Below are 71,705 nucleotides of genomic sequence, written 5' to 3'. Positions count from 1 at the left end.
ACCATGTTCCATAACCTTCATAACGCCGGGGGGGGGGGGGGCGGTGTTCCAGATGCTAGGGAGCGTCATAATAGCCCAATATAGTGCATGTATAATGTCACATCCCAACCTATGGCGGAAAGATTGGAGTGGGACAAAAACGAGATTGCAAGAGACTTCATAACGACTAATTGTGACAATATTTAGGAAATTCAATTTCATTCATACTAAAATGGGAAATTACATTGTTCGAAACGGAAAGTACAACATATTGCAAGTAAACATAACAACATGGTAAAATAGATAAATTAAAGTCTAGATGTGCATCTAGTCCACCCTAAGTATCGTTCTTCATTCATTATCAACTAATTTCCTGCAATATGTATTAAAATAAAGATCAATAAAAGTTGTCGAGTATACAAGTTTGAGTACATAGCATAATTGTGAATAAAAGTTGCCTCATATCCAACATGGTAAATTGCATACATTGTTCGTTATCATACTAGCATGTGTTAACTATAAGTCAAATCAAAGTGTACTGCAATCGTGCATACCATTATCGCCGAAATGATAAGGTTGTAAAATAGTTTACTTAACAATACCACAATAATACGGGCGGTGCATTAATCCTATAGCGATATAATTGTTAAGGTGGGCTTGCAAAGTTAATGAGCATAGAGAACACAAATATAACATAGCATGCGGTAACTAAAATATATAACAAGTATCATGTTTGTAACGGATAGAGTAAGTATGTAACAAGTTTAATCGTGATATATGATTTGTAAGAATGTGTACATGTTGCACCCAAAGTGTGTAAAACGAAAAATGAGATCGACGGTTTTGCGTAGAAAATCCCGCGTACGTGAGTTGAAGCATATGAGAGTAGAGAACACCGAAGTTACCCTACATTGGAGAAACGAAGGTGTGTGAGATTATGGAATTTATGGAGAGTTCGGATTCAAAATTTATTATAAAAAGTATATATGTATCAAAAATACATCTTGTCTAAATACCCGTTTGGACACTAAGTTTCCATTGTGTTTGAATGGGTCCTAACTTGCCCATTAGAATCATAAACGAGGAGTCTAGAACGAAGATAATATAACCTAAGTTCATGACACCTAACCATAATCCGGTTGTCACACCGTGGCTTTGCGGAAGCGTGGTTAATTTGGTGTGACTTCTTAATACCATAGCTTAATCATAACAAAGCTATATGAAAATAAAATCATGCAAGATCATCCATTGATTAAGTTTCAAAATAAAAGTACCACAACATTGTTTTAAAGTACCGACACATGCAACGGAAATTACAACCTAATATTGTTCACAAACAGAAAGCAGACGTGGTTTAAGAGCGGTGGCTCGTCCAGGCAAGAGCCACGACCCCTAAACTTGGATGACCTTATTTCTCATACGCATCGTGAAAACGTGACATGCCAGATCCTTAATTACCTGAAATACATGTAAGTTGGAAAAATCAACAAAAATTGTTGAGCAAGTTCATGTGTAGTGAGTAAGTAAAAACCTTTGGAAGTATAAAATCCTGGTATGTAGCCAATAAGGAAAAAGAGATCACCAATGGTTTGCAAGGCCATTGATATGTGTGAAGTGCAAGTAGGAAGGCTCAAACCTAGCAGACTTATGCGCTGGGTACAAAGTCATCCCGAGGTCCGTTATGCTGGGCCTGGGAATGGGCTCGCTATACCCAAATAGATCTATCGCTCCTGCCCCTCGGTCCTACCCTGAGGATTAATGACCTCAAGTTTCCGCCTACCAAATTCACATGATCTAAATAATAACCCTCCTTACGCTAACCATACCATATAAGAAATATTCGTAAACATAGTAACATGTATTTCACCCCCGCAGTTTAGAAAATTGAAAACAGTTAAGAGAAAAGGGGGACATGAACTCACAGCGGTGCGTCTCTACCAAGTATGTCTCCAAGTCAAGCAGCTGCGCAACGACCTACATGTACTAATTCTATTAGACGGACGGCCGTGTCTTAGCTTTATGGTTTAAGTTTTGGGAAATAGTTAGACAACTATTTCGTGTTTACATTCTGTGCATACTTGGTAATTATTTTCCTTCCCAAGGATGGGGGATTTATTACATGTGTGTTCGAAGTATATTATTAAGTCTCACTTAAAATATATCTTATTTCTAACTTCAAAATATAATTATTTTTCTCAAAAATATTATATTTTTATTTCACATAATTTCCCAAAAAATAATACGTTGACAAAATACGCGTTCATAAATATTTCTTTAAAGTGCGTAAGTTACGTTTTAACGTTCGAGTGGTAATAATAATTACCGGTGTAACTTATATATATTTATCATGAAAGCGTTCGTATTATTTTGGATTCGTTAACGTTCGATAATATTATTTTTACCCTAAAAATAATATTTATACACTTCACAAAATAATTGACAAGTGACGTTGTGAAAAATATATTTACTAAATATATATATCACGTTTTATTTTGTGAAATCCCACCTCCGATATTTTGTAAATAAAGTCGTGGCGAAACTTATATTTTGAAAACATGTCGAAAAGTATTTCTAACACTTATAGTGAAAATAATTCTAAGTGTTAGGTTTTTGGAAAAATTTCGCCAGAGTTTCCTCTGTAACTGGAGGTGGCCACGCTTTCAAGCGTATCATTTTCTTTTATAAATCAAACCAACAATTTCCTTATTCAACCAAAACAATGTTCAAAACAACAAACTAGTCAATAAATATGTAAATCGCATAGAATCTCATGAACTTGTGGTTTAACCGAAAATATGAAGTAAATCCCATTACTTTTAGTGGATCTTTATATAAAGCAATCCGATTTCGTAAAAACCTTACTTTTAAAGAAATCCCGTCTTTACATCTTCTTGTAAATTTTTTTAAAAATTATTATTTTGTCGAAACTTTTGTGCTACACAAGTGTTTACACACTTGTGTGTTCTAAAGATCATACTTGTTAGTGTAAGATCCGTTTTTAGAAAACATGATTTCTTTGATATGTGGTTCTTTAAAAATACCACTTGTAGATATGTAGATCTGCTAGTTTTAAATACTATTTCACAAGTAAAAACGCTTTTACACAAGTTTATGATTCGTGTGTGGTAGAGTTTCACCCTTTAACCCTTGCTTTATTCAACACAACCTTGTGTCATGATCCATGACCATGACCAACCCGGGTTAAATGATGATCCGAGCTACCACAACATAGATCGGGTCCAAATAATCACACAAATCAATTACTACAACATTTACACAACATATAAGCTTTTAACCATCATTATTTGTGTTTTTAGTAGACTTTAAAGCATCATCTTGTAGGTTTACGAGTTTCAACCATTACAAATCGTTTTAACCACTTTAAGATAGTTCAAGAAGGTGATTTAAGTAACATACCACTAGCTCGGGGCTAGGGAAGAATCTAAGCGCAAAATGAGAGGATAAAAGCTAGAGAATGAGGTCCTTCGAGCTCCAAGTGCACCAAGACTCCTTATGCGTGACCCTTGATGCTAGAATGATCTTGGAATGTGAAGATGGAAGTCGAATGATGGAGGGTTGAAAGAGGGGTGCTTGGCCGTGAGCTTGTAGAGAGGGAAAGAGAGAGTGTTGTGGTGTAATGTTAAGTGAATGTTCATGTGTGCCATCTCATGTTCTTATAGACAATTGCAAGATTATGGTCCAAAGGTTTAAGTGCTTTCTAGATATTAGACAAGTGAAAATAAAATAATTAAAATGGTACAAGGTATGTCCCCCTTGTTGGGGACGGTTTCTAAAGGGGGGGGGGGTAGCTAGTTCATTTTCAACTAATTAGTTAGTTATCAGTTAGGTTAATTAGGTTAGTTAAGTATTAACCCGGTTAGTTGTGCGTAGTGCTTTATGGCGGGTGTTAGGGTATTCAGGGACCCTAACTGGTTCAGAAAAAGGTAAATAATGTTAATGGCAATATTTTCATGTTCTGGGTATAGTCCGGTTGTTCGGTTGGATAGTAATCCGTTAAAGCGCTTAACAAAGCTTTTAAGTGTCGTTAATACCATTTTTAGTGACACAACTTATACCCGACACTTTGGAAAGTGTCTAGTAATATTTTTCTCATGTTTTAGCACTTTATTGGGTAACCAAATGCTGAATTTTTGGTTAATGTGCTGAATTTTGTGCTTAGTGTACGTTTTAGGCACATCTAGTCACTGTAACTTATTCCTAGAGACGCAGTTCTACAACCCTTGTATCCCTACACTCTCTACTAGTGTAGTACACTATCTCGGGCTCATACAGGCCTTAGAGGCAGTACCTGCCTGGTGCTAACTATGACAGCACGTTCAATAGGTTATCCGTTCATTGTGCTACTGTGCTTTTGGTGCATCAAGGTTGTCACTAAGGTGCTGTAAGCAGAACATGGAGTGACAGCAAGTAAAGTACGATATAAGTAAGTACATGTATCAGCATTCAAGTAGCAGTTTATTCATAATTTCAAGTAAGCACAGTAATTAGGCAGAAAGCAAATATTAATTAAGTCGTACGGAAACCTAGTTTAGTGAGGGTTGTCACACCGGTTAGTATCAAGAATTCGGTTATATATATATATATATATATATATATATATATATGTTATATTATATAGTATAGTCCATCTTGTACAATCATATAAATTATGTAAGTCAAGCATGGAGGTAAGATTAACCTCATTGTATGTTTCACTAAAGCACAAAGTCATCAACTTAATTGATGACCGGGTTGGTCATGAATAAAAATAAAGGTACAACTAACTAGTTCGTCAAATAGCCAAGTAAGATCAACCCGGGTGTTCCATACCCATCATTGCAAATGTTGGAGGTGCGGCAGGGTTGTGTTACTTTGAATCTTGGAAGCTACTTGGTGTACGAAAAGTGTGAACAAGTGAGGTTTTGTGGAACTAATTCGGATAGCCAAAGCTTCCATGGTTCATACACAACTCATGCACAAGTCTTTCAACATGGAAGGTTGAAGCTTGGATGGTTTTCAATCACTTAGAACATGTATTAGCAGAATCTAAAGTATGTTTTAAGCTTGTTTTCTTGGTGGAAATCAACCACAACACAAACCCACAACTATGAGCTTAGTTAGGAGCTTGGTGGGTATAAGATTTCATCAAATTTCAATCCAAATATACAAGAAATAAGTATAAAATTCAAAGCAGAATTTTAACTCTACTTTGTACCTCGAATATGGTGAGGTTCCACCTTAATTTGCCATGACAAAATTGTGGAAACCTTCCTAGAGGTTATCCAAGTAGTTTAGAAGAAGAAAGCATGAAGAAATAAGAAGAAAAGTGAGTGAAAACTCACTTAGAATGCTTGGAACTTTCTTCCAAGTCTTGAGAAATTAGAGAAGATTAAAGAGCTTGAGAGAGATTTAGATGAGTGGAAAGTGTTTAAGAGGTGGTAAGGGGTTGTATTTATAGTTGGGATTAGGGTTTGGGTGTTAAATAAGGTGGTTGGGGGTTGAAAGGATTTTGTTGGACCTGGTCATTTTGCACGGCTGTGCGTATCAAGTGCACGGTTATGTGGATCGCAGATCGCAGGGTGGTGCACATTATGTGTGCGGTCATGCGGATCGTAGTTTAGCCGTGCACCTCAGTTGCATGGTCGTGCTCCACCTACAGAATTTACCAAACTTTCTAGAGTTTGCAGTTTGACCCCCAGAGTTTGATAATTCCATTATTTTATGCTAGAAACTCATAATTAAGCATGTTTTTAGGTATTCCAAGTGGATCAAAGTAGTGTATGATTATATTGCACGTATAATTGATAATTTCAAGGATTTCAAGTGTCGGTTTTTGCGTATAAACACATATTCGAGATTGTAGCATATAACATAGGTATGTAACATGCATAAGTATAAAAGTGAATTCCATTATGATCAAAGTCTCGGATTACAACATTGGAAAGGAAATACAAATACGATACGATTACAAGTTTTCAAATATATAGAAATACGAATACACCTTCTAAATAAGGAAAGTACAAAAAGACGATGCGTTACATATAACCCCCCACTACGCATAGCCTTATGTAATTTCAGTTCGTCGTTACTTTATGTAACATGTAATTTGTTTTGTATTTATTTTATTTATATATTTATGATTGCTTTAAATTAAAATTATCAATCGTAAAGTTCACGGGTTATAACCTAGTAGTTTTGTATAAACCTTTTGTTTGAATTTTTTTAATGGCTATTATTTTATTACTATTGTTATTGTTATTATTTTATTATAATTTTGAGCGGCTAATGGCTATTAAATTGATATTTGGGATGGAAAAGTGGGAAGAACTGGGACCACCTAGGGTCCTATTATTATATTTTATGGACTTTTAGTGATTAATTAATGATAATACGTTAAGGTTGCAAGCAATATTAGTCAAACAGAGGATGAACATTAAACTAACTCTAGGTTGTCACAACGTTATTAATTTATAATAAAAATTGTATGTGTAATGTTTCTTTTACGGTTCCCATTATCATAGGATGTTATATATATTTAATACGGTTTCAATCATAACTCGTGACCAACGCCATCTATACATCTTCATCTTCATTTCTATACCGAATTATGGATAATATGGCCGAAGAAAAGGTAGCGGATGATGGTAGTATTAGAAGGTGGCGGGTGATGATGTTGGTGATATTGTTGAGGGTTCTTGCATTGTTTGCTACAGCTGCTGCTGCAGTTGTTATGGCTCTTAGCAAAGAGTCACGCACTTTCGCAGTTCCTACAAGCGGGAATACTCCCGTTAAGATCACTATGACGGCCAAGTTCCAATACTCTCCGGCAAATATGTAAAGTTTTTGTTTTCTCTTTTGTATTAACGAGAAGGGCAATCCGGTCATTTTATATGTAATTTTGTTAACTAGAAGGGCAATTCGGCCATATAAAATGACCGAGTTGCCCTTCTTCTTAACAGAATTAATGGATGAAGTTAACCTAGTGGACTAAAATGGCAACGGTGAAACCTTTTGGGCCCACAGACAAAAAATGAAACATTTGGACTAAACTGGCAAAATGACCCAAACCACAAGAACTAAAATGGCATTTAACTCTTAAAATTATTTAGTGTTTGTATTTGGTATATAAGTTATAACAATAGTTATAATGACTTCTTTTGTGTTGATGCAGAATGTTTGTAATAACTAACGGGGTAGCGACTCTTCATAGTTTATTGATGCTATCACTCATGTGTTTTGTTAACAATAAATATGATATCAAGGGCCTACGGTTTATAACAGTTACTGCATTAGACATGGTAAGTGTACGGTACCCTCAATCATACGTTTTTAAAGATAGAGTAAACTGCCAAAATGGTCCCTGAGGTTTGGTCACTTTGCCGCTTTAGTTCAAAACTCAAACCTTTTGAATCTGGGTCCCTGTGGTTTCAATTTTGTTGTCATTTCATTCAAAATCAAAATTTGGTTAGATTTTTTAGTTAACACTCAGTTTTTTTGTCTTTTTCATCCCTTTTAATAAAAGGCAAAATGGTCTTTTAACGTTTTATTATAACAAATTAAAAAAAATCTGACCATTTTGCTCTTCATTAAAAGTGAGGAAAAAGACAGAAAAGCTGGATGTTAACTGAAAAATCTAACTAGATTTTGATTTGGGATGAAAATGGCAACAAAATTGAAACCACATAGGCCCAGATTCAAAAGTTTTGAGTTTTGGACTAAAGTGTCAAAAGTGACCAAACCTCAGAGACCATTTTGACAGTTACTCTTAAAGTTATAACATCAAAGTTTCATTTATTTATTTTTCTTTTTCTAAACCTTTAAAAAAATATTAGTTAAAAAAGTTGTAGACCTTTTGATCATCGGTGATCATGGTTTTAGGTAACAATTGCGGTACTATCGGGTGCAGCAACCACGGTGGCTTTCATGGGGGAACTAGCTAGAAATGGTAACTCACATGCGCATTGGAACAAATTTTGCGACAAGTTTGAGAGATATTGCGACCTAGGATCTGGCGCCTTGCTTGCGTCTTCCATTGGGATTTTGCTTTTTATGCTTGTGAACCTAGTCAATATCTTTGAACGTGGAAGATTCAACCCCTATAAGAATCCTATATCTGCGTGATTTTTTATGTGTTTTTATGAACCGCTACGATGTATTAATCATCGCATGAAAATGAACTATTTATTTCTCTAGTTGCCTAGTAGTTATCTGGTTTTATTTTCTTGGTTATGTAAGTTTTGAACCCGAGTAACTGGAAAAGGCTAACATATGGTCACTGCGACACTGCTGAACCCAAGTTAGTAGTTGGAGCAGAACCGGCTCAAAATTTTCTAAACTTTTTAGGCCTAAAGCGGATAGTAAAATTGGGGCCCATTTTGTAAACCAAAAAATTGTTATGGATCCTATTATGCATATATCATCTTTGTACACGCATAATTATAGATCATAAACCTCAATGTTAACAATCTCAAAGCCAAAATTACCAACGTATAATATATTTTCATAGAATTTGAGGCCTTGGAAAAATGGAGGCCTAAAGCTCTTGTTTTATTTCACTCCCCCTTGAGCTGGCCCCGAGTTGGAGCAGGAATCTCTGGTATTATTGGTGTGTTAATATTTTTAATACGTTGGTTTCCTTTACTAAATCACATTAGCCCCCACCATCGATTCTTACCTAACATTGCCATAATCTAAACTGTTATTGGTGCGAATCAACGTTCCTTACTAACCTAAAAGAACCTTTGTCATGTTTGGACCCATAGCCAACAAACATTCAACCCAAGCTGTCATTTTGCCTTTGAATATGTTTCCATACTATAGTCTACTGGTGGATGATAAATTTCGTAAAGAGGACAAAATATAGATTGCGTAAAGATGTTTCGGATCAAAAATAGCAAATGATAAAATACATTAAACCTTTTAATACATCTTTATGACTATTCACATCATCCTAAGGGGGCACTAACACTGTGTTGTACTAAAGGGATGCCAAGGGCTTGGGCGTAAATGGTGTAACGGACGTGAAAGGAAGAAGCAAGGGGGTGTGTGGATTTCTTTAGCAGCCAATGAAAACCCTCCAAACATTACAAATAGTCTAAACTAACTTAAGATAAATTCGTTAGGAATTTTATAAATGCCATATTTTATACAAATTACATATTCTTTTGAATTCACTTTTTTTAAAGAAAGACTAATCACTACAAGTTATTAGTTTCATTTTCATAAACATAAAACTAATGAAGTCTATAGATGTTGATGCCATTCCATGTCGCCAACCACATTGTTGTCCCCGTCACCCCTAATCAACGCTCTTGATATGACATTTCCCGACCCAAGATTTTTAGGACATCATATCTTGTACCTTGTAACCTTGATGTGTTCTAGATTTCCTATTTTGGATTTGTCATTTAGACATGGGTTTGGTCATACCCATGTTCTAGTGTAATTTGTTTCAAGTTCTTCATTACTACATAATGAGAGGCATTTATAACGGTTTTGCTACCAATATATTCCTTCACAAAATTTGCAACCGAAATGACACGTAGCTATGTTTGCAACAAGACCTTTTAGCGATGAATTAGCACTGAAATTTAGGTGCAAATATAGAGTGGTGTAACATTAGTGATAGTTCATGCAATCTCAATCGCAAGTTGGTTGCTAATTTTTAAATATATGTTGCGACCAGACTTCTTTCTGACATATTAGTAACGATGTATCGGTTGCAAATATTGCAGAGTTTATAGCAAAATACCTACCGGTTTCTCGGTCGCAAAATCAGTCACTACTTTGTGATGAATAAAGACCAATATCATAATGAAATTCTTGAGAAACTACTCTGCAACCAATAGTGCAACTAAACTTGTGACAATTTTGTGAACTAAAATTCGACATAATTGGTTAAACACAGTCAACTCTACTCAAACATGATCATAATTAGGCAACACATGATTACAATTAGTTATTTCTTTAATTCGAAAACAATACGTACACAATTTACCAGGCACATAAATCACAAGATTCATAGCGGTTCCAGCAGCCAGCCCCTTGGCTCTCCCCAAATGCGCGGAAACCCGACCTCCACCCGTCCGAAGGCACGACAGCGGAATAATCTGTAAAACCTCGTCTCCCATCCAAGTCGAACCAGCGCCACCTGTATTTGCTCTTCACATGGATGCCGCAGAAAATAATGAGAAGAGTGGGAATCGAACCTGAGTCACAAGGAACACCAATTCTTTCCCCAACCACTCTACCACTACCTCATTGACGTTAACCAACCTATTTAACATCCACTATTTGATATCCATCAAAACATTGTTTCACTCGTAAATAACTTCTTACAAATAAAGAGTAACCATATCATCACTTCGCACTAATCAATGGAGTAACTGATTTTAGTAGTAAACGTCATTCTATTATTTCATTAATAGTAGTAGTGACCACTACTCTTTTTATCTTTTGAGTAATGATGACAAATTTATTTATAATCGGAAGATCATTCTCCTAAAGAAAAATATCCTCAATTAGCATCGTAAACACTAACACTGTGTTTCAGAGTTTCATTAAATGAGAGAAAAGAAGAGAAAATGACATATTTTTTTGCCTAAAATTAATCTTTCTAATTTGGAAAGAAACGGAGAGAAAGAAAAGAAAATGACAGAATCCTTTCTTTTCTCTCCTTCACTTAACTCTGGAACACAGTGTAACTTTCTTGCTAATTGTGAATAGAAATTTATTTTTATTTTCTAATTTTATTATTTTTCTATTATTAATATATCGTTATTTCCACATTATATTAATATTTAAAAAAAATTACATATTATAAATTTGTAACAATTTGACGCATAGAGATGTTTTACTCTATGCTTAAGGGGGTTTTAAAAAAAAACATTGATATTACACTTCTAACCCGAAACTACTTGCTTTTTTACTTTTAACCTAAAAGTTTTCATTTTTTCTAAATTAACTTTACAACTTTTCACCTTTCAAATTTGGTCTCTTATAATTTTTATATTTCGCAAATTTTTCGTTTTATGTTTCGTTCTTTTGCGAGTTATAATGATGTAATGTGCGTGTGTGGTTCAACGTTTTTACGTTTTGTTTCTCGCTTTGTTCTAAATTTTGCAAGTTAATATGGCGTAACGTGCGTGTATTGTTCAACGTTTTTTACGTCGTTTTTTTCCCGTTTAACAGGTTCGTCGCAACGTGCGAATTCTAGATCGAGTTAGTTATTATTTTCTATAATTTAGATTTCTGTCATTTTTCTTCGCATTAACACATCGTAAGTTTAGCGTTGGTGATCGCTGACGGTAGTGCGACATTGGTGTTATTTGCATTATTTTACTCTCCACCGCAACGCGAGGGGCTTAAATCAAGTTTGTATAAAAAAAATAAAAAAAAATAAAAACACAAATCAAGAAATAAAAAAAGATATCCAAACAAGAGGATTGAGTGATGCTGCCAACTGATTGGTGCACAATAGCCATACCAAGATAACATCCACTGCATATTCATTCATCAACCTCATCCGGTGCAGGATAACATCCCCTGCTAGCCACCATTCTCCCCTCCCCTGCTAACAACAATGGAGTCCCGAGTTCTCTCCTCCGGCGCCACCACCATCTCCGGCCTCCCTCGCCTCACCAGACCGGCGGCCAGGCTCAACACCGTCGCTGTCGCATCTCCGGCGAGCCTCAACACCACCGGTGGCAATCTGGTTTGGGGAAGACAGCTCCGCCCTAGCTTACTGAACCTCGATTACTCGGTTCAGTCAGTTTCGAAGACGGTTAAACGTGAGGTTTTGAAACCGTGTGCTGCTACTGCTAGCGAAGGGTAAGAACGAAGAAGCCTTCTTTTCCTTGTAAGCAATTAGTAAAAACTTCCTTCCTTGTAAGCAATTAGTAAAAACAAAACCGTAAGTTGTATGGTAACTGTGAGAGTGGATAATATACTGGCACGGTAAACTTGGGTTGTTACAAGTAGTGAATTTAAAAATTGTGAGTTACTGGGGGATAATAATAATATAATATTATGGCATGGTTAACTTTGGATGCTTTTGTCTTGATTTAATTTTAAATTTGAGTTGACTTTTGTTGACTGGAGTTTTGATTGGTTGATTTGATAGGGATGCTGCTGCTGCACCGGTTGGCTTTTTGGCCAAGAATCCGTGGTTGACTACCGGATTCTTCTTTTTCATGTGGTAGGTTACATTACAACAAAAACGGTTGATTAATGCGCGCATGCTATTGATTTTTTATTAATAACTTGTGTGTGCAAGTTGGGTTGATTTTTTAATGGTAATTATTTTATTATTATTATTATACGTGAGGGGGGCATTGATAGGGATGAACAATCGGTAACTGAGGTCTGGGTATTAAAAAATACATGTATCGAATCCCGATTGAATTTCAGTACCGATTCTGTATCTATTTTTGACGTTTTTTCTGGATCGGTGCTTTCGCTTTGGTACGTTACGGTATTTTATTCTATCTTTTTACATTTGAATACTATACCGTTCCGAACACTTTCGGTACCGGTGCCGTACCCTTTTTTGGCAATTTCAGGACAGTACTTTCAATACTGGTACGGTACCGAGCTCATCCCTATGTGTGGGTGAACCTCACAACTAAAAGGTTTAAAGTTCAAATCTTGCCGGATGCAAGTATGAATTATTTATCCTAGAAATTTTAGGAGTTGTTGAGAAAAGAAAAATGAATATTGTTTGTATATTAATATTATTATTTGAACGGCTAATGGCTGATATTTGGGCTGGAAACTGGGAAGGAATGGGACTCCCTAGGCACCTATTATCATGTTTAAAAAACTTTTTGGACGTTTGGTGGTTAATTAATGATAATAAGTTAAGGTTGAAAGCAATGTTAGTCAAAGAGAGGATGTACACTTGTACCAACTCTAGAATGTCACAACATTATGAATTTTCTTATTATAAATTATATCTATGTATGTGTAATGTTTTTTTTTTTTTTGGGTTTCCCATTATGATAGGATGTCTTGTATATTTAATACAGTTTGGATCATGACTAGTGACCAACGCTCTTTCGCAAACGACGTTTTTTAGCCCTATAAATGCCTAAGGTTTCATGAAATATAAGAAAAAAACTCCAAGTTTGAGAAAGAACAAAAAAAAATTGTAATTTGTGTTTGTATGTGAGTTAATTTGATTGCCAAATATTGAGATCATTGTTCAGCTACCGTTTGTTTTGGCGGGAAAAGAAGTTGGGTCATAACAACCATTTCATACATAGTGGTCTGTCTAATTGTTGTTTGTTTTGAAGGTACTTTTTGAATGTCATCTTCAACATACTCAACAAGAAGATCTACAATTACTTCCCATATCCCTAGTAAGTTGTTGCTCATTCCAACTTCATATATACTGTTATTTGGCCATGTGATGAACAATTTGTCAAGTGCATTGTTCTGTACATTTGCAGTTTCGTATCAGTCATTCATTTGGCTGTCGGAGTGGTTTATTGTCTTGGTAGCTGGACTGTTGGTCTACCCAAACGCGCTGTAAGTCTTGAATTTCCTAAATCCATCTGTTTTTCTTTTCTTTCATAAATTTAATAAATATTTAATGTGTATATTATGGATTACAAAAAATTTAACAGACCGGTTTCATTCTACCTAGTTTTTCTTATGCTACCCATTTGACCTGTTAGAAAAAAATATGACCCAAAACCGACCCATTTATCAAAAGCGGGTTGAAACTGGCACCTCTACCGTCAAAAGGTAGTTAACTTGTGGTTTTTGTTGTGTAGCCCATTGACTCGAACCTTCTGAAGCTTCTTATTCCTGTGGCCTTTTGTCATGCTCTAGGCCATGTCACCAGTAACATATCATTTGCAGCTGTTGCAGTCTCATTCACCCACACAATCAAAGGTAATTTATCTACATTTACATTCGTATACAGTTTGTTACGTACTTTCTCAACGAATGACTCCTTGCTAATTTTTTTAACAGCCCTTGAGCCGTTCTTCAATGCTGCTGCTTCTCAATTTATTCTCGGACAGTCGATTCCCATAACTCTATGGCTTTCTTTGGCTCCTGTTGTTCTTGGTATGCCCTTTTTCTTCCAAACCGTTTTACGTTAATATTATGTTTAACAGGTCATTTGTACTATTAAAAGCTGAATCAAGTCCGAATGTGCAGGTGTGTCAATGGCCTCTTTGACTGAGCTGTCATTCAACTGGCTAGGCTTTATCAGTGCCATGATTTCCAATATCTCCTTCACTTACAGGAGTATTTACTCTAAGAAAGCAATGGTTGTTAACGGGCTATGCTATCGACATTTTCGTTATTTGTCATTTTTATTTACGATCGAATAAATTCGAATGGTTTATAACAATTGAGTTTTCGTTTGCAGACTGATATGGATAGTACTAACTTGTATGCCTACATTTCCATCATTGCTCTCTTCTTCTGCCTCCCACCTGCCATAATCGTGAGTAGATACCGTTCTTCTCTTACGCGACTATCAATATTCTTTTTATAACGACTTCTTGTCTTCATCGTTCAACAGCTGGAGGGTCCTCAACTTCTAAAGTTTGGATTCAATGATGCAATTGCTAAAGTCGGTCTGACTAAGTTCCTATCTGATCTGTTTTGGGTCGGAATGTTCTATCACCTCTACAATCAGGTATTACATATAAAAAACTAGCATATTTTTCTGTTTTTTTTTCAAAAAAAAAAAAAAAGAATCTAAATGATGAATAATTTTTATATTTCCTTTTTTGACTTGTTAGCTTGCAACCAACACACTTGAAAGGGTGGCACCTCTTACGCACGCAGTTGGCAACGTGTTAAAACGAGTGTTTGTGATTGGTTTCTCAATCGTCGTGTTTGGTAATCTTTTTTTTCTTGTTTCCATTGATTATGTGTTATAAGTTATAACTAGTGTTTGGCTAACACAACATGTTATATGATTTGCGCAGGTAACAAGATCTCAACGCAAACGGCCATTGGTACATCTATCGCGATTGCTGGAGTTGCAATCTACTCACTCATCAAGGCCAAGATAGAAGAAGAGAAACGGGTCAGTTGAAATATAATCCATGTGTCCTCGATGTATGTATGTATGCATGTACGTTCTCTTGTTTCTATACTATTGTGTATGTGCAGGGTCTGAAAAAGGCATGAAGACTTGCAGAAGGGATGAAATGAATTTATATTACTCAGTACTATTGTTTCAACACGTAGCGGATTCGCTACAATTGTGAAGATGTTCTTATTTGTTTTTTTTTTCCGTCTATGAGAGTAAACATATCCGATTCTCGTTTAGACTTTAATAATGTATCATTCTATCTCTTTACTATCAATATATCATTTCTCACTCGTGTTGAGTTGAAGTTTCCTCTATTGTAAACTATATCAAACCGTTCAAGTCCTGTTTGGGCACGTCATATCCTATAGTATATTGTATAAAAGCCATACGCGTATGGTCAGTATAAACCAAACTATGCGTGCACATGTCTGTACATTACTATCTTTTGATCATTGCACAAACAGTTCTATCCTATGTAGTTAAGATGTGTAAAACCTTATAGAACACATGCTACAACGCATAATGACCATGTTTTTTTAATGTCTGTTAGCCGGGTTTATTATCTATTATAGTTATTATTATCTGATTTCTCATTTATCTTTAAGTTTGTTTGTTAGTCATTATTTTGTCTCTAGTTTGAATATTATGATGATTATTCATTGTCTCTAGTTTGAATATTATGATGATTATTGATATTTTATAACTATCTTATTATTTTGTAATTCGGTTACACCTCTGTATTTAAGGATCAATATATGAAAAACCCTAAATTCTTTTGGTTAATTTTTGTATATCTTTTAAAGTGTGTGAATTGATTTGTACTTGCTTGACACCCCCATGCACATAATTTTGCCACTAAATTATAATTCAATTGTATCATATATAGGGCTGGAAACGAACTGAACGTTCAGTGAACAGTTCGTGAACCGTTCGGCGGGAAGTTCGTTTACGTTCGTTCGTTTAATTAATGAACAAACATGAACAAGAAATTCCGTCCGGTTAGTTAAATGAACGAACACGAACAAATGTCTCGTTCGTTCAATAGCGTTCGTGAACGTTCGGTAATGTGTTCGTGAACATTGGTTCATGTTTGTTTGTTTATGCTATTCATTAAAGTTTTTTTAGCATTTATTTATTTTATGAAAACTTTTTATATCCCTCAATTCTTATTTATCTCATTAGCCAAATAAATAAAATAGGAAACCCTATCTCCACCTTGTATATCCACCATTCCACTTTCCTTCTCATTATTCATATAAAAAAAATACTATCGGCCTTCGTTCAACAATTAAAGCTTCAAGTTCTAGCGCCGCTCCCTCTTACTATCTACCTCTAACCACCATCGTCTTCGCCGATTTTATATGTGTCAGTTTGTGTTCGTGAACCGTTCGTGAACACGTTCCTTTCCTGAATGAACGAACACGAACAACAAATCTCGTTTGGTAAGTGTTCATGAACCGTTCGTGGACAAATTATATCCTTAACGAACGAACACGAACAAGGCCTTGTTCGTGTTCGTTCGGTTCGTTTACAGCCCTAATCATATATGTTAGCAAGGAAATAAGTATATGACTTATTTATGATCTTTTTTTTTAAAACTAGTACATGATTTTAGTGAGAAGTTGATCCAAGAGTTGCAGACTCTTATTTGGACCGTTATGACAAAGGAAAACAGGGCAGAAAAGGCCTAAACTTCAAACGGACATAACTTGGTCTAGGATTTGAGTTACGGCGCCCCTGACCAACGGATAGGAAGGTCTTGACGAGCTAAACCATGTGGCAGACGGCCAAAGACGGTTTGATCCAGTTGTCAAACCCAAATTCTTTTATTAAAGGGCTAGGATTTCGTTAATAAGATTTACCCTCAGTTTCGTCAAATTTCAGCACTTTCCATTTTTAGCTTTAAAACGCTTAAATCCTTGTTTAATTCAATTTACACGTCTATATTAGTAATAGAATTCAATAAATTTCTAGTCAATTTATAATTTCAGATATTTGGTGCACCTATATAAATGGGCACTTACTGTATTAGTTTGATTCATTCAGAAATTTATCTATTTCTTTAAGAATTATTCATCGTGTTTATTTTGATTCCACGCAGTGTCAGATTTTTATTTTAGTTTGAGTTATCCAAAAAGTATGTTTTAGAAATGCAATTTTGTTTGTTATACATCTTTTTGTAGACTTTTGATAGGAACTTAAAGTACAATATTCAAAGAAACAGTGTTTATGACATCTATTTTTATTTTTAGTTTTAGTTTTATCCAAAACCGACCCATTTATCAGTTGTGTATGGATCAGGTGGTTGAACTGGAAACGAGTTAGAAAGGTGGGTTCCACGGGTGGGTGGAAAACAATCCGACCAGTGAACTACTTGAAGACTGGTCTGGTTTTCAAGACAGTGCATTTCACTATAAGAAGGGATCGCGTGGATCTTAAAAATCAAGTTTTAGTCCACAATATGTAGATATAATCAAGTCATTTCTTTAGAAGGATTATACAAAGGGTCAGTTTGAGAACACAGAGATTGACAACTACAAGTAATGCAGACTTTTCATAAAGACTCATGAGATCCAACCCTATTTATAATCATACAGTAGAAAATATTCAACCAACTTCACCCTCAGTTAATAAGCTGATGCTAATGAAGATTACAACAGAGGAGAAGAACTCCACAATATGTAGGTATAATATATCGGTAGTAAAGAGAGAATAATACATTATTGATGTCTAAACGAGATTCAAATTCGTTTACTCCCATAGGCGCAAAAAACCAAAGAAGAACGTCTCCATAACTGTAGCAAATTTGCTACGTGTAGAAACAATATACATAGTAATATAAATACACCTCGTCCCTTCGATTCCATTCTGCACGGCCTCATGTTTTTTTCAGACCCTGGACATGCACAACAGTTTATAAACGCGAACATACATACAATCATTCAAGAAATATAGATTAGATTTTAACTGACCCGTTTCTCTTCTTCTATCTTGGCCTTGATGAGGGAGTAGATTGCAACTCCAGCAATCGCGATGGATGTACCAATGGCTGTTTGTGTTGAGATCTTGTTACCTGCACAAATTATATAATATGTTGTGTTAGCCAAACACTAGCTGTAACTTATAACATATAATCATTGGAAACAAGAAAAGAAAGATTACCAAACACGACGATTGAGAACCCAATCACAAACACTCGTTTCAACACGTTGCCCACTGCATGCGTAAGAGGTGCCACCCTTTCCAGAGTGTTGGTTGCAAGCTAACAAGCCAAAAAGAAAAGTAAAAGTGTTCAGCATTTTAGTTTGATCAAAATGCCATTTGCGTCCCTAAGGTTTGGTCAGTTTTGCGACTTTCATCCAAAGGTTTGTTTTTTTCACATCTGGATCCAAAAGGTTTGAAATCTTGCCATTTTCATCCAGCTCTTTAACTCCATTCATTTTTCTCTGTAAAGTCAGTGGTATTTTCGTCTTTTTTGTTAACTTAAAGGGCAATTCGGTCGCTTGAATACTTGTACATTATGCTAAATGCTTGTACATAAAGTGAAAAAGACCGAATTACCTTTTAAGTTAAAAAAAAGATGGAAATGCTCCTGACTTAACAAAGAAAAATGGATGGAGTTAACGAGCCAGATGAAAATGGCAAGATTCCAAACCTTTTGGATCCCGACGCGGAAAAACAAACCTTCGGACGAAAGTCGCAAAACTGGCCAAACCTCAGGGACGAAATGGCATTTTACTCGTATAGTTTTTTATTTGAACTTTTAACCCAAACTATGCAACACAAAACAGAATAGTATTCTAGTTTGTGATGTGTAATACCTGATTGTAGAGGTGATAGAACATTCCGACCCAAAACAAATCAGTTACGAACTTAGTCAGGCCAACTTTAGCAATTGCATCACTAAATCCATGCTTTATAAGTTGAGGTCCCTCCAACTGTCGAAAGACGAAGACAAGAAGATGAATAGATATATACTATATAGTCAGCGTTATAAAATAAGACAAAAGATCAAATACAAATAATTTTAACATACAAAACGACGAACTGAAGTTTTGCTGAAAAAACACGGTGGCATTTTCGTAATTATTAGTAATTATCAAAATTACTCTACAGATGATCCTGTAGAGTAATTTTAATCTTTGTAGAGTAATTTTGTAGTAATTTGATCTTGGGGGTTAGGGTTTGGGGGGGGGGGGGGGGTAGGGTTTTTTTTGGTGAGGTATAGTTTTTTGATCAAAATTACTCTACAAGAACATTTTACAAAATTACTCTACAAGATAAAAATTACTCTACAGGATCATTTGTAGAGTAATTTTGATAATTACCCTACGAGCAAATAATTACGAAAATATCACCGCGTTTTTTTGCCTTTTTCATGCTGTTCGTACGTTTAGTACATTAAAGTTATTTGTATGGGAACTTTACTCTATGAAATAATATCTGTAGTCGTGTGATAAAAGACTAGCATTCTACTCACAATTATAGCAGGCGGGATACAGAAGAGGAGTGCAATGATGGAAATGTAGGCATACAAGTTAGTACTATCCATATCAGTCTGCAAATGATACACAATTGTTATAAACCATTTGCATTTGTTTGATTGTATGTAAAAATGATGAATGACGAATATGGTTTAATACCATTGCTTTCTTTGAGTAAATACTCCTGTAGGTGAAGGAGATATTGGAAATCATGGCACTGGTAAACCCTAGCCAGTTGAATGACAGCTCAGTCAAGGAGGCCATCGATACACCTGCACATTCCGACTTGATTCAGCTATTAATATTACAAATGACCTGTTAAAAATAATATTGAACGTTAAACATAACCGAAAAAAGGGCATACCAATAACAACAGGTGCCAAAGAAAGCCATAGAGTTATGGGAATCGACTGTCCGAGAATAAATTGAGAAGCAGCAGCGTTGAAGAACGGCTCAAGGGCTGTTTGAAAGAAATTAGCAACGAGTCATTCATTGAGAAAGTAGGTAACAAATTGTTTACGAATATACATGTAAGTTAGATTACCTTTGATTGTGTGGGTGAATGAGACAGCAACAGCTGCAAATGATATGTTACTGGTGACATGGCCTAGAGCATGACAAAAGGCCACAGGAATAAGAAGCTTCAGAAGGTTTGAGTCAATGGGCTACACAAGATAAACCACAATAAGCTACTTATATTCTTGTAAATTAACCATGCAGTGATAGAAATATAAGAAGGTTTTAGGAAATTAGAGGCGTACAGCGCGTTTGGGTAGACCAACAGTCCAGCTACCGAGACAATAAACCACTCCAACACCTAAATGAATGGCCGACACGAAACTGTACATATACAGAACACATTGTTTATCACATGCACAAATAGCAGTATATGTGAAGTTGGAATGAGCAACAACTTACTAGGGATATGGGAAGTAGTTGTAGATCTTCTTGTTGAGTATGTTGAAGATGACATTCAGAAAGTACCTTCAAACAAACAAGAATTATACTCAGAGTACCATTCTTTCTCTCATAGACTCATACCTTAATGCATTAACAGTATTTAATGGTGATTTTAGAGCTATTTATGATTATGGGGATTCACAATGAGGCCAAAAAGATTGTAGTTAAGTTATAATAATAATTAAGATGTCCGTAGTGCACACTCGTATAAATTAACCAAATATGCCAACCCGTCGAATGGCAATACTTGAATGGTTAAACATAATAATTTGATTCACACTTGGTAACATAAGAGCTGGTTTTTAGATCTAATTGTCTGAATGGTCAGCTTAGGTTTATTCATCATACATATACAAATTTTACTTGTTCTTGCTATAAGTTTTTTGTCTTTAAACTTCATGTTGTGGTGCAGTTGTAAGCAATACCTCTAGCAGAGGCTCAGGTACCATACCTTGGCCACCTGCTGGCCACAAGTAATGATTTACTCAGGGGTGGCACTCTTAACATGACACAAAAAAAAAAAAAAAAAAAAAAAAAAAAAAAAAAACTTTTTAAGATGACCAACACGAAACGGGTCATGTTTAGGGTGATCGTTTTAAAAACAGATTGGGTTCGGGTTGACTCGTTAACCCATTTTAGTATTTAGATAAAAAAAACCTTTTTACAATATTATTTTGTTTTTTCCGTTTTCCATTTTACATGGTCAGTTTTAAATAAATTACGTTAGTTTTGTCATACCATATTATATACTTGTCACAATCATACTCATCGTTAAACACATTACTGATAACCCGCTTTACCATGTATGACTCATTTATAAAAATGTGTTAAACAAGTCGTGTTCGGGTTGACCTGAATTTATGTGTGTGCGGATTAGGATTGAAATCTTTTACACAAATAACAATAATATGGATCGGGGGTTCAGATTGCACATTTCAACCCCACAGGTGCACTGAAACTCGAGTGGTTTCTCAGATTCCGTGAAATACTTATTTTGGATGGTGTTTAGTCACAATCCAAACCGTTGACCTTTTTCATTTATTTATTTTTTCGAACGGCACCTTTTTTTATTAATTAATCACCAAAACTTTTTGAACATATAATAATACTCCCACCTCTTGTTGACACCAAAACATCCATTATATATATATTTATTTAACAACCTAAAAAGTACAAAACTAACTCTATAAAAAACTGTATATAAAAAATAACAAAAACCCATAGCATGCACATTGCCACATTAATCAAAATACTTTTATAACAAGTAACTTATAACCTACCACATGAAGAAAAAAAATCCGGTAGTCAGCCACGGATTCTTGGCCAAGAAGCCACCCTCTGCAGCATCCCTATCAAATCAACCAATCAAAATTCAGTCAACAAAAGTCAAACTCAAACTCAAATTTAAATTTAAATCGAGACAACTGATTTAACATCAGATCAGAAGTATATTGTCCGTTTTATCTCCGATAAGTTCCCAATTCAGGAACTCACGGTTTTGGTTTCACTAAACGAACAAAATCACGCCTAGCACAGCAGTTTCTACTCGTTATAAGGAAGGCTTCGTTCTCTACTCAACCGATCCGAGACTTACAAACGGATCTCAGTCAACAAAAGTCAAAATCAAATTCAAATTCAAAAAAGGTCAAGCGATCTCAAACTCTTACCCGCTGGATTCACTAGCAGTAGCAGCACACGGTTTCAAAACCTCACGCTTCTCCGGAGTTAAAACTACCGGAGACGAGTGATCTAGGTTAAGTAAGCTAGGGCGGAGCTGTCGTCCCCAAATTAGGTTGCCGCCGGTGGTGTTAAGGCTCGCCGGAGATGCAACAGCGACGGTGTTGAGTCTTCCAGCCGGTCTAGTGAGGCGAGGGAGGCCGGAGATGGTGGTGGCGCCGGAGGAGAGGACTCGAGACTCCATTGGTGTTAGGGTTTTGAGAGAAAACGGTTATGGGGAGAATGGTGGTGATGAGCAGGGGGTGGATGTTATCTTGCACCGGGTGAGGTGGATGTTATCCTGCTCCTGCTGACGTGGAGGCTTAGTTGTCATGATTCTAGCCTCTCATTTGGATATTTCTTTTTTGTTTTGATGTTAATGTAGATAACATAACAATAGGTTTTGTTCGAATATGATGGTATGTTTTTATTGTGATACTAGTGCTAATACCCGTGAATTTTACGGGGCAGACAAAATAATATGTTTTTAAATAGATAAGAAATAGTTAAAAAACAAATATACGTGGAAACAATAAACTTGAAGCAAATTGATTATCAATCCATAGTTATATACGATAAGATATCATTGATAATAACGGAAAAAAATACAAAACAAAAACTACAAATTTGAAAATATCTCTTTGTAAACAGCATTGTTTTTATTTGTAATGCGAACTTTGATGGTGTAGTTGTCTTGTGAAGCATCAAGGTGGTTCAGAAAGGTGATATTCTTAGGACCATGAATTAACCTGTAATAAAATAGAAATTCATGGTGAATCTTAAAAAATAAGAAGTTATAAGAGAATGATTGTCAACATAACATAAAACAAACATGACGTAAAAAAGTGTTATACATGTTGATAGTGTAGTTTAGCAATAAGTAAGAAGTCATATAAAGAACTTACAGCAATCTAGCTTAAAGAGGAGAAAATGTTGTAGTGGTCGATTAGATAAAAGGTGGTGTTTGATGGTTTTTATAGTAATCTTCTAAAAACTAAATGATTTCAAATTTCAAAACTATAGGAAGTCATTTTATTAACCCGCGTTAATAGAAACATTTTCTAAAAAACTAATCAATATGATCAAACCAATATCAACAATAACTGGCCATGTTCCCAAAAATATCGGGATGTAATTTTCGTAACCATCGGAAGTTAGTAAATTATACAAAAATTAAGAACGTGGTAAATATGGCATTTTCTAGAACACGTTACCAAAAATATCAGGGCAAAATTTGGTAACCCTCAAAAATTAATAAATTATCACAATAGGAATTCAAATTCCAAATATATTCCAAAAATCTGATTTATTTTTAAAAACAATTAAACTCTTTAGACAGTTGAATCTATTAATCTACTAAGCAAGTCCATAATTTTTAATCAGAAAACCTACGCTATAATTAGAAATTAAGAATTAAGTATGTTACTAAAACTCAATATAGAACGTATCAACTTAGACTAAAGGGTGTGGGAAACATGATTTGGGTCATTAATGCCATATAGGATCATTATTGGATTGCTATACCATCCCCTTGCATCATCCACCATGGTTGGCATGGATTAAACCATGGCAACCATGAGCCTCCTTTCCTTTTTTAATCTTTCCTTTTCCTTTTCACAAAACTAAATTAAAATAAGAAAATAGTGGTTTGGGTCATGACCACACCCTTAGGGTAGTGATTTTGGATGATGGATTAGAAGTGAGTGACATGGCGCTGATGTGAAGGGTCATGATAACCATTAGGGTCATGACCACACCCTATAGCCTTATATTAGTACCTGTTGCTAACTCTTTGGTTGGAAAAAGCAAGAGGATTGAAGGTGACCTGTCATGTGGCCATTCTTGTTGGTCTCCCATTTAGGTAAACGAAAATCCAATGTTTTGCCCTGTCCATTAAAAAAAAGCCCTTAGTAGCAACTTACCACAAATCTTATATCAAATTCATATCTACGATCATTACATGCCCAAGAATAAGAGCACTCAAATGCCCGTATGACGACCCTCATCGCTATCAAAGGCAATGTTTGAAAAACCGGTTTTTATATCGTATCAAATTGGGCTCGAAACGGTTCAACCGGGTGTATCGGACGGTTCAACCGAGTTTAACAGACGGTTTAACCAATACTACCAGCCGATTTAAACCGGTTTTTAAAACATTGACAGAAAATATCTTGAGCTAACAATCACCTTCTATATAGAGCTATGATTACATATTCCATAAAATGTACACCTTCATTAGCACATATTCAATAGATATACATATGAAAGTTAAGAATTAAGTCGTCCAAAAACTAAAGTGTTCAGAAGATGACCTGAACACGGCTCACACCTCTAAAAAATAAATATGATCTTAAATTACCCAAGAAATTGTGTTTCATTAATAAAAACCCAATATATTATTGTATTTATTTTGTGATAAAACTAACCGAGAGAGGCTTTCATTGCTTTCCAACGATGAGGATGATGGCCCTCAAGCATCATAGTCGTGCTTTTAAAGAAACCGCCGACTTCAGGTGGTGATCTACACTAATCAAGCAACCAATCTTCACTATACAATATCGAATCTTACTACAACCATAACAACTGAAAAACCTTTAAGTAAAAACATCAAAATTATAGAAACATACCTCGCCCCTTAATGGCGGCCGGAGTGGTGGCGATGAAGTGGTGGTGGTGGGGGCAAAGGAGTGATGGCGGCCGTAGACTGATAGTGGTGGTGCTGATCTACGAAGAGATAAGAGAATAAAAAATTAGGGTTGCAAAGAAAATCAAGAACACAGAGATGAGAGAAGGGGGAATGCCGCTGGAAAAAAAATTAGGGTAAACTTAACAATAGACCCGTGCGTTTTGTTTCCGGGTTAAAAAATTGGACCCGTCTGATTAATTTGGTTATGTGGGTAATGGGCGGGAAAAAAAGGGTTGGGGTTGATTGTGAGAGTGACAGGTGTCTAATTTTTTAGTCTTTTATTAGAGAGTATAGATTATGAACTCCTAAGGCTACAACCATTGGTGATCATAACCTTGGTTAGTTGGTCAAAAAGTGAAAAAATAAAAATAAAAAAATCAGTTAAAACTCACGACCAAGTTGGTGTGCCAACTTTGGTTGATGATTTTTTTTATTATTTTATAAATGCCACATGTTGGATTGTTAGTGGTTCTTTTATAATTATGTTTTCTATTTTTTTGGGTTGGGCTATATAGAAAACCCTAAATATTTAAGAAACCCGGGAAACTCAAAGCTCCCGACTTTTTTTTTTATGAAAAAAATAACACATGTAATATACATGGCTTTAAGAGTTTTGGGCCAAAAAAATCAAAAAAGTGCCGAAGGGTTTTTTTTTAAAAAAAAAAACAAATTTCAGCAACTTTCAGCATTTTTTGTCTAACACATGTTAGTCAACGAAGTTTTTGAAACTTGTTTATTTTTTTTAAAAAAAAGTACTCGACGCTTTTTTGTTTTTTTTGGCCCAAAACTCTTAAAAACATGTATATTACATGTGTTATTTTTTTCAAAAAAAAAAAGTCGGGAGCTTTGAGTTTCCAGAGTTTCCTAAAATTTTTAGGGTTTTTTGTCTAGCATTACCCCTATTTTTGTTTTATAACAATTAATTCTAACTAAAACATGATTTTCTTTAATAACTTTTTAATATTTAATTATTAAAAAAATCTGAAAACACAGTGTTATTTAACTTTTTTTGTGAATATATCGATATAAATTTTATCAAAAACCGAGTTTCTTCAAAAAAAATATATTTTTTAATTATTTTTTTTTATAAAAAATGCATATATTATTGTTTTCCACATGTACTGATCTTACTGGTTCGTTAGATTTTTTTCGATAACTTTATTAACTATGTTTGATGACTGTATGTGTTTTTTTAATAAAAGATTCGTTATATTTTTGTTATTTATTTTGTTTTTAAAACAAATCGGTTTCAAATGAAAATATTAATTGTAATTATTTTTAACACATTTATGGATAAATAATAAGCATAAAAATATATATTTAATAAAAAAAATTTAAAGGTTGGGTTGTGAATGTAAGTAAAAGGTTGAGATAGGTTGGGTTGTGTAGGTGGAAGAGAGAGAAATTAGTTTTTTATTATAAGGTTGGGTTGGAGAAGGTTGTGGATGAAGATAGCTAAGTGTTTTTATTTTTTTTTTGAACGAGACTCCTAAGTGTTTTAATGTTAAACATTTTTGTAATCGGATCGTCGAATACCATGTGATACGTGACGAATGTTGTCGGTTTATAGTGTATGACAAGTCTATTTGTCATAGTAATAAAACTATATTGTTTTAAGATTACAGCTCCCATTACTTTGGATTTTGAGAGTCCGACCCCCACTGAGCTTTCGTTTGAGCTCCGACACTGTCTGTAGGACCATCACATCTACGACTACAAGAATGCTCTAAAAGATTTTTTTTTTTTTTTTTTTTTGCATCTTTACTCTATTAACGCAATGTTAATGTGTGTAACACCCCGAAAACGGGTTTGGTAATCAAACCACGTTTATACTAAAAGACGGGTAATTTACCTTCAGTGGTAAAAGAAACCCGGTGAATATTAGAATTCTTAAATAAACAAGAATTTGCTAACTAGGGATTTTAACCTAGTTAGCTAATAGTTTAGAAATAACTTATAATAGGGTTAAAATTAACCAAAGTTATTATAGACACTAAAGTGGAGGGACCTAAGTTGTTAAAATTGAAACCAAAATTGATAAAACAAATAAAAAATAAACCAAACACCCCAAAATGGGAGTCTGGTCGATCAAAAGAAAGACAGGGCGATCCCCATGCTCCAAACCCTAGAAAACTCACAAAAACTCTCAATTGGAGGTGCAAATCTGGTCCAAAACGAAATCCGAGCTTAGAATCGTGATCCTCATCGCAAGGGGGTTGTAAGGTATGTAAAATTTGATGTTAATTCTCTACTTGAAATCCTCATGAATTTAGGGTATTCGAAATTTGTTGATGCATGCTTGTTATATGGATGAAATAGGAACCTTGTAATGTTTAGGAGTAAACCCTAGACAAGATATGTTGAAATCGTGCCTAATTTTAGTAAAAAAATCCATGAACACCATTGAAGGTGATTGTTGTTAGGGTTCTTGATTGCTAAAATGGTGTTATGGTGTCAAGAACTTGCTTAAATTGAAAGCTGAAATCAAACGACTCTTGATCAGAATTTACAGCCGACTTGTATCGGCTGTAACTTGGACAAAACGTAATAAAAACATGTGTTTCTTGAGTCTAAAAATGTAATTCCAGGAAATATCTTTAAAACCCCACTGGAATCGCATTTTTTCGACGAGAATTGAGCGTTTTATGAATTTTTCCGTATCAAAGGTTCAAGCTGCGTTTTCTGGCAGAATTTGCAGCCCATTACGAATGTCATAACTCAATTTAGGAATTTAGTTATGATCTCAAATTCTTACTGTAGAAAGTATTAAGTTATTAGAAGAAACTCCAATTGGAATTTCGTCAATCGGATAAACGAGGAATTTTTAATGAATTTTTCCGTAAGCTGCAGTCAGAAGTGACGAATCTGATTGCAGCTTAGTAGATGAATTTTTACGAATTTTCGGTAAAGAGTTAGATCTTGAAATTTTAACACAAGGGCTCCCCCTCCGAGAGGTACGCCACATAAAAAAATCATAAATTTTGAAGACTTGTAAACAGGTTAAATAGGTCACCAAAAACAGCCTATTTTCAGTGATACGAAACTTGATTGTTGATATTATAAATTATGCCCATAATGTTCATATGTTGAAATTATGAATCAAACGCGTAATTTCCTAGTTCGACTAATTATGTGTGATGTGGGGTAATACAAATTTTAATTATGAAGTCGATTTAGCTTATATGCACATATCATATAATTAAGGGTAGTTAACTTTTGAAGAGTTAAACTAACCATGGACGGAGTCGAATAGTAGTTTTGACATAGAAAACACGTAAGGTGGAATAGTCGTGGTTATAATGACTAACCTAACCACCTTGTGAATTATGATGATAGTTTGACTTTTGACAAGCTAGATGGAGGCTTGGAAGGAAGCGGGTCAAACGAAGCAAATAAGAAGTAAAAGCATGTTTCAGAAGCAAGGTAAGTAAAACTTACACCTACTTGTAGTATACGTGTTTATTTTATAGGCGATAAATACAACAAAGGATTTGGTTCGAATTATGAGTTCCAACATGAAACGAATTGGGTTGGAACGAATAGAAACATTTTAAACCATGATTAATGGTGAAAAAGGCAAAATGGTAAACTAGTCATGAATTGGTTAATAGTTTAAGAGTTTTCTTAAAGTTACCTTATAGCGTAACTAGCAATGGAAAATGGGTAAAAATGGAAATTTAGTCAAGTATTGACTAAAGTAAAATAAGTTTCAAAGGATACCCATAGCATAAGCCGAATGGGTTAAAAATATAGGAAATTGACTTTAGAAAGAAAGGGATCTAGTGAGAAAATCCGAAATGGTTCGGATGTGTGAATTGTAAATAAAAACCATGTTTTTGTTACATATGAAAATGTTGGGTTATATATATAGATCGAACGGGTCAAATGGTGGGAATAACGTCATTTGACAACATCAACTAATGTGGTGGTCAAGTCATGTGTTACAGGAGCGAATAGTAATTTGGATAATTGCGTCGCCACAGAATATCGGTAATAAAAGCAAGGTGTTGAAACGGGTCACTAGGTTGGCTCGAGCTAGGTACGTATAAATTCGATTGTGGTTAAACATACATTTTTTTTGGGTCAAATTGTAGCAATTGCCCTTCGTCGTAAATGAGGGGCTAAAGTTGACTAAAATGCCCTTGTTGGGTAAACCGGGCAAACAACCTTTAAAAGTTGTTGGAAATAAGTGTTTTGGAAGAAACGGTAGGCTAAACAGACGAGCGGTTTGAAAGATACGAAAGTTTTCGTGTCAAAAACGGCAAAAAGGAAAGGAATGATGCAGGGGCCACCGTAACTTACGGTGCCACCGTAAGTTACGGTGGACATGATTTGGTTACGGTAAATGCCTACTGTTGTACGGTTGAATAATTGAAACACAGAGACCACCGTAACTTACGGTGCCACCGTAAGTTACGGTGGAGGTCAGAAATGAGTTTTTTTTTATTTTGGGTTTAAGATATCCATGTGGGATTTTCCTAATTTCCCCGTTGTATTAGTTTAATTAATTATCAAAACTGACCTGTAAGTTGGTTTTGATCACATGTGAATGTCGAGGGTCCCGGATGAAGATCGAGCATCGAGCAAGAACCGAACACACATTAAATAAAGCTTCCGCAACGTTGTTTTGTCGTTATTCTAAACGGCGATTTAAATCACATTATGTATATCACTTAAATTGTAAAAGTTTTAAACAAACCCGTATTTCCGATATATATATAATCATTAATTACATGATTATTTTCGCAAAATATACGTTAAGCCTTGATTTATAAGAACGGGTCTTACAATGTGATTGTGGAGAATTTAAACCTTGAGGCCAGCGGTGGAGTTTGAACGAAAGCTCGTGGGGGCTGGACTTTCAAAATCCAAATTGGTGGGGTTGGACTCTTAAAAATCTAATATTTTACACTACAAAAAAAAATCGAAACTTTTAGTAAAATTAACACTACAAGCGAAAAATCGGTGAGACCGGAGCACCCCGGCCCACCATTAACCTCCGCCCCTGCTTGAGGCCTATATATATTGTAATAGATCCTTGTTCTAAGTATTTATGAAGTTTAGATTATTAATAAGTGAATATATTTCAAACCAGGACTTTTTTGTCCTGCACATTTGAAAATTTTGTTATGAATAATTTTAAGTTTCAGTGAACAAGATTATTACGTATTCTACCATACTGATTTTGACGGATTTGAAAACTTTGGCTATTTGTCAAAAGTAAGATAATGCTACAAGATTATTTGCTTTGGTGGAAAATTGGATATTAATATATCACCCTTGAGTTGGCACTCAAACATGAGCATAGTGCCAAATAAAATGTTGTGTGGACAAGAATTTTGGATCTAATATGTTGGCTTTAAGTGAGAGTAAAAAAGATCACAAGCCCAATAATGGTTCAAGAATATATCAACATAGTTAGGTGGATTCAATATAGATTGAATTGGTAAAGAGATTATGCTAGAGTTAAACTAGATTTCAAGTGGGATAAATAATCATGTCGAAGTTAACTCAGTAAAAGTGAATATTCTTGTTTCGGAAACATCATAATTCATAAGCTTAATCCACATGTTCATAAACCATTTACTACTTTCATGTCATGAAGTCACAAGCTACATTTGTCATCACATGAGATGAACGGAAACTTTAAGACATAGCGCCTTGTCGAGCGTCGAGGAGTGCGACCCAATTTTTTTGAGTCACTGAGAAGAATCTTTTTTTTTAATTAGAAAATCATGGCACAATTTAGAAATTAAAACAAAAGGTTACACAGAAGAAGGTTGTTATCGTCAAAGACTCAAAAGTATATATAAAGAAGTGATATTCTATTATATACTTTCCTAGTGCTAGATGCTAAGGAGTGAGGATAAAATCTGTATGACCACAAAAATTGCAATATTTTAATTCTTTATTAAAAGAATATGTTTTATAATTCATGTGATATATTCAATACTTTCAATTCAATATTTAAAGCCTCAAAGTTTTAGGGTATACTCTAGTTAACGAGATAGAGAGATGGGCAATTAAAGGCAAGACTTTTAGCGACTTACTTTCGGCTTCGGTGGGTAACGGGTTGAATGTGAAGTTTTGGTCTGATCCATGGGTGGGTTTAACAATTTTGAAGGAAAGATGGCCTACTCTTTACGCCGTGGAGCGAAACAAGAATTAATAGTGGCGGACAGGTTTGTGAGTCATAATGACGGCTGGAGGTTCGCTCCGGATTGGGTGCAGATCCCGTCTTCAGTTGAACAGCTCTCAGAAATGCAGGATGTAGATTTTCTTCTTAATAATGTGAGGCTTACAGGTACTCTTGATAGATGGTTTTGGGGAGAAAAGAATAACGAACCGATGTCAGTGGCTAGTGTCAAGGAGTGGATTAAAGATGGTACCGAAGTCCGGCGTGATCACGGTATGTGGTGGGAATCGTGGATCCCTACTAAGGTAAACCTCTTTGTGTGGAGAGCTGAAATGGACCGAATTCCAACGAAAGATGCTTTGATCAGGCGGAATATAAGTATTCAAGATGGCTCATGTCCGATGTGTGATTACGTTGACGAAACGGTGATGCACCTGTTCACGGGTTGTGTTTTTGCTCATGGAGTGTGGTTGGCAGTGGGAAGATGGTGTAGGGCGAAGCCTATTGTGGTTTTCGATTTCACTGATCTGCTGGGAATCCATGATCAGTTTAAAGATAAGTGGTCTCAAAGAATTATTAGAGGGATAGTTTATACCTCTTGCTGGGTGATTTGGAAGTTTAGGAATGCTAAAGTCTTCAATAACGCGGCTCCTAGTGTAGTGGACGCAGTGGCTTGGATAAAATCTTGGTCGTTCTTATGGTTAAAAAATAGATCTAAGTTTGCTAGGATTGAATGGAAAGACTGGTCTTGTAACCCGTTGTACATGATGTAAGCGTTTTTGTGGTGTTCCCCGTCTTGGGGGCTGCCCGTTTTTTCTAATGAAGTTTTCTGTTCAAAAAAAAAAAATGAATAAAGTCATAAATACTGTGGCATGTAACAAGTTAAGAACCCATAGCCTCTTGTCCTAGTGGCACAATATGTTTATGTTATTTAAAGTAGTGCGGGTTTAAGTCCAAAAAAATGAACACATGTAAATATTGGAGTAGATTTTTAGAGAGTGTGGAGTGTGCATTCATCGTTAAAAAATGTAACAAGCGATGAAGAAATAACAATGTGTCTAACTTGAGGGCCAGACTTACTAGTTATCAATATGGTTTTATTTTATAGACACTCCGTAATAAACTAATTTCCATCATATTCACATTCCTTTTTAGAAGCTTTGCTTTTTCAAGAGCTCTAGAGCAAGTTTATGATGGAAATCACGATCTAATAGAAAGTTGATTTTGATCAATACAAAAGTCCGTATATTTAGTTCAACTATTATAAAACTAAATATTTTGGTTTGCTCAAATTATACATGTTAAAACATGTTATTCTTAGACTAAGGGGTGTACCGTCGTGGGAGGGGGTGTGGTCCTACATGGCTTTCGGAGGGGGTTGGTGTGACCCCCCCCCCCCCGGAAACTAAGTGCAGGTGATATGACGCCTACGTATATATTGTGTGAAGAGCTCTTTCCACACCCCATTTCCACTTGATCGTACGGTTCGTACCCCATACAACTTAAAACATTCAAATGTGGCATCATCACCCATCACGATTGTTTGTCGGCACCACATACAAGTCATCGACTCAACGCCAACACCATGTACTCCTCCATTGCTAGCACCCCCCAACCACCATCACCCCTTGTTACCTTTTTAACAAGATTCTATTATGCTTCTAAATTTACACCATATTACTTAACTCGGCCAATAAATGACCACTAGGTATATTGTGTGAAGGTACATTGAGGTATTTTTCCTACTTTCGTTAGCTTTGGTGGAATTTTTTTTTTTTGAATAGCAAGGAACGACGTGTCAACCATCGTGACACCGGACGCTGTGGTCAAAGTCGACTACTCGATCGCCGCCAGCCCCTTAGCTCTCCCAGATGCACGGAAACCCAATCTCCACCCGCCCGAAGGCACAACAGTGGAATAATCGGTAAAACCTTGCCTTCCATCCAAGTCGAACCGGCGTCACCCGTATTCATCTTTCACCTGGATGCCGCAGAAAATAATGGGGTGAGTGGGAGTCGAACCTGAATCACAAGGAACACCAAGTCTTTCCCCAACCACTCCACCACTACCTCATTAGCAGCTTTGGTGGAAATTAATGTTGGGGAGCACATTTTGGTTCTACATTAGAGGTGGTTGCATCGTTTAGCTGAAGAGTTACCAATTATGTAAGCAATTTGGTATATTTCAGTACTCAAGTGTTAAAAGTTAATGGAAATTGTCCAACTTTACACCTATAGTTATTATAGGTATCACACTTTACATCATAAGCAACTTTCAAAATTTGACTTTTGAAACAACAGACGTTAAAAGGTGTAAAAGCGGGTACATACCCGTGATTTGTCTTAGTTGATTTATTAATCATGTTGAGAACGAAGGATTGACCAAGAGATGAACACTTCTACGTTAAAGTATTTTGATTACGATGAGTGACAAACCTATATCGGAAATCGGATAATTCAGAAAAAAAACTAGAATGAATAATCTAGAGCGAGTTTTGTGTTTCTGTTCAGTTTTTCGAACCTAGAAAGAGACCAAAGACTGCATTTTTACACACAACATTTCATAGTCGGTGTATCTTTGGAAGTTATATTGGTTGGTGTGAATTGATGCATGGTATGTTGGCACAAACCAATGCTTATGTTAGTGCGAACCGCTTGGTGAGATGCCGCCCTTAACCCCCATTGTTCGTCGGAGCCGTAAATCAGATTAGTTTTGAACGAGCGTGCACTCCGCACCTCCTAACCCATACAAAGCTGATTTATATTTCCCATTGGTCATAACTCATAAGCAAGTCCTAGTTACCTAAATAGAGATGACGACACTATAATCACCAAGGGTGCATGCATAACGACTAAGCAAATGACTTTTACCCACACGGACATGGGGCTTTTATATAGTTTTAGACAAAGGAGACCATGAACCGTAAACTCTTCAGGAATGTTAGAAATGATATATTAGTATTAAGGTGAGAGAGTGATACATTAAATCAAAGAACCATAATTGTAGCAAATTTGCTACGTATCGAAACAAAAGTGCTACGTAATATAGATACATTTCTTCCTTTTGCTTGCTCTCAATCCTCACGCCGATTTCAGATTCTGCCCATAAACAACAGTTAAGTACGGATTGCAAAAGAATCTGAACCCGAAATATTCGAGACTAATAATAGGACGGGTATTCGGGTATGGAATAGGATATAGATTAGCTTTAATGATTTTACGGGTTTCAAACCGATATCGTACTAGACATGGAATGAGAGACTATTTTATAATCGTACTAGGTTAGAACTCCGTGTAATACACGGGTTGAATAAATGTAATTTTATATATCAAATAATAAAAAAATATATATCTTTAAAAACATCGTTTATTACATGGGCTGAATAAATGTAATTTTATATACCAAATAATAAAAAATATATCTTTAAAAATCTCGTTTATTACATGGGTTGAATAAATGTAATTTTATATATTAAATAATAAAAAAGTTATATCTTTAAGAACCCCGTGTATTGTACCGGTTGAATAAATTTAATTCTATATATTAAATAATGAAAAAAGTTACGTTTTTAAGAAACTCATGTATTCTATGGGTTGAACACATGTAATTTTATATACCAATCAATAAAAAGTTATATTTTGTTATATCTTTATAAACCCTATGTATTATAAAACCTTTGGACTAAACTGACAAAATGACCCAAATCACAGGGTCTAAAATGGAATTTAACTTCTTACATTATATATTGGTTTCTTTTATTATATAGTAGTATAGATATAGTTTTTTGTTTTTTCTTAATATAATATTTTAATTACCTAAATACATCCAATAGTGCTTCGGATTCCAAAGGGTTTGTTTGGAATTGATTATTATTTAATTTAGATTTTAGATGTTTAAATTTAATTTTATAATTATCTTTTAGTTAATACTAATTATCTATAATAGATGGCTCCAATGAATGACATGTGTCCTCATATTGGTTTCTTTTATTATATAGTATAGATATGAGACTTTAATTACTAAAACCCGTCCCATATAAAACCCATTGCCATCAAGATATAAGTGAACATGCATCCAAGAAATACAGATTAGATTTCAACTAACCCGCTTCTCTTCTTCTATCTTGGCCTTGATGAGGGAGTAGATTGCAACTCCAGCAATTGCGATGGATGTACCAATGGCCGTTTGGGTTGAAATCTTGTTACCTACACAAAATCATATAATTTTGCCGTGTTGATAAAACAGGCCAAACACTAGTTTTAACACATAATCAACGAAAACACCAAAAGAAATATTACCAAACACGACGATCGAGAAACCAATCACAAACACTCGTTTTAACACGTTGCCCACTGCGTGTGTAAGAGGTGCCACCCTTTCAAGTGTGTTGGTTGCAAGCTAACAAGCCCAAAAAGAAAAGAAACAGTTGTTATTTAGTATATTATTTGAATATCACTATAACAGGTAGATAAATTCAATAGTTTGTGATGTGTAATACCTGATTGTAAAGGTGATAGAACATTCCGACCCAAAACAGATCAGAGATGAACTTAGTCATGCCCACTTTAGCAATTGCATCACTGAACCCATGCTTTAAAAGTTGAGGTCCCTCCAACTGTCGAAAGATGAAGACAAGAGAACTTGAAAGTCATGCTATACAATAATATTTATAGTCGAAGTAAGAGAAAAAGAATTGTATTCTACTCACAATTATGGCAGGTGGGATGCAGACGAAGAGAGCAATGATGGAAATGTAGGCATACAAGTTAGTACTATCCATACCAGTCTGCAAACGTGATGACAATTGTTATAAAACATGCCAGAGTTGTTAATCTTTCAATAAGGGAGAATCTACACTCCATTCTGTCTTTGACCATTTTCCTCGATTCTCATTTGATCATGTAAATTAGTTTGTAAATGAAAATGATGAATGATGAAAATGGTGATAGCATAGCCAGTTGACAACCATTGCTTTCTTAGAGTAAATACTCCTGTAGGTGAAGGAGATGTTGGAAATCATGGCACTTATAAAACCTAGCCAGTTGAATGACAGCTCAGTCAAGGAGGCCATTGATACACCTGCATATTCGGGCTTGATTCAGCTTTCAATAGTACAAATGACCTGTTAAACATAGTATCATACGTGAAACATAACCTGTTTTGGAAGAAAAAGGTCATACCAATAACAACAGGAGCCAAAGAAAGCCATAAAGTTATGGGGATCGACTGTCCGAGAATAAATTGAGAAGCAGCAGCATTGAAGAACGGCTCAAGGGCTGTTCACAATAAAAAAACAAGGAGTCATATGACGAACAAGTTAAAGAATTGTTTGCAAATGCACATGAAGTTAGTGTACCTTTGACCGTGTGGGTGAACGAGACAGCAACAGCTGCAAATGATACATTACTGGTCACGTGGCCTAGAGCATGACATAAAGCCACAGGAATAAGAAGCTTCAGAAGGTTTGAGTCAATGGGCTACACAAGATAAACCACATCAAGTCATATTAAAATCTGTATTCGGAACTTAGGTTTCTCGAAAACCCACCGACATAACATATGAAGACTACTAGTAGCCCCAGTTTTAGGAAATTCAAGACTTACAGCACGTTTCGGTAGACCAACAGCCCAGCTACCAAGACAATAAACCACTCCAACAGCCAAATGAATGACCGACACGAAGCTGCATATATACAGAACAATGCACTTGACAAATTGTTCATCACATGGCCAAATAACAGTATATATGAAGTTAGAGTGTATATCAACTTACTAGGGATAAGGGAAGTAATTGTAGATTTTCTTGTTGAGTATGTTGAAGATGACATTCAGAAAGTACCTTCAAAACAAACAACAATTATACTTGATTACCATTCATTTTCTCATACCTTAATGCAGTAATGGTATTCTAGTTCCAAGCCTTGTCTCAGTTAACACCTTCAAGCCCAGATATGATTCACAACATACAGTCCTACCTTATTCCCAATGTTATATGAATATTTTGTTTTATTTTCTATGATTCTATCCCCTTGTGTTGTGTTCATAAGCTAGATACAATACAATACAATACAAAACAAAACAAAAATTCTGTCTCCCAACAATGTTTGATCTAGTTTACCTATTGGTGATTTTAGTGTCATCAAGTGACAGCCTCACACGGATTCACAGTCGAAGGTGCATACTCGATTACTCGTTAGGGATAGTTTAAGCTGATTTAGGCCAGTTCCAGTCCATTATGGATGTTTCAGACCACTTTTAGCTATTCAAACCGGAATTTGGCTGGAGTTTGACCGTAATCTGACCAGGATTTGGCTGGAGCGCCTTGATGGACGCAGGACAGTATGGTTACGCTGGGCGCCTAGAGCGCGCCTTTGACTGCTATGTTGACAGTGCATACTCGTATTAACTAATCTAATATCACGGACCCCCATTGAATATCAAGACTAAAAGTTCAAAACCCCCCTCTTCATTGTAAAGTTTTTGGTTTCCTATAAACAAAATGTGATCCTAAAACTTCTTTAACCATAAACAATAATACTCCAGCTCGGTCCGAGTTCTTACCTTATTACCATTAATTAATCACCCAAACTGTAGGCAACTAGGCATATAGGGTGAGGTTCCTGTAAAAAAAGACCTTTTTCGTGAGAAGTGTGAAAAAACATAGGAATTGACATGTAGGGGTATGCTCATGTTTTGGACTTAGGCATGATGTTTTTTGTGTTTTTCTTGCCAAAACAACTCAAAACATCAAACGTCAATTCTTATGCCTTCTCACACTTCTCACGAAAAATGTCTTTTTTACACGAACTGTGTAACCTAAGACTAGGCATGTAATAATATTTAGGGAAAATATCACAGAATAGTAACCAAGTTTTAAAAGTGTTCTAATTAGGTCACTCGTATCGTTTTTGTCCCAATTAGATAACTTAACATTCAAATCAAGCCATGTCCTTTTTTCCATGTGTCAAGAAAAAAATGGAGCATAAGATGCTGGGGTAGGATTATTTTAATATATGAAATTATATTTATTAAAAATAAAAACACTTTAATTACATTAAAAATTAAAAAAAAAAAAAAAACAAGTTACAATCCACGTAATCACTCGACGTTAGCATCAAATAAAAGGGAAAAAAGAAACAAAAATCCACATCACCACGGTTACCTATGAAATAGATGAAAAAACCTTTAATTTTAATGAAAAATGAATGTTGAGTGACCTAACTGAAACACTTTTGAAACTTGAATGACCTAATTGGAACACTTTTAAAACTTGATTACTATTCTACAAAGTTACCCCTAATATTCAACAGCCTATAAAACTAGTTCTATACCGCTAATATTTACGCCCCGCTTGCGGTATGCGCATATAATGTATATATGTGTGGGTGCTCGGGGGGCAAAAGTGAAAGTGCACTAATTTTAACGTTATTTTACTAATTTAGTGACAATAATGTTAAAAGAGGGGGATGGTTAATCATGCATCATGTGGTGGCTTTGATAGCCGAAATACAAGGTTATGTGCCTTATGTCCAAGGCTTGATACAAAACTACCATCGAGCCGGGGTCTCACCGGAAGCAGTCTCTCTATTCCAAAGGATAGAGGTAAGGCTTTCTACATCTTACCCTCCTCAAACCCTACTTTAGCTTTGCTATTGGTGGGATTTACTGGGTATGATGATGATGAATAATTCATACGAAAACTATCAAAAATAATAATAAAAACCTATAGCATGCACATTGCCACATTAATCAAAATACTTTTATAACCTACCACATGAAGAAGAAGAATCCGGTAGTCAGCCATGGATTCTTGGCCAAGAAGCTTTCCGGAGCAGCATCCCTACAAAATCAACCAATGAAAATTCAGTCAACAAAAGTCAAAACTCAAACTCAAATTCAAATTAAGTCAACTGATCTCAAAATTCAAATTCTCACCCGCCGGAATCACTAGCAGTAGCAGCAGACGGTTTGAGAACATTACGAGCACGCTTCGCCGGAGTTGAAACTAACGGTGACGGAGACGAGAAATTTAGGTTTAGTAAGCTAGGGCGGAGCTGTCTTCCCCAAATTAGGTTGCCGCCAGTGGTGTTGAGGGTCGCCAGAGATGAGACGGCGATAGTGTTGATTCTTCCGGCCGGTTTGGTGAGGCGAGGGATGGTGGGCCCGGAGGAGAGGATACGCGACTCCATGTTGTGGTTGGTGGGAGAAGGGTGGAGTGACAATTGTGCAGTTTGCAGGGGATGTTATCCTGCAATGGATAACGTGTCACAATCGCTTGTCAATTCTCATGAGTCATGACACTCATAACTCATTCTTTTTTAATAACCAGGAGGATTCATGCCCTTCGGGTGAAAGGGTGGTGTGGGTAAATTCTCACAAATGATTTCTTGTTATATCAATTCAGAGATAAGTGACGGTCTTACTTAAACCATAAGCAATGGTCTCACCTAAACCATTTAAAAAAAATATATGATTGGTTAAAAAAGAATGGGCCCCATCACTTACCCCGCTCTCTCATCTCCACCGCAAGCGGCAACTCTTTACCGATTCTCCTCATCACCGCGCGACAATTGGGGGACGGCAGTGGAATCCCCTAACGGCAAACTCCTTCCTCGTACACCTCCCCGCATGCACCCCTCTTAGTCTCTTACCCTTATAATTTGATATTGATCAGTTCAGTTTATTATGGTATGAGATTTTGATTAGTATTAGTTTGATCGTTGTGGCATATCAGTACTCAGGGTTGGCTTAGGGTGTGAGGGTTAGGGAGCTACACCTTCGATCAAGACCCAAAAACTCCGGGGACCTAACTATAATATATACATATAAATAGGGTTAAGGTAAAATGAAAACTTATATGAATTGTGAAAACTTAGAGAAGTCGGCTTTACGAAAGTTTTTTCAAAAAAAAAAAATTTATCAAAACTCCTAAAAAAATCAACTTTTCCAAAAAAAAGGCAGTCGTAAATGCTGTAAAAAGTGATGTCATGCTTATGTCATCAGCTTTTTATAGCTGCTGTAAGGGGCTGAAAAACACCACTTCGATTTTTTTTTTATTTTTTTACGGCAGTCTTTTCTAACATTTTAATCTATGCGTGTGAAAAAAATGGAGAATAAAAAGGGAGTTAATATTCACACATCTCTCTCCTCTATCTCTCTCTATATATAGATATATATAGAGAGATAGAGTGAAAAATGATGTGAGAATAAGATGTAGGATGTGAGAATAAGATGTAGGATGTGAGAATAGTGAGAGCCTATAAAATGATTAGTCTCTACATCATTAGTCAATTATGATCTTTGACACATCTAAAGAAGTTTATACCTTCTACATTTTTAATATCAGTTTTCGTACATCCGTAATGCTTTTTATCCGTCGCCACTATGGCACTATGGGTATATGATTATCATTCGGTTCACGCCAATAACTAAAATAGAACTTAAGAATACCCTATGACTCAAAGACGTAATTGTGGCTATATTTGATAATTAGAAATGTGTTATATGGTGTACAAGTATTTTTTTATCACAGGTTTGATTGTCATCCCTACCAATGAATGAATTAGGGAAAACTAAATGAAAGAACGATTATCATGAAACAAGAAGGTTTCAATTAACATATGATAATAAGCAAAGTCAACGAACAGTAAAGGAGGACATTTGGGTAATTTCATCATACCTAGGTATTGCCACGCATCCAAAAGCTGGCTTAAAACCCACCGCCCCTTCCCCATTGCTCAAAAACTCACCGCAGGGAGAGAGCCAGACAGAGCATATGGGGGGGGGGGGGATATTCCACGGTCCTCCCAACCGCCGAGGTGATCCCACCTCGCAGACCGCCACCCAGCAAGCCTGAGTCTGGGGGTAAATCCGCTACCGTAGGGGCATTGGGAACGAGCAAGACTCGAACCCGCCACCTCCGGGTTAGAATGCGGGCTGGTGGCCATTGGGCTGACACCCAATGGTTAGACAGAGCATATGGGAGAGAGAGCATGAACGGACAAGCTCTGGTGGGCGCTGATAAGGTGGATTCGAGGTGGCAGTGATGGTTTACAAGCGAGAGGAACACCGGCCACCTGATCTAGGGTTTCTGGAAGGGTTGGTTGTCTGGCAAGGGTTCCAGGCTCAAAACAACATCAGTTATAAACCCACCGTTTCTGGTTACAAAAAGAGAAGACAGATCGCGGAAGGAAACAAGCCCGGTGGTCCTACGTCGAGCAAACAATGCCGGTAAGTTTATCACCTTCCAGGCTCAAAACAACATCAGTTATAAACCCACCGTTTCTGGTTACAAAAAGAGAAGACAGATCGCGGAAGGAAACAAGCCCGGTGGTCCTACGTCGAGCAAACAATGCCGGTAAGTTTATCACCTCCGATTTGGTTATGAAATCAACAGATCGATGTCATGCAACAACCTTTTCGGCTGAATCTGCTTTTAGTGGCGATGTTTGTTCATGTTCCGGCCAGAATAGGGTTCCGTCCGTTATCCGGTCACCCGTTTTCATCTTGGATGGTGGATGGACGGCTCTTGTAGGTGATTGGCTTAGCTGGGCGGTTCCCCTTGCAAATAGATTGTATCATTCTTATTCGTTTTCAATATATCATGTCGCTGATGATTTTCTATTAGGGTTTATGTGAGTTTTCCTAATCGCTAATGAAGGTACTAAATTATATGAACTCATCATTCTGCTTATCATGTGTACATGGATGATAAGAATTTTTTTAGATACAAGGGTTTAGGGTTTTTGCCATTGAATTTTCTAGAATTAGATGTGAAAGGCGCCGTTTATGCAAAATCAATTGTTTGAGCTATGGACTGAAGGCAACCTTGGTAGAGTAATAGTTACCAATTTTTGGTGGTTTAGCAACAAAGGTGACCAGGATGTGGAGATAGAATCAACGGTGGTTTTAGTGTACTGCCATAATCAGTGGCGGAAACCATCATCTCAGATGGGTTTTCCAAGACTGACAATGGCGGCTATGTTTGGGTACAAAATCCTTACGCCTTGGCGAAGTTATATGGTAATTGCTAAGCCTTCTGTTATTTTAACTCTTAGTATTGGTATGTTGTAATTTGTTGCTGTAACTCTTAGTTTAAGTACAAAATCCTTAGGCCTTGGCGAAGTTATATGGTAATTGCTAATTTGAATGCAGATCTGAAATAAGAATGCGATCAAGAAAGAACATACTTGCTGTAAGTGTTGGTATTTGATGTCCCGTAACTGATATGGATTTTTTAACAGAAAAAAATCATGCTCACTTTTGAAGCTCATTATCAACAAAACAGATAATGTCATGTTTTGATGTTCACTAGAGTGTAGTTTAACTTCACATTAAATAGATTATTTGCTAATAAAGACTATATAATGTAGTTTAATGTTGATCAATTACAAGTTTAGTCCTTTTTAAATTGTGGGCACATACTCTTGTATAGAAAATGTCATTAACATTCAGCTGCAGGTTTGATTGTTTGGATAGTATATTAACATATCTCAACTTTGCAATAGGAGAAGAGAGAATTACATATGAACTGTAGCCATGTGACTACCACAAGAATGACGAGACCCGTTGTCACTTCTGGTTTGTAATTCTTTTGGATTTTACTAAAACAACTTCATGGTAAATTTGAAGTAGTTTTTATTAACATTTGTTTTTTAAAGTTCTTAAACGAAAAAAAAAAAAAAAACAAACAAACAACATAAAGGTAATTTATATCCTTTTATTGGCAAGAATTTGGCTGTAAAGGCACCTTTTTGTTCCTATCTAAGCTCTAATAAAATAAATGTTAATTCCTAGACAATATTAGGGATGAGCAAATGGCACCCGGTACCGGTACCGAACCGGGTACTTTTCGGTACCGAATCCGACTTTTGACATTTTCGGTATAGGTATTAACCGGTTTTTACCCTCAAATACCGCTACCGTACCGGTACCAAACCGTACCGTACCGGGTATATTCGGTATCAGTATTTTCGGTACCGATTGGTACCGAGCTCATCTCTAGAAAATATATGTATTTATGAGTAGTTATCAGACTAGATTTAGTAGTTATCCAAATATATATAAGTTTGCTTAGCAAAATATTATACAATGTTGGGTTGTAGCTAATATGTTTTTTTTTTTCTCAAATAAATGGGTGGACGGTAGGAAATCTAAAAGCATTCCGCTGTGTATTATGTGCATGAGTCTCTGGACGCTGTGGAAAGAATGAAATGGTTTGGTTTTTAGAGGTTTGAAGAGATCGGCTGATAGAGTGCGCGAAGACATCATCTCCTCCTTAGTCAATTGGTGGGTCACTCTAGGATCCCTTGTGTATCATGTAATTCTGTTTTGTATTTTTTTTTCTCTTCCTGTATCCGGCTTGCTGGAGGCCTTTTAGCTTTTTTGTTTTTAATGCTAAGTCGTTTAAAAAAAAAGTCAGCAAATGGGTATGAAGTTGTGAAGAATCAGTATTATAACATGATATAGAATCAAACAGTTTCACTTAAATTTGACATTGCAGATTGTTTTTTTTTTTTTTTTTTTTGTGTAACAAGTCATGCTACACAACTTGCATTTTGTAGTTTTCTTATCAACAAAAACAGTATATGTGTGTTGTTTATTTTAGAATCAAACCTAACAGCTTAGAACATTATTAAGAGGTTTAATCTGCCGCCAAGAATGTGTTATGATTCAACCCTAACCAAGTCGATAACGTTTGCTGTTTAGTGCGCCGCAAAGCGCGCATGGTTTAAATACTAGTTATTTTTGAAAGTTTAAGTTGGAGTTATACCCAAAATAGTTAGGTGATCATATTACCCATAAAAATGTTACCTTTTCACAAAATTGGGTTATAAACAAGCCAATTTTCTTATCTTATAAATAATATGCGCCTTTAATAAAAAAATATTTTATAAAAAAACACAGCTCGTCTAATTTTGTGCATGCAAGTTTTGGGTAAACAGTGACCTAATCTTTTTTAAGTTTCGATATCTCTCCATATATTATAAATAATATACGCCTTTAACTCAATAATTTTATTTTTCTGTACAACATTCGTTTGTTGTATTTAAAAACAACTGAAGACATGCTTGCGTTTAATTTTTTTCTTGACATTTCATCATACCTCGTCGCAACACATGGGTTCCACCCACTAAATACGAGTTGCGTTTATTTTTTTCTCGACATTCCAATATGAATATTATTGAAAACAGAGTTGTATTTGAAATAATGGTTCAGTGATGAATCAGGCCGTATACCAATCGAACAAAAATGGTAGCGGTATTGGTGTTATTGAAACCGATATTGATATTCTTTGTTATGGTTTCGATTGATGCAAAACACAACTTTATATTTTGGATTACATGATAGAACTTTTGTGTAATAAAACCATTATAAATAAACTTTTTTTAGTCGTTGAAATCGAGTCTTACAAATTGTAACATTCACGTATCAACACACCCACTAGTTATATCTATATTCAAATTCATAACGTATGATAATCAAAAAATGATCAAACCTTTGCGAAATCGATTGTATCCTTACCGTTATGTGGTTTCCTGTAAAAATGCTTCACATAATCCGAATACAACACATGCTTATACAAAGCCTTCTCCCCTCTAGCGATCACTTGCGGCAACGGCCCGATGACATCGCTTGGTCTTGGGTTCACGAATATTGGCACCGAAACTCGATTCTCTAGTCCGTTAGCAACCACATGATGTTCGATGCTTTTGTATCGACCGTTGCTCATGATTTGAAGCGCGTCCCCAATGTTGATTGTCAAAGAACCCTTGATAGGTGGGACATGAACCCAATTGTCACTATCGAGTTTTCGAACGTAAAGACCTCCCGTTTCGTCTTGGAGGAGGATGGTTAGGGTTGACACGTCTGAGTGGCTTCCCACACCGACGGTGAGCTCGGGGTTGGGACATATCGGATAGTAGTTTAGGTTGATGCGTCTCGAACCCATGAGAAATGGCTCGTTGGTTTCATCGAGTTTTGGTATGTCAAGTCTTGTGATTAGCACTTTTAATAGTGTCTTGATTAATGCTTCGGACTCTTTCAGATATTCCAGAAGTTGATCCCTACACCACAAACAAAAAGGTAGGGGGTGTTTATAAACCTTTGAAACCAATTAAAGGTGGAACTGTCTTTTCCAAAGCAAGTCACCAGGTTGGCTAGTTTGAGATCCTAACCAGTCGTACAAACCGAACCGACCGTTTAGTCTCATGTATATTATATAAGGACATGATCATAAGAAAAGTCATTATTATTAAAAAAACCAGAAAACTTTATATTATATATACGTGTAACATATCATATGTTGCATATTACATATATGCAAAATATGATCATTACCTTCATGTAAAGTTGTAAACCAAAAGCCCGCTAGCTATATAGCACGAGAAATCCCACTAGTTATATAACGATATGATTTACCTACATACGGATGGCCAAAAGGCAGAGGTTTCATCATCTGAAACATAGAAACAACTAAGATAATCTTTCCACTCATATACTTTATCAACTTCCGGAATAAAGCTCGAAACGAGTCGAACGTTTTTGGTCGAACTATTCTTGAACAAATGCCTCTTTTTCTCGTCAGCAGGCAACGAAAAAAACCCTTTCGCAGCCTCCTTCACGTCATCAAGAACCCGAAGGGGAACACCATGGTTAACAACTTGAAAGAATCCCCAATTCTCGGCTGCATCACATATCCGTTTCATCACCTTGGGATCTTCCCAATCCGACATGTCAATCACTGGGATTGACTCGTGGTGCACCACTTTGGTCATATCAAGCCTTTTTTCGCGCGGTTGGATGAATAACTCGGGCAATGTTTTGAACCTAAGTTCTGATAGACCCTTCACACCATGACCGTCATCGACCACAAATGTTTTGATTCCTTTGTTGTCATTGATCAAAGGTACTGCCATTGAAACAAAATTATTGTTATAGAAATTAAATGATGTTATAAAGATAAGAAAGTTGAAGTTAGCCAATTGGTGTGTGACAAATGAATAGGTTATACTTATAGATGAGATGACTAAGGAATGAGGATATGCACATCCTTATACTTACCGAAAAGTGTTGTAAACAAACAAACAAATAGTTTTACTAAACGATAACTATAAACATTAAAAATGAAAAAAGATCTAGAATTGGTTGTTACAAATTATGATTTCAAGGCACGCACGTGCATGGGTTGTATCCCAATCACCATACATATATTACTAGGTATGTATAACTTCAAGAAAGGTGAATCTTTTTTTTTTCCGAACGGCAAGAAAGGTGAATCTAGTTTTTTTTTTTTTTTTTAACGACAAATTTGAATAACTGATAGATCACTAGAGTATCATCGTGCTATTAGCGGATCCATCCGATCATATCCATCTTCGTTAGGCATAATGCCTATACACCAATTCAAGAGAAAAACCCAATAAATATGAGAAAAAACCCCTTATGGAAATCGAACTCAGGACCTACTGGGTTCAAAGTCTTATCCCACCCCAAGAATCTAGTTTTTAAATGTTAGATCGGTTTAATTTAGACTTTACCTATCTAACTTTAGCGATCTAAGATTCCAATAATGGGATTAATACATATAAATTACAAATGAATTACAAATGAATCAATTGACTATTGATTTGGATTATTAACAACTGGATTTGTGTAGGACTATAGGTTAGTTATATCAACTCTATTGTTTATTTTACCAAATCTTTAAATATTGGTATCGCGTTCTAGCAAAACTACATCATCCTCAAAAACTCTTGCTCTAGCGACCGGTGTGACACAAATGTTGTGGTCCAGTTTCGAACATTGATAATTCCATGTTTTTTTTTGAGTAAGTTGATAATTCCATGTTGCGGCAGGTGTTGATCTATTTCGACTACACAAATCTCTTTTCACATGTTTGGTGGATTTATAGGTGTGGCTTGAAAATCTTCTTGTCGAGATCCTTACAAGGTTAATGTCAGTCAAGGTAGGGTTCGGCATTGTTTGGTGCAGATGTCGAAAATTGTTCAGCCATTGTAGCTTTCTTGTAGCGAGGTAGAAGACAAATATATTGTTTGGATTTTCATTTTTATTTGTTGTATCTTTCTCTTGCAAATAATATTTATCACACAAATGTTTTATTCGGAAGTGTATATATCTAGTGGTGGATCTTGAACTCTTATATAGGCGGGTCGGAAATTTTAAAGAAAAAAAAATAGGGGAGACCGGATTCAATACATATAAAATTTTAGTTAAAATTTACACCTCGAAACGAAAAAATAGGAGGGTCAGGGTTCCCCATGGCCCTAAGTAAAATCCTCCTATGTATATATCTATCAAATTATTTAGATCAGCAATTTACGATTTTGGCCTTTGTGGTTATGTCAATTTAGGGCATGTTTGACTAAGCTTATTTAAGTGAAAAAGAAGTTTTGTGAAAATGACTTATTGACTTATGACTTTTTAAAAATGTGTTTTTAAAAAAAATGTTTGGATTAGCTTATTGGGTGGTAAAAGCCAATAAGTCAATAAGTTGGTTTTTAAAAAGTGTTTAGCTTAGCTTATGGATGTAAAATGACTAAAAGGGACAAACAAATAATATAAGGAGTGTTAAATCAGGGGTAATATGGTAATTTGGTGTTTGAAAAGTTACAAGCTAATCAAAAAGTCACAACATGTTAACTTCTCAAAATATAACAACAGTCTAATTACTAATCGGATATTATTGAAAATAAGCGTGAAACTATCAAAAGGGTACTTTACTTCATCACAAGTGCAAAATTTGAAGTTTTTAAGTAACTACATACCGGTTAACTACTAAACAAGTTTAAACATTTAAAAACACGTTTAGTAAATTGTTTACATCACATCATTGTCTAACAAAATTAAATTAACGCGGAAGCTTCAAAAGTGCGTGTTCGGTTCTTCAAAAATGCTTGATCGCCATCCGGAAAGTCCCCATTGTCACCTAATGGTCAAAACCACATAAAGTATTAGTTTTGACGTTAATATAGTGCGTATAAACAAGTTCTAGCATCAAAACATGAAAAATAAAACAAAATTTCAAAATTTGTCGCGTGCCGCGGCAGTTCTCGCGTGTCGCGGCGGATCAAGGTGATCCTGTCGCGTGGCGCGGGGAATACCATTTTCCAGTAGGTGCAGGTTTTTGACCTGCATTTCCTGACAGCTCCGAAAATTCAGTTTTTCGACTTCAATTGACCATAACTTTTGACTCGTAAGTCCGTTTTAGGTGATTCTTTTTCCTATATGTCTGTAAATTCATTACCAACACACCTATTCAATTACCACACCAAAAATTTTATTTACGGGCCGAATGACCAAAAATTTCTAAACCATTATTCGACCCACTCTACTTTTACTCATTTTGCTACCGTTTCAATAGTAAGTCTAAGGCGCCTTGTACCCAACAACCGGGGCTTATTATCATCCGCATTTCCTTACTAATCTCATGGCTTCATGCTATTGTGATTCTCACACCCCCAAAATCCACCTGCGGATAACACCCGCTTCGAGGGCGTGACTGACCAGGATCCAGCCACCAATTATACTGAATAATTTAAGTTGATAACAAAAGTAATACTTACTAACCATAGGATTAGCAAATATCAAGTTCAGAGTTTAAGGTTTCAAGTTCAAACAGTAATAAGTAGCGGAAGCATAAGTAAAGTAGTAGTTAAACAAGTTCATAGTTCAAAATAAGGTAACACCCAACACAAGGGTGGACAGACACTACTCGTTCCCAAGCAGCAAGCTCCTTCGTCAATGGTTACCTGCAAAGCATGCAGTAAGGGGGTCAACAATAATGCTGAGTGAGTTCACTAGTTGTCCAGTTTTAGTTTACCAAAAACTTAAGTTGTTTAGATAAAGCATTTATAATCACGTTGTGGGGAGCTACCCCACCTGTAAGCTCACTAAACTGTAGATACCAAAACTGTTGACGGAATATAAATATTCGTGCCCCGAGTCAATGTCTATCGTCATTGACCATGTTGCAAGGTCTACTAGTTCACGCCCGATCTCCCCCGGTCACGGTGTGAGGTTGTCAAACCTAATAGCGCTATCAACTAATAACCCGTTCGCCCCCGGCGATTAATCGGTACTGTAAGCAGGGACTTAAAGTGATAGAGTTTCGTTTAGCATGGCTAGTTGTGATTTATAAATAGTATCCAAACGTATCTCCCCCGGAGATAGTAATTACCCATTCTGTTTTCCCCCGGAGTAATGGGTCAAAAGTATTTTCCCAAAGTTGGTAGTTTGTTCGTGTCCCTCCGCGGGACGCATGCTTTTAGTGTGTGAACTCACCTTGGGTTGCTCGGCAGATTAGGTCACTTGTCAAATACGTTGGTCACCACGTCCTAACATGGTTACCGGTATAGGTCAGGTTTGGTGTACAAGCATTCACGTAAAAACTTACACATAACTAACACGTATCATGCATACAAGTAAACAGTGGGTTACTGGGCCGGCCTTATCATTTACGAAATCAAACAGTAACACATAGTCCAGTCAACAGATAGCCCATATTACACATATCGGCCCAATAACCAAAATGGACAGCCCACTCGCAACCAGGCGGTCTCGGGTCGCAACCAGGAGGTCTCGGCTTGTCACGTTGTGGTTGCGAGTCGCAACCGCGTGGTCTCGAGTCATCACGCTGTGGTTGCGAGTCGCAACCGTCGTAGTCTCGAGTCGCAATCGTGTGGTTTCGAGTTGTCATGCCATGGTTGCGAGTCGCAACTGCGTGGTCTCGAGTTGTCATGCTATGGTTGCGAGTCGTAATGCTGTCCCTTTCATGTACACGTGATGATGCAGATGCATCAGTCCAATTTGTACCAAGTAATCAGGCCCAAATCAGGAAACAACCAATAAGGTTTCTACTAACACTTTTCCTAATCTGACCCTTAAACCAAAATAGATCAAACTTTGCCTTTTTGAAATCTTCAAACCACATTCAAACAAGTTCATCCTATATTCATAGTTTTCTAGGGTTTTCACCTTAACATAATCATACATTTTTGAACCAAAAATCACATATTTCTAGCAAGATCATCATGCAAGAACAAGAAACATACATTTTTGTAGCCGAAATCTCATGTTTAACAACATCATTTTTACAAGAGACAATGAAGCATAGATTGGTTGGCCATAATCATTCTTAAACTACCATTTGTTAGTCATTTTAAACATGTCATCAAGCATTCAAACATAGTGGTTTACACATAATGCCAAACTCATAAAACATCCTAAAAAAATCATGCATAATGTTTCTAACCAAACACATTCTAGTTCATGAACATTTCATTCATCAAACATGTAAGGCATCTACCACACAAAATAGAACACTAACCGGTTAGAAGAAGGAGGAAAATAAAGGAAGAAAATGAGAGAAGATGAAGTGTCCGAGTGATGGTCTTGACCGAGTCCTTGTCCGAGATCCTTGCTTGGTCCGAAAGTTGGAAGAGATGGGATGTTGTTTGGGGTTTCTAGTTGAGAGAGAAATAGAAGGAGTGTGGATGTGTGTTGTGTAACAAATGAAGGAAAGTGGGGAAATGTTGGGGATTATATACCAAGTGTCAAGTTGGCTAAGGGGTTTTCGGCCCAAGCCGGTTACGGCCCAAAGGCCCACTCGAGACCGAGTGGCCCACTCGCAACCGAGTGGTTGCGAGTCATGGTCTCGGGTCGTGGTCTCGGCTCTCATAAATATATATAATACGTACATACAACACACATTATGCAAATAAAGATCACGTTTTCATTTAATAACCTTTATATACTCAAAATATTACAAGGTGTTCGTTCGGAAAAACCTAGAGTGTCACATTATCCCCAAGTTTTAAGAACTTTCGTCCCGAAAGTTAAAGCAGCCACTGTCAAGCTAGAGTGTTTCAACGGGGTGTCACATCATCCCCCCGTTAGTTTGGAATTTCGTCCCGAAATTCAGTTGTAGCTTCAGTGCTGGGGGTTTCGTTTGGGAACAACTGGGGATACTTGGACTTCATCTGGTCTTCCCGCTCCCAGGTAAACTCTGGGCCGCGCCGTGAGTTCCAACGAACTCGCACGAGAGGTATCTGGCTACGTTTGAGGGTTTTGATCTCTCGATCCGTAATCTCAATCGGTTCCTCAGTAAAGTGTAGCTGTTCATCAATAGTGAGTTCCTTGAAAGGAATTATGAGTGTTTCATCTGACAGACACTTTTTCAGATTAGACACGTGAAAAACATTGTGCACTGCGCTCAGCTCTGCAGGCAGGTTTAATCTATAAGCAACCTTACCGATTTTCTCGGTAATTTCGAATGGTCCAACATATCGTGGATTCAGCTTGCCTCGTTTACCGAAACGAACCACACCCTTCCAGGGTGAGACTTTAAGTAGAACCCGGTCCCCGACCTGGAATTATAGCGGTTTCCTCCGCTTATCAGCGTAGCTTTTCTGACGGTCACGAGCTGCCGCCATGCGTTGTCTGATCTGGGAAATCTTTTCCGTTGTATCTACCACCAGTTCTGGGCCTGTGAGTTGACTATCACCGATTTCCGCCCAGCAGAGAGGTGATCGGCATTTACGACCGTACAATGCCTCAAAAGGTGCCGCCTGAATGCTAGTGTGGTAGCTGTTATTGTAGGAGAATTCCACCAGCGGTAGATGTTTCTCCCAGTTCTTGCCAAAATCGATCACACATGCTCTAAGCATGTCTTCCAGGGTTTGGATGGTGCGTTCAGACTGCCCATCCGTTTGTGGGTGGTAAGCGGTGCTCATGTCCAAACGTGAGCCAAAGGATTTGTGCATAGCTTGCCACAACTCGGAAGTAAAACGAGCGTCTCGGTCGGAAATAATAGAAGTTGGCACCCCGTGCCTGGAGACTACTTCCTTTAAATAGATTTCCGCCAAGGTAGAAAACTTGTCTGTTTCCTTAATGGCCAGAAAGTGTGCAGACTTAGTCAATATATATACTATCACCCAAATAGTGTCATTCCCGCGTTGGGATCTAGGTAGCCCCGTAACAAAATCCATGGAAATTTGCTCCCATTTCCACTTCGGGATTTCGGGTTGCTGGAGTAGGCCTGCTGGTTTCTGATACTCGATCTTGACTCTTGCGCAGGTCAAACATTTGCTGACGTAAGCTGCTATGTGAGCTTTCATGCCAGGCCACCAGTAAGTAGTCCTTAAGTCGTGGTACATCTTATCTGAACCAGGATGTACTGAATAACGGGACTTATGGGCTTCGTCCATCACAGGCTCTCGTAGATCTCCGTAAAGTGGGACCCAAATGCGCCCTGCCACAAAGTAGGCGCCGTCTTCTTTCTGTTCTAGTCGCTGTCTTGATCCTCGCAGGGACTCAGCCCTGACGTTTTCCGGTTTCAGAGCTTCAATCTGAGCATTTCGAATCTGGGTAGGGAGATTAGACTGGATGGTGAGTTGCAATGCCCGCACGCGCTTGGGCGTAGTGTCCTTTCGGCTGAGGGCGTCTGCCACGACATTGGCCTTGCCCGGATGGTACTTGATGGCGCATTCATAATCATTCAGAAGTTCGACCCATCGACGCTGTCGCATGTTTAATTCCTTTTGCTTGAAGATATGCTCGAGACTCCTGTGATCGGTGTAAATGGTGCACTTGGTACCGTACAGGTAATGTCTCCATATCTTAAGCGCAAAGATCACTGCTCCTAGTTCCAAGTCATGCGTAGTGTAGTTCCTTTCGTGTGTCTTGAGTTGTCGAGAGGCGTAGGCAATAACTTTCTCGCGTTGCATTAACACGCAACCGAGCCCATGAATAGACGCATCACAGTAAACCACAAAGTCGTCAGTGCCTTCAGGCAACGAGAGAATAGGAGCACTACAGAGATTATCCTTTAGCTTCTGAAACGCGGTTTCCTGAGCTTCACCCCATTTGTAAACCATACCCTTCTGAGTAAGAGCCGTGAGAGGCTGAGCGATCTTTGAGAATCCCATGATAAATCTTCGATAGTATCCTGCTAGTCCTAAGAATTGGCGGACTTCAGTCGGAGTCTTAGGGGTAGGCCAATTCTTTATAGAGTCGATCTTTGCAGGGTCGACGTGAATTACATCCTTGTTAACCACGTGCCCAAGGAAATGGACTTCTCGAAGCCAGAAGTCGCATTTCGAGAACTTGGCATACAGTTGCTCACTGCGAAGAAGTTCGAGGATAAGGCGTAGGTGCTGTTCATGCTCTTCTTGACTTTTCGAGTAGATCAGGATGTCGTCTATAAACACGATCACGAATTTATCGAGGTAGGGTTTGCATACCCGGTTCATGAGATCCATGAATACCGCAGGCGTTTTGGTCATTCCAAAGGGCATAACGAGAAATTCATAATGACCATAACGAGTTCTGAATGCAGTTTTGGAGATGTCTTCATTACGGACCCTTAACTGATGGTAGCCTGATCGCAGGTCAATCTTAGAATAGTAACTCGATCCTTGCAACTGATCAAATAGGTCGTCGATTCGCGGGAGAGGGTAACGATTCTTGATGGTAACCTTGTTCAGCTCACGATAGTCAATGCACATTCGGAACGTGCCATCCTTCTTCTTAACAAAGAGTACCGGTGCTCCCCAGGGCGATGAACTAGGACGGATAAATCCTTTATCCAATAGTTCTTGTAGTTGCGTCGAGAGTTCCTTCAATTCTGCGGGGGCTAGACGGTAAGGTGCACGAGCTATGGGCGCTGCTCCGGGAGCTAGCTCGATTTGGAATTCGACCTGACGGTGGGGAGGGAGTCCAGGTAATTCCTCAGGAAATACCTCAGGGTAGTCACGTACTACCGGAAAATCTTCAATCCTCTTTTCCTTTTCCTGCGTGTTGGTGACAAGTGCTAAGATAGCGGTGTGCCCTTTTCGTAAACACTTCTGGGCTTTCAAGAACGAGATAACGCCGGAGATTTCTCCGCCTTTGCCACCTTGTACAATGAGGGGTTTGCCAGAACGACGGGGAATACGAACTGCTTTCTCTTGACAGAGGATCTCAGCGCGATGCTTGGATAACCAATCCATACCAATAACGACGTCGAAGCTTCCAAGAGTAACAGGGAAAAGATCGATACTAAATGTCTGACCAGACAATTCTAATTTGCAGCCTTTGATAACATGTGAGGCCTCGTTGTTTCTACCATTAGCTAACTCGATGATATGATGAGAACTTAGTAACGAAAGCGGACGCTTAAGCTTCTTACTAATACGTAGGGATACATAACTAGCATCGGCTCCAGAATCAAATAATACAGAAACATAACGATCATCGAGTAGGAACTTACCCGCCACGACATTGGGGTCATTCCTTGCTTCTCCAGCTCCAATCACAAAAGCCCTTCCTCTAGCACCATTCCCAGCATTGTTGTTCTGATCGTTGTTTCCAGCTCCCTGATTGTTGTTGCGGTTCTGGTTTAGTTCAGGGCAATTCTTCTTATAGTGCCCCTCAGCTCCACACTGGAAACAACCCTTGGCATTCCTGTGATGTTGTTGCTGCTGGTTCTGCCCCACGGGACGTGGACTCCTACAGTCTTTGGCCTCATGCCCCATTTTGTTACATCGCTGACACTGACCTTTCACACACTGCCCACTGTGATGTCGATTGCACTTGTTGCACTTGGGGTGGTTACCGCGATAGCCACCCTGTTGTTGAGTGCCCTTGTTGCTTTCAGTTTTCCTTTGCTGCGCTGGGGCCTGAGTGGGGTTAGCATCCTTGCTTTGATTTCCTTCCCATTTACGCTTGTTGTCACTAGAAGTTCCGACAGTAGCACTGATCCTTTTGGGCAACCTGCCCTCTTCTACGGCCTGATCAGTAAGTTTGTGAGCAAGTCGAACAGTCGGCTGAATGGTAGTGTGGTTGGCTGAAGTTACATGGCTTCGAATTTCTGGAGCCAAACCCTTGATGTATAGTTCGATTCTTCGATACATAGGTCGAGACATATTTGGGCAGAGAGCAGCATAATCATTGGACAGCTTGGTGTAAGTTTCAATCTCTGACCCAACCATCTTAAGCGCATAGTACTCGTTCTCAAGCTTGTGGATGTCATCCCGGTGACAGTACTCCTCCTTAATCATGTCCTTGAAATCCTCCAATGCCGTAGCATTAGCAGTTTCCAATCCAAACATTTGAATTTGCGCCTTCCACCAAGAAAGCGCGTTTCCTTCAAGCGTAGCAGTAGCAAATTTCACCCAATTCGCAGGGGGACACTCACAGACAGCAAAGACAGCTTCAACTTTCTCTATCCAGTGCAGAAGACCTATGGCACCCTCAGTGCCGTTGAAAGGGAGAGGCTTGCAATCCATGAAAGTTTTGAAAGTACACACGGGTGGTTGCGCAGGTGCATGCTGGCCTGTTCGTGAGAAGCGAAGCGTATAGACTTAGAGGCGAAAAGACGATGTGGCGGTAGGATCTAAACATCCTAAAACAACGAGCTTACCTATAGGGTGAGCTGCGAAAGCTGCAGCCACTGTGTTAAGCAGGTTAGTGAATTGAGCCTGAGTCATGTTGATGTTTCCTCTTCCGCGTCCACTCATTGTCTTCATAACCAGAAAACACAGTATGAGTGTGATGTTGTAGCGAGGATGAGACAGAAGGGAGAGGTGTATCTATCTAATTTAGGCACACCAGTACGTATAGTAAAACAGGAATCATAAGGTAAGCAAACAAGTAAACACTGGTCCGAGCTATGAGGTCAAATGTGTCGAGCCTTGCACTTGGAGTGTAGTGTCGTCGCGAGTCACGGGTTATAGTCTGGTTTTCTCCAAAAAGATTTTTCCCCTTTTTAAAACCAAGTTCACTATAACCAATGGCTCTGATACCGATCTCTCACACCCCCAAAATCCACCTGCGGATAACACCCGCTTCGAGGGCGTGACTGACCAGGATCCAGCCACCAATTATACTGAATAATTTAAGTTGATAACAAAAGTAATACTTACTAACCATAGGATTAGCAAATATCAAGTTCAGAGTTTAAGGTTTCAAGTTCAAACAGTAATAAGTAGCGGAAGCATAAGTAAAGTAGTAGTTAAACAAGTTCATAGTTCAAAATAAGGTAACACCCAACACAAGGGTGGACAGACACTACTCGTTCCCAAGCAGCAAGCTCCTTCGTCAATGGTTACCTGCAAAGCATGCAGTAAGGGGGTCAACAATAATGCTGAGTGAGTTCACTAGTTGTCCAGTTTTAGTTTACCAAAAACTTAAGTTGTTTAGATAAAGCATTTATAATCACGTTGTGGGGAGCTACCCCACCTGTAAGCTCACTAAACTGTAGATACCGAAACTGTTGACGGAATATAAATATTCGTGCCCCGAGTCAATGTCTATCGTCATTGACCATGTTGCAAGGTCTACTAGTTCACGCCCGATCTCCCCCGGTCACGGTGTGAGGTTGTCAAACCTAATAGCGCTATCAACTAATAACCCGTTCGCCCCCGGCGATTAATCGGTACTGTAAGCAGGGACTTAAAGTGATAGAGTTTCGTTTAGCATGGCTAGTTGTGATTTATAAATAGTATCCAAACGTATCTCCCCCGGAGATAGTAATTACCCATTCTGTTTTCCCCAGGAGTAATGGGTCAAAAGTATTTTCCCAAAGTTGGTAGTTTGTTCGTGTCCCTCCGCGGGACGCATGCTTTTAGTGTGTGAACTCACCTTGGGTTGCTCGGCAGATTAGGTCACTTGTCAAATACGTTGGTCACCACGTCCTAACATGGTTACCGGTATAGGTCAGGTTTGGTGTACAAGCATTCACGTAAAAACTTACACATAACTAACACGTATCATGCATACAAGTAAACAGTGGGTTACTGGGCCGGCCTTATCATTTACGAAATCAAACAGTAACACATAGTCCAGTCAACAGATAGCCCATATTACACATATCGGCCCAATAACCAAAATGGACAGCCCACTCGCAACCAGGCGGTCTCGAGTCGCAACCAGGAGGTCTCGGCTTGTCACGTTGTGGTTGCGAGTCGCAACCGCGTGGTCTCGAGTCATCACGCTGTGGTTGCGAGTCGCAACCGTCGTAGTCTCGAGTCGCAATCGTGTGGTTTCGAGTTGTCATGCCATGGTTGCGAGTCGCAACTGCGTGGTCTCGAGTTGTCATGCTATGGTTGCGAGTCGTAATGCTGTCCCTTTCATGTACACGTGATGATGCAGATGCATCAGTCCAATTTGTACCAAGTAATCAGGCCCAAATCAGGAAACAACCAATAAGGTTTCTACTAACACTTTTCCTAATCTGACCCTTAAACCAAAATAGATCAAACTTTGCCTTTTTGAAATCTTCAAACCACATTCAAACAAGTTCATCCTATATTCATAGTTTTCTAGGGTTTTCACCTTAACATAATCATACATTTTTGAACCAAAAATCACATATTTCTAGCAAGATCATCATGCAAGAACAAGAAACATACATTTTTGTAGCCGAAATCTCATGTTTAACAACATCATTTTTACAAGAGACAATGAAGCATAGATTGGTTGGCCATAATCATTCTTAAACTACCATTTGTTAGTCATTTTAAACATGTCATCAAGCATTCAAACATAGTGGTTTACACATAATGCCAAACTCATAAAACATCCTAAAAAAATCATGCATAATGTTTCTAACCAAACACATTCTAGTTCATGAACATTTCATTCATCAAACATGTAAGGCATCTACCACACAAAATAGAACACTAACCGGTTAGAAGAAGGAGGAAAATAAAGGAAGAAAATGAGAGAAGATGAAGTGTCCGAGTGATGGTCTTGACCGAGTCCTTGTCCGAGATCCTTGCTTGGTCCGAAAGTTGGAAGAGATGGGATGTTGTTTGGGGTTTCTAGTTGAGAGAGAAATAGAAGGAGTGTGGATGTGTGTTGTGTAACAAATGAAGGAAAGTGGGGAAATGTTGGGGATTATATACCAAGTGTCAAGTTGGCTAAGGGGTTTTCGGCCCAAGCCGGTTACGGCCCAAAGGCCCACTCGAGACCGAGTGGCCCACTCGCAACCGAGTGGTTGCGAGTCATGGTCTCGGGTCGTGGTCTCGGCTCTCATAAATATATATAATACGTACATACAACACACATTATGCAAATAAAGATCACGTTTTCATTTAATAACCTTTATATACTCAAAATATTACAAGGTGTTCGTTCGGAAAAACCTAGAGTGTCACAGTGATTATTATCGCCATCGCTAACTATTAAAACACAAACACTACATATTACACCACTATTCGACCCGTTGGCTCATCTTGTGGAATCCTCCAATATAATGACTACCAAACGGTTTCTTGTCGATTCTTAACCTATTGATTTAGGCAACGAACATGGTCGCTACAATTGTAACACCCCGTGTTTTCGAAAGTCAAAGTCAAAGTCCAAGTCAACTTTGACTTCTTTGACTGTAGATAGTCGATTTTATATTTTAGTTGTATTATGTGGAGTAAGTGTTGTAATCAACAAGAATCGAGGTAATCGAATGTGTTTTAATGCGAACCGATCTACGACTGTGAATGATAGGAAGTAACAATGCGATAAAGATAACTAATCAGTAATCAAACCGATCTAACAATCAATCGAACTTGAGACTCGAATTATGCGAATTGTGGTGTTGTTATACGTGTGTGTGTGCCTTATGTGTTACTTGTGCGTGTTTACTTTATGTTTGGTGTGGTATTCAAGCAAATCAATCGAAAATCGAATCGAAACTCGAAAAGCAATCGAACCCAATCGAAACCGACATCGAAACGTGACTTATAGGAGATTGTATGTTAGATATAGTAGTTGGGATTAAAAGTAATTTGACTAGGAACTCTATCGTATCCGTATCATCGTCCATCGAAATCGAAACGTCGAAAATCGTCGCAAAATACTCAAAGTGTGTGGCGGATCGAACAGGAAGCATCCTGATCGAATAGGCCAGCCGATCGGCTAGCATCATGCCAGCCGATCGAGCAGCCCACTCGATCGGAGCTCCCAGCCGATCAGCTGCCACTTTCCTCTTTTGGAAGCCTATAAATAGGGCTGTCATTGTCATACTTTCCATTTTTGGAAAGCTCTGACCGAACCAGCTATCTTCTTCACCTTTTTCTCAAATTCTCTCAATCCCGGTAAGTTTTCACTCTAAATCTTGTACGTTTTTTATCATTACTTGATTCTACACCTTTCTATCTTTCAAAACTTGGATTCTAACCGTGAAATCACCAAGATCTAAGTGTTCTTGGGTGATGTCATCATGGTGTTCTTGAAGAACATCATGTTTTGGCCTCATACCACTATGATTAGCTTAGATCTAACCGATTTCCACATAAACAAGTTAAGATCTATCAAAGATCTAAACATCCACAAGTTGTGAAGGATTGAAAGGAGGAATTCCAACTTTCTTTCAACTCTTTTACACTCAATGCCTTCAATCAATAGAAATGGAGCTTGCACCGGCTAACTAATCATTCAAATAGTTAAAAGGTTCAAGATTCGGGTTCTATGAACAAGGTTCACCGATTTCGGGTTAAACTCTAAACCGACATTCCGAACCGTTCACCGGCCGGACTTGGGTGATTCCTGTTCGAGCCAAGGGAACAAGTAGGAACGAAGGTTATCATAGTTCAACACGTTGTCAAGATACCTTGAAAGAATGACAAATAAACAAACAGCCAAGTGTTAGACGAAAGGCCGACCAGGTCAGAAATGCTAGCCGAACGGCTAGGCTGTTCGAACAGCCCAGCCGATCGGACATGCCAGCCGATCGACCGGGCCAGCCGATCGGCTAGCACATGGTCCCACACTTTCAAAATCTTATGAGGTATAGTATTGAGGAAGTAGTGTTCGATCGAACATGTCACTCGATTGGTAAACATTACTGTTCGGATCATGAGATACTATGCTTCAACACTTAATCGTTTTCACAACTCGTTCGTAGTAGGGAATGCCAGCCGATCGAACAGACTGTTCGATCGAGTGACATTCAGTTGAGGACCACTTCTGAAATTCCTAGCCGATCGAGTGAGCTAGCCGATCGAGCGAACCGCTCGATCGATCGACTTGAAAGGTAGGAACACTTCAGTGTTCTCAAATGCTGCAACGAAAACTTCAAAAGTTCAAATCCTCACACACAAACACACCAGAGGAAGAAACAATCCACTCGAATGGTCCAGCCGATCGAGCCTATCGGCCGATCGAACGGAACTGTCCAATCGGATATACCAGCCGATCGAGCCTACCGGCCGATCGAACGGGACTGTCCAATCGGATATACCAGCCGATCGAACAGGCCGTCCGATCGAACCTGCCGTTCGATCGACCAGCCAATTCGATCCATTCACACTTGTTTACTTTCCACGTTACTCATTGTTGTGCTATCGAACTATTCAGGCTAATCTTACTCTCAGCGCTCCCTTCAATCCATAATCAACCACTGTGAGTATACTCGAACCCTTTTTGCTTTAGCACTTTTGGGTGTTACATACGTTACTTAACAAAATCACAATCAAGAACACCATTCAAACTATTTGAACGCTAACCGATTGCATGTATTACGTGATTAAATGTATGCTTGTTATTATGTTTACACGTGGAAAGCTGTCTACCCGCCTTAGCAACGTAGTACTATAGTTTGGACTCAGCGCCCGTTCACATGGGGGTTGTTAAGGACAATCAACTTGCATGATTTACGGTGGTGATCATGTATTGCGAACTGTCTCGGACAGTCAACCCGCAGTCACTGGTATTGATAGGTCCATGTCGATAATTTACATGCATCCTTGCTATCTGTGTATGTGCTGGTTATGCGTAAACTATTCGAACTCTATATGCTATTATCAAACTTGTATGCTCACCTTTACATTATATGTATTGACTTTATTTTAACGTATGTGACAGGTGCTTAAGTTGCTAGGATGCTTAGGTGCATGGTGATGAAATCAAGGCTAGGGAGTCTAGAAACAATAAACATTTGTCTGTAATAATTAAATCTGAGTTGTCGGAACGGAATTACTTGTCTTGTTGCTTTCTGTGATAACTTGCTATTTATTTGGGACACGGTATGGGACGTGTCATTTAAACTGAATTTATATAATAGTTGTTGTGGAAAACTTCTGGACAATCTGTTTCGCTCAGTGCCGCGCCCCGATGATTCCGCCATCGGTTGGGGTGTGACAACAATCTACGCAACTTCTATTCTACAATATGACTATGCATAATTTTAATGACAATTCACTTAATGTAACGAGTCAAGTTACATACCTTCAAAGCACGCCCTTCAAATGCAAGTCACCACCGGCTTGTCCGCTCGACGCTCCGGTATCCTTTCCTATAGAGTTCAACCATAGTATGTTTAGAAGTCTTTTTTCAAATCATATATCGCATAATTTGCCGAAACATCACAATTACGCGGTTTAACTTTAAATTTCAGTTTTAGGCCTTCTTTGAGACAATTATACAAACACTTTTAAGGGCAACAATTTACATAAGGTATTAACAAGTTCATGACTTGTCATGTAGCCCTAAATTTTCATCAATCAACTACCTTACATGAATATTAGCCTCTAGAATTCTGAAATCACTTCACATGACAATTTCACTAGAACAACCCCCAATTTCCTAGGGTTTATCAAGTTCAACTCAACCCACTAACCACCTACAATGGTGTTCATGAATTTTGCTAGAATTAAGTATGATTTCTACATATATGTGTCTAGGGTTTACTCCTAGACACTTTAATGTTCTTATTTCATCTACATAACACACATGCATTATCAGATTTCGAATTCTCTAAATTCATAAGAATTTCAAGTAGAGATTTTCTATCAAATTTCACATACCTTACGACCCCCTTGCAATGGAGATCACTAATCTTAGCTCGGATTTCGTTTTGGATCAGATTTGAACCTTCAATCTATGAGTTTTGTGGAAGTTAGGGTTTTGAAGAACCCTGGTCCCCCCCCTCTTGTCTGTTCAATCTCAGCACACACACAAGTGTGTTTGAGTTTTAACTTTTTTGTTTTATTAATATTAGTTTTAATTTAAACACTTTTGGCCCCTCAACTATTATTCGGTTCTTATTTTTAGTGTTTTAACCCATTTATAAGTCTCTACAAGGCTTTTACCTAACTAGGTTATTTTAATCCTAGTTAGTTTACTTGTTTATTTACCAATATTTTATTTAAAATAAATGATTTACATTTTCGGGGTGTTATACAAAAACTCCTTTTTCTTTTTTTCAAAAAGTCATTTTAAACACTAAAACTCTTTTTTAACTTTTTGATTAAGTCAATAAGTCAATAAGTTGGTTGTAAAAGCTTAGCCAATCCTATCAGCACAAAAAGTAACCTTTTGACACACTAGACCCTAACATCATTTTTTTCTAATATTATTGGCTTCTACCATTACCTCTATCCATGTTATTCGTTAAAATCCAGTCATTAGTGCTCGATTGGTGCTTATGTAAAATTAGTTGTTTCGTTATATTGTATTTGACTAACCAACTGGGGTGTCCCAGTTTGCCAGTCCCACCCTTTCTCTCCTCAGAGACCCGGGTTCGACTCCAGGGAAGGTCACCAGCCTCCCACCTCTTTCATGGGGAAACGGATCGACTCGGTATAGGGTATTAACCCCTAGGTGGCTATGGGGCTAAGCTAACCTGCGGAGTGTCACACTCCGGCGGTTGGGAGGACCGTGGAATATCCCCCTATATTGTATTTGAAATATTTTTAACTAGTATTTAACGGAAGAAACATTCATGTGAGTTATAAGATGTTAAACGGGTATTGAAAATTATTTGATATCGTTTTAATGATTAAGACAAATAAATACACTATCATATTTAAATATATTTTCTATTATTAGAAGTTGAAATACATACATGATATAATATACAGAATTAATTACTACAAATATTTCTATGCATACATAAACGTTGGATTTTATCTTTGCAAGTGTAATTAAAATTTATTATTATTGCTAGTTTATAGGTCCGCGTATTACACGAGTTTGTACAATATAAATGATATAGTTATATAATCCTTAAAAACTTTATATTATTAACAATCTATGTTATTTAGTAACGAAACTTTTTATATACGAATTTCCATTACCATATAAACGTTCACACAACTAACTTGAATTTATCACAAAAACTGACCCATCTTAATTAGTAATACTGAAAATACCATAATAGTCGTGTATTATAAAAGTTGAATACTGAAAAACATGTAATAAACAAATTTATATATTATTAATATGAATGAAATTGTGTATTGCGTTACATATAACAATGTATAAATAATAATAATTTTTATCATTGTATATCTTTTATTTAAAATAAATCTCTAAGACCTCAATTCTGTTTACAAAATTCATTATTTAAGTTGTTCTTTTTCTCTTTATTAGTAAAAAGCCAATCTTATTGGTATGCCATATATTAGATTTGTTATTCTTACTAATAATTGTTATGCGAAATTAATTAATAAATTGTATTTGTAAAGTGATACTATAAGTTAAAGATTTATATATGATGAATGAATCTTTTCATTATTAAAGGTTATTGACTATGTCACAAATGAGTATAAAATGAAATTAAAATATATTTCTTAGCTCTATTAAATTGAAAACACATGATAAATCAATGTAGCTACAAATCTTAATATTATCTCATCTTCAAAAGGTTAAGTTCTCTCCGTCTGTCATTTTAAAGCCGAGTTCAATAAAATTTTAGTCTTGTTGCGAGATAGTCCTTTGGTTAGTTACTCTTTTTTTGCTTTTATTTATATGTTAGAAAAACTCATATATTGGTTTTATAGATAATCTCAGATGTGGATAACAGTTTTTGTTTTTTTTTCTTTTGTAATTTAAACTATTTTATTTTAAGAAGTACTAAATTAGAATTAGATATTAATTATTATATATTATTTATTATATATTATTAATGACTTATCATAAATTAGAATTAGATATTAATTATTATATATTATAAATGAATTAAAGACGAAAATGTCATGTGACATTAATTTGAAGGATGTTAGAGGAGAAAATGCCACATGGCATTAGAAGTATTCTTTTATTAGTCTTAGATATTAGGGTGGGGATCAAACATAAAGTTTATTTTGGCTAGAAAGGATAGGAACCAGTATAATTATGACATGTGACAAAATTTAAAATTAAGAGAAAGGGTATTTTAGTCAAACACTTATTAGTTCCATCTAACCCACAACCCTAAATCTAAAAAAAACTCACATCATAATTTATCCCGCCTTCATATCACATCCACCCCACCACCACCACCACCACCACCACCACCACCCTCTCCGCCACTGGGAGCAGTGTAACGACCACCAGCTGTCGTATCTTCGTACCACCACCACCAGTAGCTGACATTTACTTCGTACAGTGTCATCATTTCTGGAGCTTGAAACCGTATGGATGCCATTGTTGGAGCTTAAGATTGCTGTAAAAATAAAAGTCAAGATTTGAAAAGGTGAACATGGATAAGATGATGCTTATTAGATGAATGGTTAGTTACTTTAATAATTTTGTTTGTTTGTCTTTATTGCGTTTTTTGACTTTTCGAAGAGATATCACTGTTCTATTTTTTTTTGTATTGTGTTATTTGGGAAATTTGTTTTCAATTTAATGATTATCTAATTTTAAAACACACATTCTCGGATGGATAACAGTCTATCTTTTATTTGTAACTAGCGGTAAGACCCGTGTGCAAACACAGGTCGTTTCTTAGAAAACCATGCATAACATATATTGACAGAGAGTAAAAAATAATTACTGCGGACTTACAAAATTGATATAAATTAATGATCAATAGCTTTATTCAACAGCAATTCCATTATGTTGAGAGCAAACTACTTTACAAAATAACTTTAATAATTGGGTGACTTAAGATTTTGTAAAAATGTTTGTTTTTGTACTACTTTACAAAATTGCATAGAATTCAAGAAAACGAAACAACAAATTGAACAGATGTTGAGTTATTCAAAGTTCTGTTGAATACTAAATGAGATGTTGATCAAAATTGAAACAAATGTTGACCAAAAGTTAATCAGATGTTGACCAATAGTCAAACAGATGTTGACCTTAAACAGATGTTTGGTTTAACGCCACAGATCTGTTTATGGCCAAACATATGTTTAAGTCCAAATATCAGATATAGAAGGACAAATATCTGTTTAAGGCAAAACATCTGTTTAAGGTGAAACATCTGTTTATGACCAAACATCTGTTTAAGCACAAACATCTGTTTCTTAGAAAACCATGGATAGCCCATATTAATAGAGAGTAAGAAAATAATTAGTGTAGACTTATAAAATTGATATACACTAATGGTCAATAGGTTTATTGAACAACAATTCCATTATGTTGATCGCAAACTACTGTTGTCTATTAACTGTTAAAAACCTCTATTGCTTTCCAACAGACTTTACTAAAAAAAATTATCCATTGTCTCCAACAGAGCTTGCCAGATGGATAGATCAATTACATACAATTTAACTGTTTACCCAAAAAGAAAATATAAAATGTTTATTGACATACGTACTTCATAGAATTTGAATACAACTTAAAGTTCAACAAACGTTAACTACAAAAACACAATCACCTGCCTCAACAACTTTCAGCAAAACTAAATCAAGGAATCAGCAGATTTTAGAAATCAGCTTTTCTTTATTCTCTCATCAACATTTCCCGGATTTGCCCTTTGAATTGGAGCTCAAAATCCAAAGAATCAGTATCATCTTCATCCCTATCAAGCTGAAGGTTAAAAAGATCTTGGAGGTCAACTGGATTCAGACCAAGTGCATTCTCCCTTGATATCTTTTCAACACTACCATCAGACTTCATCAAAGTCAATTCATGGGTCTGTTTATCAAACTTCCACTTTAGTATTTTTGGGTCTGATGGGTTTCTTGGGAGAAGTTTTATTTGAGAGGAGTTTGGCGATTGAGGCCTGCTTGCCAACTTCTGAAGTGTTTGAGCAACTTGAGCTTGTAATTTCAATGAAGCATCATCCAATCCATATCGTAACTGATTTTTGATAGACTCTTTTCTGTTCTCAGCATACCTATTTTCATCTTCCTCATCCATCAGTTGTTGTCTTTTTCTTTGGTTCAAGGCAGCAACGGATACATCTGCTGATGAGAACAACTTTTCAGATGTAACGGTCTGCCGATGTATAACTGTCGTTTCATCTTTGTATACTGGCTTTTTAGGAAGGGATGGATCTGTCTTTCTTCGCTCTTCTAACCTACTGTAAGCTAGATCAATAGACTGCTTAGTCCATTTTCCAATATGTCTAGCAGTCCCAACCTTAGCTGCTACAAGTTCTGCCTTCATTCTCTTATACTTCAACACTTCATCCACTTCAACCTTTTTGTATTGTTTCCAGTTGGGAGCAGATTTTGGCATTTGAGGATATTTATTCATCTTTTCAATTCTATTAACTTCCTCATTAAGAGCCTCAAGGGGCCAGTCTTTGAAATCGGATTTGTAGGCTTCGTAGGGCTTGGTTTCCATGATAGTGTTCAAGAACTCATTTCTTAATGTCTTTTCTAGCTCAACATTTGGTGACAGATTTGACATATTCTTACTCAGGTCTCTAGCAAAATCTTCCAGCTTCTTGACTTCACCAAGCCAATGTTGCATGCGAGCAGATAAATTAATGTCTCCTAGCCCTTTACACTCTTCATTTGCTTTATCTTCTGCTTGCTTGCCCTTGAGCTTCAGATATTCATAAATATTCTTTTGAGTTTCAAATCCCTGAAGAGATGGGAAGGTTCTTTTCGATGGATCATCCTCCGTGTAAAATTGAGTCATTTCATCTTGAACTGCAAGCAGTTCCAGAGGAAAAGTTACTGCCAATGGGTTGATCTTTGTTGATGAAGGTGGGACGAATGGTTTAGGTGAACTTTGAATAAACGGAGTAGCTGATGACGGAATTGGTGCGGGTATATCTTCCTCCTCTTCTTCATACACCATCAATTTTCTCTTTCTTCTGTAAACATATTTTGGAGAAGGAGGAGTTAGGGAAGAAAAAGGTGCCATGACTGTAAGGGTTGATTGTGATGGAAATTGAAATCGGGTAGAATCAGTTAATTCACTAACAACTGTTGAAACAACTGGTGTCTCAACCGATGTTGTCTTAACATATGCTGAAACATTTGTTGCATCAGCAATTGTTTCAGTCGAGGTTGGCAGTGGTGATGAGGATTTTGTATTCTGCTTTTTGACAGGTGGTTTTTGTGGTGAGAGTTTTGTTTTAGGTGTATCAGAATCTGACTTCTTAGGTTCAGCAGTGGTTTTGAGTTTCGCAGTAGTGGTTGGTTTTTCTGGTGGTGATTCGTTATCTTTCTGTGATTTTCTACTATTTGAAGTTCCAATGTTGAGCACTTCATCTTCCTCTTTTGTATTCTTCCTCTTCTGTTTTCGTTCAATCTCCTTATCTGTCTGTTTGTTAACGGAATCATCAATTCCCCTTTTTCTTACCAGTATCAGGTTTTCCAGGAGATTTTGCAGAAGTTTGCTTGGCAGCCTTTGGATTTTGTTTTGGTTGATTCCTTGGTGTTGGTTTGCCAAAGTTTTTCATGGAAGCCTTTTCCCTCTTATCAGCATCATCTTCATCTTCTTTTTCAAACATAGGTGTAGGGGTAGTACCAGTTAACTTTACAATGCATTCTATTATGCCCTTGATGTCAGCCTGTGTGTCTTTGTATCTTGCTTCAACCATAACTCTAATTAGCTTCATGTGGGAATTAAGTTGAATCTCAGCCAGTTCCCTTTGAGCTCCAAGAATGGGTTGTACTGAATTCCAAAGCTCTTGGCATAACTGCTGATGAGAAGGTTGACTTTTGAAAGCATCCACCAAATGCTTCAATTGATCTTTCATATTAGCAACAGTTGTTTCCAAGTTAGATATCCTGTCCGTCAAATCCTTGTATTTTAATCCATCACTTAACTTAATAGGATCATCTGAATTCCCACCAGAGGTGGTTGTATATGCTTTTGAAAGAGGAGGTATCTCCAAATTTTCATTAGCAGATGCCCCTTGTTCTTGGTTCTGGGGACTTCCCTCTGCATCAGTTGTTACCTTAGTAATCTCACCCGTGGTTAACTTGAACTCACCAGTGGATACCTTGATAGACACAACAGTGGTTTCCTTCAAGGGAGTCTGACTGATGAAACTACTGTCCAAATGTAAATCAGTGGATTTGACATTTGTAGTAGCTGCTCCACTTGAAATACCATCAATAATTTACTGAAATTCAAGAGGTGTAGCTTCCTCAACTATTTCTGGGTTGGGTAATTGAAAAGATTCAGACATAGCTATTGTTGAAGTTAAACTCTCAGTAAAGTGTTCGTGAGAGGGATTGCTATCACTCTGAATGTCAATAGCTTGAAGCAGTGATACAAACTTTGGTGGAATGGAAGATGAAGGGATTGCTGTCGAAAGAGACATTGCCGTGGGAGAAGGGCTTTTAAGTATACTCTCATATGAGGGTATGACATCATATTGTGGTGTCCCTGTGAATACAACATGTTCCTTTTGTAAGGACTCATGAGGAGTTTGGTTTATGGGTTGAGATCTTTTCACATGTTGTGAGGAAGTAGCAACAGTGGTTTGTAGTGACATCTGTATTGTCACGGGGTTAACCTCTGGGATCTCATCTTCCAGAAGATCTGTTTTGCTGGTTTCGGTGGGCTTTTTGGATTTTTTTTTTTTTTGGTCTTTTTGAGTTTTGTTGGTGGGGGTTTCACAGCAGTGGTTGTAGTGCTGTGATCATCAAGAGCAGTGGGCTCAACAACAGACGTTTGAGGAGCAGTTGTAGACTCATCTAAAATTTCCTCATCCCCCTTTGCTTCAGTTTTGAAAACATCCGACTCTTTAGCCATAAGGCCAGTAAAAGTTAGACTATTTATTTTAATAGCTTCACCTTTTTCAAAAGCTTTTTGAGAAACTTGTTTTTGCAGGTAGTAGCTTAATAGTCTAGGAAACATAAGAAAACCAGCAGTTTTCGCCTTTTCAATAGCAGCAGCTTTCCCCTTTTTAATAACAGTAGTTTTGCCCTTTTTAATAGCAGCAATTTTGCCCTTTTTAATGTTATTTAAATTTGCAACCAAATCAGCAAACAGTGCTTGTGAGTAGTTAAAATCAGTATTTGTCAAAATTGCATACCCCCATGACTGAATTTTCAAAGGTATTTCGTTAAAAGAAGTAGTTTTATTTGAGAGACAGATTAAGAGAGTATGGAACAGGAATTTCATCGGCGGTGAAAAATTACCTTTAAACATAGTTGCCTTATTCAACTCTCCATCATATCCCCTCCCCTTCAAGTATGTTTGAATCTCATTTTTCGGCAAAGAGGTCTTACCTGCCAAGTCGTATAACTCAAATGTTGTTGATATGGTACTGGGGGTAATAGCAACCGATTCACCTCCGACTTTTGAAGTTATACTTACAACCACATTGTTTTGTTCTTCAATATTCGCATTAGCCCAAAAATCGCGAAGCGTCTCTTGGAAAATGGGTGCGTCGGCGGTAAGAATAATGACCTTATATTTTGATGATGTAAGAATATCAATCATCGAATGATATAGAGTATTGTTCTCGGTTTTCTCAAAAATAGCAACGTAGTTATGCGATTTCTGAGTAGTTTCAATTAACATCAGTACTTTAATATAAACGATCAGGGCGGACCTTTGAGTATAAGGCAGACCAAGGCAGTGGTTTGATGTGGACCAACTTTGAATTTTAAAGTCTTTTAATATTAGGCTTTATGATGTAATAATGAGATAAGAAAAGCCTTGTTGGACACCCTCTCCTGCTGACACATCAAATTTTCTTATGTCACTTGGATTTCTCCTTTTATAGAAAGTATAGATGCGTTTTTGGATTTTTTCCATTGCGTTATACAAATGAAAAAAAAACACATTTTTTGTAATGCTTTTTGAAACACACTTTTTTGAATGTTTTTTTTCCATTGCGTTCTAAAAAAAGAAAAAAAAAACACATTTTTGTGTGTTTTATATCTATTGAGTTTTACAAAAGAACTATTTTTGTGTTTTTTTTATCTATTGTGTTTAAAAAAAAAACACTTTCTTTTGTGTTTTTTCTATTGCGTTTTAGGAAAAAACACATTTTTATGTGTCTTTTCGGTTCAATGCGTTTTAGAAAACACATTTTGAAGTGTTTTTAGTCAATTGCGATTTAGAAAGAACACTTTCTTTTGTGTTTTTAGGCCATTGCGTTTTTGAAAAAAGACATTTTTATATTTTTTTTTGGTCCATTGCTTTTTAGAAAAACACATTTTGAAGTGTTTTTAGTCCATTAAGTTTTATGTAAAACACATTTTATGTGTTTTCAGTCCGTTGCGTTTTAGAAAGAACACTTTCTTTTGTGTTTTTAGGCCATCGCGTTTTAGAAATAAGACATTTCTTTGTATTTTTGACCTATTGCGTTTTAGAAAAAAAAAGTCATTTTTACGCTTTTTGTTCATTGTGTTTTACGCAACTGGGTTTTCGAAATTTTTTTTTGAAAATATAGTAATAGTATACTCGTTTTAAATATAAAAAAACGCTCGTTTTTGGGTGCAATTTTTATAAAAAAAAAAAAATAATGTCGTATGAAAGAGTTATTAACGTTTAAAAAATGGGGGGAGGGGGAATTGGAGAAGAGAGAAACTATTGCTCTGAATTCACTAGAATGCCCCTAAAAACCCACGCGCCTCCTTTTTTTTCTTCAATTTCACCCATTTAATCTTAGTCCTTGATTAAATCAATTGATGGTCAAAATTACTTTCTAGCATTCCTAGCCAAAAAAACTTCCTATTATATTTTAACCCTATTATATTATAATATATATTAATAACAAAACAATATGTGTATAAAGAAGTATGTGTTGTTAAATGGATAGGCAATTATAGCCACGTTGCATTATGGAAATGCCATCGGTAAAAGAATATTTGGGATGCACCTGTGTATACGTCCTTAGCTTTATGCCATCTGTATATGAAGGGATAATGATCATCATTTTCTTATATAAAAAACGCCCAGGCTATTTACACACGCCCTTTGTCTATTTACACATCCTAAAACGCTCTGCTTTGTCCAAAACGGAAGGCTTTAGTATAAAGTTAACAGACAAGGACTGAGCCTGTCAGTTGACCTGATACCAAAGCGCCCCCGCTTTGGCCAAAGCGCCCCCGCTTTGGCCAAAGCGGGGCGTTTGGGTTTTTTTTTTATTTTTTTTTTAAATCATTTAAATTCAAAAACGCGCCTATACTTGTCGTATCGTGACGTATTTTGCCATTACAAGTCATTTTACGAAGTTTATGGTCTATATACGACTTGTTCCGGATAAGTTTGGTCACATGTGTGGCCGTATTCCATGATTTCGTGTGATTCTGTTTTGATTTCACTTGTAGTCCAACGCGCCGTGTTGTATGTATACACGTCCTACCAAATCAGTATTTGATGTATTTTGTGATTAAATGTCATATTATGGCGTTTAATGTCACTATTGTTCCGTACTATCGCGTAATTTGGTCGTACGGGCCGTGTCTGTAACATTCGGTATCAGGAGGTTTACCATCTGTAAGTGTCGTTTATTGCATAGATTGTCTGTAAGTGTCGTATTAGTGAGTAAATTGTTTGTTATGGCGTATTATGTCTCCATTGTTCATATTATGGCGTCTTTTGGTCGTACGGG

The 71,705-nt window shown here is 37.0% G+C and overlaps 4 protein-coding genes and 2 long non-coding RNA genes across 10 annotated transcripts; 3 read left to right on the top strand and 3 right to left on the bottom strand.

Moving 5' to 3' along the window:
* Positions 1-6,534: 6,534 nt before the first annotated feature.
* Positions 6,535-8,171, top strand: LOC110890711 (CASP-like protein 1B1). Its single transcript, XM_022138335.2, has 3 exons — positions 6,535-6,813; positions 7,151-7,277; positions 7,858-8,171. Exons 1-3 carry the CDS (start codon positions 6,587-6,589, stop codon positions 8,098-8,100), a joined length of 597 nt encoding a protein of 198 aa, XP_021994027.1. The 5' UTR covers positions 6,535-6,586; the 3' UTR covers positions 8,101-8,171.
* A 3,241-nt stretch (positions 8,172-11,412) lies between these two features.
* On the top strand, positions 11,413-15,344 carry LOC110890713 (triose phosphate/phosphate translocator, chloroplastic). Its single transcript, XM_022138338.2, has 12 exons — positions 11,413-11,808; positions 12,101-12,175; positions 13,272-13,337; positions 13,428-13,506; positions 13,755-13,875; positions 13,957-14,052; positions 14,146-14,258; positions 14,360-14,437; positions 14,516-14,632; positions 14,739-14,838; positions 14,928-15,028; positions 15,115-15,344. The coding sequence occupies exons 1-12, from the start codon at positions 11,561-11,563 to the stop codon at positions 15,130-15,132; spliced, it is 1,212 nt and encodes a 403-aa protein (XP_021994030.1). The 5' UTR covers positions 11,413-11,560; the 3' UTR covers positions 15,133-15,344.
* Positions 15,345-17,588: 2,244 nt separating this feature from the next.
* Positions 17,589-39,406, bottom strand: LOC110890712 (triose phosphate/phosphate translocator, chloroplastic). 4 transcript variants are annotated; one of them, XM_035979169.1, is made up of 12 exons: positions 38,954-39,405; positions 38,790-38,858; positions 20,440-20,505; positions 20,283-20,361; positions 20,066-20,186; positions 19,886-19,981; positions 19,681-19,793; positions 19,518-19,595; positions 18,859-18,975; positions 18,200-18,299; positions 18,010-18,110; positions 17,589-17,933 (listed from the first exon to the last, which is right to left on the bottom strand). In XM_035979169.1, exons 1-12 carry the CDS (start codon positions 39,205-39,207, stop codon positions 17,916-17,918), a joined length of 1,212 nt encoding a protein of 403 aa, XP_035835062.1. In that variant the 5' UTR covers positions 39,208-39,405; the 3' UTR covers positions 17,589-17,915. The 4 variants fall into 4 exon arrangements, with proteins under 4 accessions (XP_035835062.1, XP_021994031.1, XP_021994028.1 ...); XM_022138339.2 differs by lacking the exons at positions 38,790-38,858; positions 38,954-39,405 and adding exons at positions 21,762-21,830; positions 22,149-22,581; XM_022138336.2 differs by lacking the exons at positions 17,589-17,933; positions 18,010-18,110; positions 18,200-18,299; ... (5 more) ...; positions 20,283-20,361; positions 20,440-20,505 and adding exons at positions 30,608-30,756; positions 35,124-35,224; positions 35,318-35,417; ... (5 more) ...; positions 36,623-36,701; positions 36,792-36,857.
* On the bottom strand, positions 24,623-25,018 carry LOC118483679. Its single transcript, XR_004871034.1, has 2 exons — positions 24,825-25,018; positions 24,623-24,718 (listed from the first exon to the last, which is right to left on the bottom strand). It is a non-coding gene; the product is annotated as an uncharacterized LOC118483679 (long non-coding RNA).
* Positions 39,407-41,260: 1,854 nt separating the features above from the next.
* LOC118483678 lies at positions 41,261-43,507 on the top strand. 2 transcript variants are annotated; one of them, XR_004871033.1, is made up of 3 exons: positions 41,261-42,040; positions 42,526-42,598; positions 43,166-43,507. It is a non-coding gene; the product is annotated as an uncharacterized LOC118483678 (long non-coding RNA). The 2 variants fall into 2 exon arrangements; XR_004871032.1 differs by having other exon boundaries at positions 41,261-42,598.
* Positions 43,508-44,417: 910 nt separating this feature from the next.
* On the bottom strand, positions 44,418-46,013 carry LOC110890716 (feruloyl CoA ortho-hydroxylase F6H1-3). Its single transcript, XM_022138340.2, has 2 exons — positions 45,440-46,013; positions 44,418-45,084 (listed from the first exon to the last, which is right to left on the bottom strand). The coding sequence occupies exons 1-2, from the start codon at positions 45,934-45,936 to the stop codon at positions 44,511-44,513; spliced, it is 1,071 nt and encodes a 356-aa protein (XP_021994032.1). The 5' UTR covers positions 45,937-46,013; the 3' UTR covers positions 44,418-44,510.
* Positions 46,014-71,705: the final 25,692 nt, after the last annotated feature.

This window comes from Helianthus annuus, chromosome 11 (genome assembly GCF_002127325.2).
Source record: "Helianthus annuus cultivar XRQ/B chromosome 11, HanXRQr2.0-SUNRISE, whole genome shotgun sequence".
Lineage (NCBI taxonomy): Eukaryota > Viridiplantae > Streptophyta > Magnoliopsida > Asterales > Asteraceae > Helianthus > Helianthus annuus.
The sequence above is the reverse complement of the archived record's forward strand: the minus strand, read 5'-3'. Positions and strand labels throughout refer to the sequence as shown.

What these genes read in the sequence shown, in the direction of transcription:
- LOC110890711 (XM_022138335.2), top strand. Translation starts at nt 6,587, where the DNA reads ATGGATAATATGGCCGAAGAAAAGGTAGCGGATGATGGTAGTATTAGA. An exon ending in CAATACTCTCCGGCAAATAT is followed by an intron (nt 6,814 to 7,150) that starts GTAAAGTTTTTG and finishes GTGTTGATGCAG; the next exon opens with AATGTTTGTAATAACTAACG. An exon ending in CAGTTACTGCATTAGACATG is followed by an intron (nt 7,278 to 7,857) that starts GTAAGTGTACGG and finishes TCATGGTTTTAG; the next exon opens with GTAACAATTGCGGTACTATC.
- LOC110890713 (XM_022138338.2), top strand. Translation starts at nt 11,561, where the DNA reads ATGGAGTCCCGAGTTCTCTCCTCCGGCGCCACCACCATCTCCGGCCTC. An exon ending in AATTACTTCCCATATCCCTA is followed by an intron (nt 13,338 to 13,427) that starts GTAAGTTGTTGC and finishes GTACATTTGCAG; the next exon opens with TTTCGTATCAGTCATTCATT. An exon ending in TTGGTCTACCCAAACGCGCT is followed by an intron (nt 13,507 to 13,754) that starts GTAAGTCTTGAA and finishes TTTGTTGTGTAG; the next exon opens with CCCATTGACTCGAACCTTCT.
- LOC110890712 (XM_022138336.2), bottom strand. Translation starts at nt 39,207, where the DNA reads ATGGAGTCGCGTATCCTCTCCTCCGGGCCCACCATCCCTCGCCTCACC. An exon ending in AATTACTTCCCTTATCCCTA is followed by an intron (nt 36,702 to 36,791) that starts GTAAGTTGATAT and finishes GTATATATGCAG; the next exon opens with CTTCGTGTCGGTCATTCATT. An exon ending in TTGGTCTACCGAAACGTGCT is followed by an intron (nt 36,497 to 36,622) that starts GTAAGTCTTGAA and finishes TATCTTGTGTAG; the next exon opens with CCCATTGACTCAAACCTTCT.
- LOC110890716 (XM_022138340.2), bottom strand. Translation starts at nt 45,936, where the DNA reads ATGGCAGTACCTTTGATCAATGACAACAAAGGAATCAAAACATTTGTG. An exon ending in TTTTGGCCATCCGTATGTAG is followed by an intron (nt 45,085 to 45,439) that starts GTAAATCATATC and finishes TTTGTGGTGTAG; the next exon opens with GGATCAACTTCTGGAATATC.